Source organism: Mus musculus, chromosome 6 (assembly GCF_000001635.26).
Source record: "Mus musculus strain C57BL/6J chromosome 6, GRCm38.p6 C57BL/6J".
In the NCBI taxonomy this organism is placed as follows: domain Eukaryota; kingdom Metazoa; phylum Chordata; class Mammalia; order Rodentia; family Muridae; genus Mus; species Mus musculus.
In genome coordinates this window covers 13,780,045-13,843,147 of record NC_000072.6, presented here as the reverse complement: position 1 = coordinate 13,843,147, position 63,103 = coordinate 13,780,045, and the positions used below count along the sequence as shown (strand labels likewise).

At 38.5% G+C, this 63,103-nt stretch overlaps 1 protein-coding gene across 9 annotated transcripts; it reads left to right on the top strand.

Moving 5' to 3' along the window:
• The first annotated feature begins 3,205 nt into the window (after positions 1 to 3,205).
• Positions 3,206 to 8,742, top strand: Gpr85 (G protein-coupled receptor 85). 9 transcript variants are annotated; one of them, NM_001330666.1, is made up of 4 exons: positions 3,206 to 3,506; positions 3,973 to 4,588; positions 5,026 to 5,149; positions 6,075 to 8,696. In NM_001330666.1, exon 4 carries the CDS (start codon positions 6,245 to 6,247, stop codon positions 7,355 to 7,357), a length of 1,113 nt encoding a protein of 370 aa, NP_001317595.1. In that variant the 5' UTR covers positions 3,206 to 3,506; positions 3,973 to 4,588; positions 5,026 to 5,149; positions 6,075 to 6,244; the 3' UTR covers positions 7,358 to 8,696. The 9 variants fall into 9 exon arrangements, with proteins under 9 accessions (NP_001317595.1, NP_659503.1, NP_001317596.1 ...); NM_145066.5 differs by having other exon boundaries at positions 3,969 to 4,588; XM_017321705.2 differs by lacking the exon at positions 5,026 to 5,149 and adding an exon at positions 4,768 to 4,869 and having other exon boundaries at positions 3,211 to 3,506; positions 3,969 to 4,588; positions 6,075 to 8,742.
• The last annotated feature ends 54,361 nt before the right edge of the window (positions 8,743 to 63,103 follow it).

Sequence of the window (63,103 nt, the reverse complement as noted above, 5' to 3'; positions counted from 1 at the left end):
TTAAACCTCTATAACCGAGACAATACTGTAATTGACAGTGCAATTGTCTTAGTCTAACCATACAAGCTTGTATCCTACCTTCTTAATCTACACAAATTTATCTCTCAAAGGTTGCTAACCTTTCCACCAGACCGAAAGCTTATCTTCTCATTCACCATGAGTCTAAAGTTCTGAGTCACAGTTTGCATGGATGAAAGTCACTCATCCTCAAAAGCCTTTTACCTAAGCAACCAAGACATTAAAGATGCCCTTCTCTTTCTATGCCTCCAACATATTTAAAGTCCCCACACCCTTTTAACTAAGTGAAATGGGAATAAGAGACTCCTTGACATCTTCATAGCTGGCAATGCCACCTTTCAGTTTAGATTGCCCTACCATCATTCCTTGGTGTTCCCTGAATTAGGTCTTCTCTTTGGGCTGCATAAAAGACAACTGCATTTGAAATTACCCTCTGGCACATCACATTTCACATATTTAAGAGAATGTTCACTCCTCCTCTTCTGCTTTTCCTTAGAGCAGCAGTGTCATTGCCTGTAAACTTGTCCAATTGTCTGAGCATCCATTTTCTTCATGATCTACAGAGCATCAGCCTGACAAATGTTTATTAGATGAGTTAAGTAAGAGGACAAATCTTAAGGTTTTTTTAGAGAAGAGAAATTTCTACATAAAGGTCACAGAAAGTAAATTGCTGTGTTTCAAAAGCCTGTATCTTAAACCAAGAAGGAAGATGCTAACTCTAAAATTAAAAGTGAATTATAATAGCACTTTGGAGCCTGTTGTGTGGCAGAAAAGAAAGGAAAAAAAAATCTAACAAATGAACCTCTTAGTGATTTGGAAAGAAAATATGCCAGATTCTCAATCTTTGAAAAACCCCATTAAAATTCAGAAAAAAATCTCATTCATTGTTTGAGATGTTCAAAGTTATGGTTAGTCCACACACCTGAGGCACAATTTTAAAATCAGGTCATATTTTAGGTCTACCTTTCTACCCTTCAAATATGTAATACAACTCCCTAGAAGCCTTTAACTACTTACATCACTGTGGAAACGCTTGTTTATCTGTACCCACTGGGTTTCGGAAAACATTACTAAAATATAAGTGTACACTTTCTTTATTAATTACTTATGCCAAATTACCTCTTACTTCTCAATAGTCTATCAGAAAATATTTCTATGCAAAAGGGCCCAGTGGAAAACTTCTATCAATAAAGCTTTCAGAAATCACTAGTACAGAACTCCAAATTTACATGTTTTTTAAAGCCTTAATGACTATAAAGCTATAAGCAGAAAAACTGATATTTTAAATGAACAACTAGATATGATTTTAGAATATTTTACTGGTCTATGAATTCAAATGCTGATAGGTCTGCACATGAAAAATCCACAGAATAAAACCATTTTGCCTGTAATGAAGCTGAGCATCATTGGACAAAAATCTGAAATAGGTTAACTCTAAAAGAAGGTAGTTACTTTTTAAAATAAAATTATGTCTATTGATTATGAAGACCAAACTGATCAAATTACCTCAGTCATCCTAATCACAAATTAGTTGGATAACTTCAAAAAATTTTTCAGCCCAAAGATTAAGGTATAAAGTACTTTGTTGCATTTGCTTTGTACCTTAACTCAAAAAAAAATTTTTTTTCTATGTTTGGTGATACAAGGAATCAAAAAAGAAATTAGCTGAGATCAGTAACCCTACAATATGAGAACAAATCTTCAGTAATCGATACACTTTTTTGAGAACTTCTTGTTAATATGAAACCTTGTCCATCCACTAAATATATCTTTAAAACCCCTGTTGTTGAAAGATGCAAAATCTGGCTTTTTCTCCTGTAGCATTAATGAACTAAATTAAAAATTATTTCACTAGTTTTTGAGCACCTTGCAAGCCAAAAAAAATAAAAAAATTGGCATTTTTATCTAATAACTGGGGGGAGGGGGACCTGAAATAAGTGTAACTGTACTCAATTATAAAGGAAAAATTGCTCTAGTATACCTGGAAGTTGGTATAAAAGGCTTCTTCATATACATATCACTTTCTATTATCTTTAAGGAATCAATAAATGCTTCTTTTTTAAGATTTTTATTTTATTATTTTTATTTTGTGTGTGTGAGTTGGGAATTGAATTTATAAATCCTCTGCTCGCTCCGGTTAGCCCCGCTCAACTCTGCTTGCTGGGATTCGGACATTCGGAAGAGCAGTCAGTGCTCTTACTCCCTGAGGCATCTCATCAGCCCCAATATATGCTTCTTAAAGTATAAGATCAGTTAGCCGGGCGTGGTGGCGCACGCCTTTAATCCCAGCACTCGGGAGGCAGAGGCAGGCAGATTTCTGAGTTTGAGGCCAGCCTGGTCTACAAAGTGAGTTCCAGGACAGCCAGGGCTACACAGAGAAACCTTGTCTCAAAAAAAGAAAAGAAAAAAAGATTAAAAAAAAAAAGTATAAGATTAGTTAGCCCTATGCTTTTTGCCAAAATGAATTATTCCTTGTGGTCTGGCAATCTATTTTCACCTTTACATTTACTTTTAAATGTTTTCTTAACCTGAAAAACCTAACAACTTGTCAATGGTGGATATTTAAGTTAACTTACTTGAATCGCTTTTTCTATATAGTTTTTTTTTAATCTTAAAAGTTCAGCAAACAACCATTCTTTGCAAAACGCATTGAGAAGTAGAAAATTTAAGTAGAAAATTAATCTGTAGTTTCATAAAAAACAAATTTGAGATTTTACTTAAAAGTTGTACCCATCATATGGTTTTGAGTTCTTCTGAGTCGTGTTTCACAAAAACCAGGGTGTCTCCCTTGGGTGGAAATATTTTCAAGTTACTTCCAGTATTGTTGTAGGATTGACTCTCCTAAGATGCCTAAGCAAATGTTTTATGGATAACCAAAAGAACAGACACACACACACACACACACACACACACACACACACACATACACACACCCCACAGCTAATCATTATTTTTTTAATTGGCTAAAAAAAATCTCCAATCAAATCAGGGCAATTCAACATTATTTCAGTATTACTAACGTTGGTCTTTGTGTAACGACTGTGACATCATGACAGTGAAGTATTCATTTTTAAGCTTTAAACATTTTACCTCTATGTATCCAATAGAAATACAATATGTAAATTAACCTATATTATCTGTATGCTGATTGGCTTGACTTCCCCTGAATGTCACAATCTCACCACCCAGCGATGAGGTATTTTACTGCTGTCTCGAGATCGAATTATTACTGTAGAGAGATATTTTTTTCTATTTCATTAACAGATTATTATAAAGCAATAAGCTTGCAGGAAGACAAGCAGACGTTTCACCTTGGGAATTAATGAAAGCGTGCCTGCTAGCTTTTAAGGGGTGAAGAGTGGGTAGTTGTTTAAAATCTTACCCCACCCTCGCAAAAACTCTTTGGAAATGGGAGAATCGAGACGTGGATGATTCTTGGGGCGTTCCTAATCACCAGGTGTCAGACTATGTGGTGTTTGTGGACTGGTGTAAGTTTCCGGTATTCATCATATTCCTGGTATTATTATTTTTTAAATGTCTAATAACAAAAAAAGGGAAAGGGGAAACTCATACACTCCACCGCTTTGACATCAGCAACCTATTGGTCATCCCAGCTTGGAAGAGAAAGGAGAGTCTTGTTGCTTGGGGTGGGATGCGAGGAACAGCCATGTAAAATCTTTGTACTCCTGATCCATTAGTCACGTTCGAGAAGGTAGAATGAGTGTAGATCGGTTTTGCACTTGTCGCCTGAACTTAGCCTCTCCTTCCTTAAACGCAGATCTGCGTGCCTTCAAGAACAGATGACCACTGACAAAGACAAGGCTGCCCCAACCCGCTTCCCTTCTTCCCCCACTGGCAAGATTTTTGACTGTGCTTAATTTTTTTTCTTTCCTTTTTTTTTTTTTTTTTTTTTTTTTTTTAATTTTCATTCTTTCTTTTTCTCTCCCCAGCTAGCGTGCCAAATCAAAGATCAGCAGGGGGAAAAATCATTTGAGAAGAATTCTACAAGGCGCATCCAATGCTTAGCAGGACCACCCTGACAGAGAAAGGAAGACGATGTTTGGGGAAGGCGAGGGTTCGGGGCAGCTGGGGCGGAGGCGGCCGTCCGCGGCACGGTGGCTTCGTGCGCTGCCCTAGGGGAAGAGGATGGGCCTGAGGTCCGGGAAGAGCCTTCCCGAGCCCCCCACTGCCAATGCATGCGGGGAGGGAAAAGTTCCGAAGCTGCCTCGAGGGAACAAAAGCCTGATTTGGGGCCGGCTGAACTGGACAGGACTTTGAAGCAAAGCCAGCCTGCTCCGGAGACAGGCAGGGGTTCCTGCTGGCTCGGCGGAGGCCGGAGCAAGCCTCGCCGCCGCCCTCGCCACCGCGCCGCCGCCGCCGCGGCCCCTGCGTTACTGGGGGAGACGGTGCCGCTGCGACAGGGGAGGACGCGGCTGGAGCTGAAGGAGGCTCCAACGCGCAGGCGCCGCCGAGCCCTGCCTGGATGCTCAGTCAAGGCACTCAGGAAAAAAAAATCAGCAATTTATAGAAAGAAGAAGCTATAGTCTGTCGGGATATCCAACACCAACAGGTAGGAGGATATACTCTCGGTTAAGTTTGGGGGAGGGGGTTGCACCGTGCTGATGAAACTGCAGGTTCATCAGGATACAGCCCTCCCTGAGGGTTTTTTTTTTTTTTTTTTTTTTTTTTTGACAATAAACTGCATAATGGAAGTACATTCAGACAATGCATCTTCTAACGCTTATTGAGAATTCGGTTTCTGGAAACCTTTGCAAAGCTGAGGAATATGAGACTGCGAATCACGGAGAACCCTTCCCTTGCAGCACAGAAGCAATCTCTTCCCATCTTCGAGTATGTAATGCATATCTCTCTCTCTCTCTCTCTCTCTCTCTCTCTCTCTCTCTCTCTCTCTCTCTCTCTCTCTCTCCTTCCCTTCCTCCCTCCCTCTTTCCCTCCCTCCCTTCTTCCCCCTCCCTTCCCCCTCCCCCATCTCTGTTATAAATCCAGGGGTGGTGGATTTCAGGTTTCGTAATGTTGCATGATGCGATCGGTATTTACCCGGGGATGTACCGGTTGGGAAATTAACACCATCGGATGCAGTTCTGCCTGGGCTTCCATCAGCATATTCCAGGCAAGTGAGAAGTGGCAAAGGGAATAACAGAGGAAACTGATTTCCCTGGTGTGGCTCACTGGCACCTAGGAGACAATGTGCATTTTGTTTGAAAATAAAGCCACTTGTGATTTGCAACAGAGATTATCAGTGTAAATGAGAAAGGCTTAATTGCCTCGGAGATACCGTTTCATGCTATATTCATTTGAATATAAGGTTTACAAATGGAAGTGCATTATCCCTCTGGGTGTGTTTCCCTGGCCAGTATTTACATTTACCATTTTTAATAATCATGTAGCTTTAAAAGGGACAGGATTTTCCCAAAAGGGGGGTGGGGGTGGGGTAGGGAAAGAAAGACAAAAGATTAAATCACATTGAATCTCCGGATAGGTTTCTAGTCATTTTGAAGTCTGGTGTTAGAATTATGCTTCAATATTAATCAACAAATACTTTTATGCAGCATGTACAGGGGCACTTGACTCAAAAGCTATACATTTGCAGAGGATCTCTGCATGCATATGAGCTGAGAGGCTTCCTTTAAAATACTGATGGTATTACAGGAGCTCAGATAACTGTGGGGAGCCTGCTATCTGCCTCCTTTCAGCAACCTTGCAGATTCCATTGCAAAGCTGGGGGCTGGCATATTTTACAACTGTGGAACAATTTATTCCCTTCCCTCCTGAAGATGCCCAAATCTGACTGTATGGTGTCTAGAATAAGGACCCCGTTAAGTTTACCTAGTTTAGAGTACTGAAACAGTCAGTAAGTACTCTGACATCTCCAATTGCAGCTGAAGCAAACAGTACTGTTTAACATTGAAACTTTACTTGCTTCCTCATAAAGGAACAGCTTTGGGGCAGCACTGACATCATAACTTACCAACTGAAGAACTGATAGTTCTCTCTCTTTTTCTCTTCTTCTTTTTCTTCTTCTTCCTCTTCTTCAGATGTTCTGATGGCAAATCAAACGGAAGGCAAGAGGAAGCATGGCCACAGATCGGATCTGATCTCTTTGTGGATTACATTTTCAGTAAAATGTATGGATCTATCTTTTCCTTGTTCTTATATCTAGATCATGAGACTTGACTGAGGCTGTTTCCTTATCCTCCATCCATCTATGGCGAACTATAGCCATGCAGCCGACAACATTTTGCAAAATCTCTCGCCTCTAACAGCCTTTCTGAAACTGACTTCCCTGGGTTTCATAATAGGAGTCAGCGTTGTGGGCAACCTTCTGATCTCCATTTTGCTAGTGAAAGATAAGACCTTGCATAGAGCTCCTTACTACTTCCTGCTGGATCTGTGCTGCTCAGACATCCTCAGATCTGCAATTTGTTTTCCATTTGTATTCAACTCTGTCAAAAATGGCTCCACCTGGACTTACGGGACTCTGACTTGCAAAGTGATTGCCTTCCTGGGGGTTTTGTCCTGTTTCCACACTGCCTTCATGCTCTTCTGCATCAGCGTCACCAGATACTTAGCCATCGCCCATCACCGCTTCTATACAAAGAGGCTGACCTTTTGGACGTGTTTGGCTGTGATCTGCATGGTGTGGACTCTGTCCGTGGCCATGGCATTCCCCCCAGTTTTAGATGTAGGCACCTACTCCTTCATTAGGGAGGAGGATCAATGCACCTTCCAACACCGCTCCTTCAGGGCTAACGATTCCCTAGGATTTATGCTGCTCCTTGCTCTCATCCTCCTAGCCACACAGCTTGTCTACCTCAAGCTGATATTTTTTGTCCACGATCGAAGGAAAATGAAGCCAGTCCAGTTTGTAGCAGCAGTGAGTCAGAACTGGACCTTTCATGGCCCTGGAGCTAGCGGCCAGGCAGCTGCCAATTGGCTAGCAGGATTTGGAAGGGGTCCCACACCACCCACCTTGCTGGGCATCAGGCAAAATGCGAATACCACAGGCAGAAGGCGGCTATTGGTCTTGGATGAGTTCAAAATGGAGAAAAGAATCAGCAGAATGTTTTATATAATGACTTTCCTCTTCCTAACCTTGTGGGGTCCCTACCTGGTGGCCTGCTATTGGAGAGTTTTTGCACGAGGGCCTGTAGTACCAGGGGGATTTCTAACAGCCGCTGTCTGGATGAGTTTCGCCCAAGCAGGAATCAATCCCTTTGTCTGCATTTTCTCCAACAGGGAGCTGAGGCGCTGTTTCAGCACAACCCTTCTTTACTGCAGAAAATCCAGGTTACCAAGGGAACCTTACTGTGTTATATGAGGGAGCATCTGTAAATCTTTAGCCTTGTGAAACACTAACCCTCTCTGCTAAGCAATTGTGGCCTGTAGCCATGTCTGGAGAAGAAAACCAAGGATGGGAATCAGCAGTGACAAGGATTTGGGCAACATTCTGCAGTCTTTGCAATAGTTCACCTATAATCCTATTTTAAATCTCGGAGTGATCCTGCTGACTGCTGGCGAAGGTTTGTAATTAAGAAAGGACAGAACCACTGCCCTAAGTTTCTTTCTGTGGGTGAACACTAGATAACGAAAGTAGCAGGTGCTAAGTATCAGTGCTAAATGCTGTGTATATCATTACATATGAAAAAAAACTTCAAAAAACAATTAGCATTGGACATTTTAATAAATTAAGTTGACATGAGGTAAATGTGTTGATAAAAGCTAATTTTAGAAGTTTGAAGACTTTAAAACATTTCATACTATTTTTGTTTTGCAAAGACTACACTACTGGGGGACTTAACAGTACTGTAATTCTTAAAAGATGTGCCATGAATTATTGGGGTACACCACTTTAAACACGCCTTGTAAGTTTGGGGGAGCATTCCAAAGCAGTATATTGGTTCCAATTAGAGTTTACCTTTTTTGTATTAATATATTGCTATTTCTAAATACCACTTTCCTTCCCTACCAGTGAAATTGCTAGCATTGAACTGTATTATGTGTTTTTTGTTGATTCAGTAAAAAAAAAGAAAAAGAAAAAGTTTCCAGTTTGTTTCTATTTTACAAATGCTAGATATCTCTCTGGGAGGCAACATGAATGGAATCAACTGACCAGAGATGAGCAGTTCGAAAAATGCAGAATAAACACGTGTTGCCTTAAAGGGTTATCTAGTATCCTTCATCTTCTTTAGCAGTGGAGCAGTAGTCAAGAGGCAATGAATCAGTAACTGGTCCTGGCTGCTCATCGGGAAGTGCATGGAAGAGCATTGAATACTTGTCTAATGGTTTGGTTTGGAAATTAAGGTGCACACCATTAGTATAATGAGATTTTCTTCTGAGGTGTGCTGCCCATTCTAGTGGGGTCTAAGAAGCAGACAGTTGATATGTGTTTATACTGTATGTCAGCTGTCAGGGGCGCCCACAGCCTTCGTATGACATCTGGCATAACTTGTGAAGCATTTATTGTATGGAAGGCACAGTCTTCTTTATACTTTCTGCACATTCAGTGTATTGGTCCTTTAAATTATTTCAGTTTTAACTTGTGAAAGCTTATAATATGATTTCTGGTATTTTAGAAATACATTAGATTCTGTGAGTCTCATTCTTTAAGATACAGATGTGTGAACTTCAATATAAAGTTGCATTTGCCAAAATTTATCTGTGTAGCCTGTTAATTTTTGTGGAATAAATTTTACATATTTGGCATATAATTTTCTTTAATTTAGCATATAAGCACAAACTAGACAAATTTGCTTTATAATAATTTTATTTTTATAACTACTATATTTTGAAACTGAAAATATATGAATGATAGCAAAAAGCTGACTTAATATTTAAAAGCATTATTAAGCTTTTCAAATCCATTCCTTTATTTATTATTATATGCCATTAGTATTTACAAATGAATATATGTCTAATGGTTTGGTTTGGAATTTTAATATAATTATTGCATTTTAATGTATAGTAGAAATTTTGAGTTCTAAATCTATTGCTTTTAAGAAAGGCTTGTAGGCTCAGTATTACAAAGCCAGAGAAAGTTGCCATTAGTTCTATTGGATTTCCATAGTTTTGTTTGCTTCTGGAGGGATTTTGTTTGTTTGTTTTTCTTTTGTATAGGAAAAATAAGGTTAAGAACCTAGTAAAACAGGATTTCTCACTGATATAGTATTTATATAAACAGAATTTTAATATAAATAGAAAAAAAACAAATAACTGACAATTTCAATGTCTATGCAACTATAAAGTTTTTGCTCAAGCCATTATTAGTGAGCAGTCTAACCTCATTTCTACACCAAAGCTGATTTGATCTGGGACAAAATTGAATACACAGAGGTGAGGCGGATCCAGCAATAAAGGCTCCTTGTTGGTACTAGAACCATTACCAAAAACACAATAAAAACACGGTTACCAAAGCATGATCTGCTAACATATTTCCATCTCAAAATTTGCAGGAGAGACACATGACATTGATTATTTTCATGACGAACTTTGCTTAAAGGTTCAAATATCAATCAGAAATGTCAGCAATGATCTTGAGGCCAGCAAACTTGGGTTTCACCAACCCATACTTCCATTACTTAGATAAGTGAACAGGTGTGGATCAAGGGGATTGGTGATAGCACAAAAGAGAAAGACAAGTGATTTTGCCTGACTCCACCTAGCTACTTGGACTATAACTCAGTTTGGATTAGTGACTGGTCCCAGGAGGGGATTAGTGAACACAGTTAACTCTAGTGACTGTCTCTCTTGAACAACTTGAAATTTTCAGATGAAGGCTGAATCAGTGGATCAGTCACAGCCTCAGCTACCAATCAGGTTTTTAAGCCAGTAAATAATCGTAGTAATAAAAAAAAGTAAAAGTCTTCCCCAGGGTCTTTATGACAAAAAATTTTGCTATTTTGGTAACCCTTTCCGTAGTCAATAAAAACAGTTGGTAATTAATTCAACTTGAAAAGGTTACTAATCCTCAATCCATAAAAATACATTCTCACTGGGGAGTCCAACTTCCCATGGAGAGAGACTCCTCATCAATAAATAATGGGCTCTTCTTGGACTAATTACACTACAGAGCTGAACAGTCTTCACATGGTTTTTCCATCAGAGTGGTAATGTTTTTCGGTGGATATGCCTGTGCTCTGCCATCTGGTTCACTTTGTACACAGTAGATTTTTATGTTCATGGCTGTGGAATCCCATGCAGATATTAACTAAGGCAGATGGAGGTGAGTCGCTTGTCTGTTTTTCTACATAGGCTTGAATTAAATAACAAAATGGATTATAATTGAAAAACATTCATTGTAAATAGGAAAGTCAATTGACTATCTTCTTTACATACTAGCTAACTGAATTTCAACATCATCATACTCTATAGAATTAACTGATCTGTCATTGTTAACAATTGGAAATAGCCACATTTCTATGGATGCTCATCTGAATAGTCTCCTCATTTACCTAGTAAATCTGTTCCAAGCTCTGGGTTTCATGTTGTGAGTACTGTGGAAAACATGACAGAATGATCTCTTATTGAGCTTAGACACCTGGGAAAGGATCAACAGATATGGAGTAACAGTCGTGTGTGCTAAAATCATAAATACTCCTAGAGCAGCATCAGAATTAATGAGCACAAATTAAGTGTTTGCACCTTCTCTCTAATGCCTTATCTCCTGGTTTGCCTTGGAATCTTTTATATGTCCTACTTTGTCAACTCTGGGAAGACGTTTGCTACTTACTAAGGAAAATGTCAGGATCCTGTCACTCAAGCTTCGATGTATTGCTGACACTGTGTTTTGGGAACAGCTCCCATGTTGCTTACAGTTTGTATAAAGTCACAGAGGAACATAAACCTGAAGCCTTTCCCCACCCCACTGTGTCCTAATTGTTTACTCCCACGGGACATAATTCAATTCCTTCAAGAGACTTGGAGATGAGTCTTTTCTGCAATAGTCAAGAGTTCTCTCAAATTACCAGGAAAATGTCTAAGTACAGTCAGATGACAAAACTTGTCCCTGTGCATCTTAGTGATTAGCATGGGGGGCTGGTGGGCGGGGGTGGGGTGGGGGGAGAGGAGATCTTCCCTGGTACCAACCAGAGAGGGAAACAATATGTGAAATGAGTTGCATTTTTATTATTCAAATATCCTGCCCCTGTAAGATTTCGACTGTTCCTTATTGGCAAGGTGAAAGTACAATTGCTGAGCGTCCTATAGCTTGAAGTTGGTTTGGACTCCAGCAGTTATTTCCATTGCGAGCATAATGACATATATGTATGTCATTTAACTACTGAACTAGGCTGCCTCTGTGATCCTGCTGGGAAGTGGTACATTGAACCCAAACTCTTCACTTTGCTGTAGTCACCATTAGACAAATTGGGGGTTTTATTCTATTTTATTTCATGTGTAGCATAGACTATAACTTGTTTACACACAAAATTTTACCTTGTATAAATTCCATACTAAAAAAAATTTTTTAAAAAGAGCTAAAATAATAGCTCATGCTTTCAAACACCAGCTAACAACACTAAAATCAAAGTAAAGTCAGTGAGTCCGAGTTATTTATAATTTTCAAATCTTATGAGTTTGTTTTTCCATAAAAAACAAATATATTACTTTTATCTTTGATAATAGACTTTTATGAATATTTTGAATGGAAATTACAAGTTCTATTATCTGTTCATTAATGAAAATGATATTGTCCTTCTCAATTATGGCCATGCATTGATTCTGTGACTTCCTTCGACCTTCGAAACCTTTGTTTATCTCATATTAAAATGATAGAATTGCTCAAAGCTGAGGTGTGACTCCAAAGCCCTCACAGTACTTAAAGATAAGACGCCATTTGTAAATAAATGGCCAGCTTAGTTTTGCCATAAATCAAAATAGTCAAGTAAATTAAGAATATTTTTGAAAAAACAAAAAAGAGCAACAGAGGGAGATAGGTTTGGAGTAAACCAGATTGACAAAACTTTTGCCTTGTGATGCAATATTCCAAAAACAAATAATAAAACCAAAAGCCTTTAACTTTAAAACAAGTTACATAAATAAGGCCTTGTTTTTAAACAAGGAAGGGAGCTTTTGCATCATCTCCTTTTGTCAATAGGATGTTGCCCATTAGCTGCTACTTTTTGACTTAAAAGGCTTTTAAAGCCAGCTTCCTCTCACCAAGCCAGGAAGCAGATGAAGCCCCAGATCCTCTAAGGCTCTGAGATGAAGGCCAGGAGAATGTTTCCCTAGCCCAGGTCAGGTGGAGGGTCACACCTGACTTTTACAACCAGTTCCCACCTTTGGATGCCTCAGGACACATCATCCTAACAGCGTGGAAAATAATACATTCTTGACACAAATAGTAACACTGACATTGTAATTCAGGGCAAGTTTTATGAGGTTTTGATAACTAGTAAGGGACTGAAGCATTTAACAGTGTGTGGGTGCCCACTGTTGACCATAGGATGTGTAAGAAAGGTACCTGTTATGCCACAGTCAAAGGATAATAATACCCAAAAATGTTCAAGTTGGATTGAGAACTGAGCTTGAAGTAGGCAAAGCTAATCACTTGATTCTTTTTATAGACTTAGGGAGCGGGAAAAGAACAATTAAATAAATGAAGCAGAATTTGTTCTTTTGTCTTTCATCAAAAAACGTTGAATTTAATATTGTTTTTCCCATGAAAACTTCTTTTTCTAATTTCTTACCCTTTTGCTAAGTATTTGTTTATTGAAACATAATTTTAATGTGATAATCATTCACTATGCCCCTATTTTAGATGGACTCTGTCAAGTGATTTTGCCTTTCTGATTTATCAATAGAAATGGGATTACAATAGCTTATGAGTTCTGGAAGTGTTGAGAGGATTCAGCAGAAGAGTGCCTTTGCCGCCCTGGCAGAGTCTAACATTTTAAATAAACTTTACTTTATGCTACAAAGGAGCCTCATCATCTCACACTGAAGACATCGACAGAGTCTGAGACAATGTGCTAAGTGCTGTGAGGGAGACAGGTGAGATAAGTGTTAAAGCAACAGAGACAAGCAATTAACTCTGTGAAGGTGGGAGAAGGGAGGTGAGGGAGGAAGAGTGGCAACTGAACACACGGGCTTTGCAGGGTAGTTTTCATTTCATTGGCTTGACAAAGTTAATGGAGCTGTTCGGATAGAGCAGCAGCAGGATGGGCAAGCGAAAAAGACATGTGAAAAACCCCTGATGTGTTCAACAGAAAACTCATCAAACAATTGTATGTGATTTAGCTGAAGCTGAGGGATAGTAGCTAAACAGCAAAAACACTTGAAGGTTGAAGCCCTTATTCTGTCTCTTACTAGTTAATTTTTTTTTTGAGTTCCAATATGTTTATCTGCAAACTGGAGAGAAATAGTTTTAAAAAATTATGCCTTAAAATTATATGAAATAATCATTTTTACTTTACAATATGCCCACGAATATCCTAAACATGTTTCTGGTATTGACTCATTTGACTATCAAAAGTAGATGTTATTAATATTATAATTTGTAAATGTAGAGGCTGAGGCTGTAAGAGAGAGTTAAGTAACCTGCATAAGTTAGTAAAGGCAAGGGTAGCTGTCAAGTACCTTTATTCAGCCAAGCTAAACATTCATTCATGCAATACCCAGGAACTGGATGTTCATAAATGGTGGCTGCAGCTGGAGTTTCTACTGCTGCTGCTGTTTATGTTAAGAAAATCATTGTTGAAGGTTAGAAACTACAGGGGACGGAAGGAGCACAGCTGAGGGGACGGGAGGGGAGGGGAGGGGAGGGGAGGGGAGGGGAGGGGAGGGGAGGGGAGGGGAGGGGAGGGGAGGGGAGAGAGGAGAGAGGAGAGGCAGGGCGGGGGGAGGGGAGGGGAGGAGAGGAGGAGAGGAGAGAGGAGGAAGAGGAGAGAGGAGGAAGAGGAAGAGAGTGCTCCCAGGGCCTTTGGAACTCAGCTTCACCTTGTTTGCCTGCTTTCCTTTCCCACAGAGGCTCTGAAAGAAACAAGAAAGAGTACCAGGTTGCTAAAACCCATCTTTACTTTCATGTGAGATCCTGCTACAGCAGAAAGGAGAATCCACCAGGGGTTGGGTTTTTTTTTTTTTTTTTTTTTTTTTCAGAAGGACACTGCTCAGATTTTAAAAGTGGGTTACACAGCTCACACCAGGTGGACAGTTTTACCTAGATCCGACTATTTTTTGTACTATTTAAGTTTAGTCACATTCTCAAAAGGGAAGATGTTAACATAGTGGATTGTTGTAGGTTACACAAAATCTTTTCATTCAGGCTCTTTCATTCTCTCTTAAAGATCTACCTTCACCATTACTAGTCCCTGTTCCAGATAGGGATATTTATGTTCCTGCCCTCAAACCTTCTACAGCTTCCATACCAATGTTTAGACCTATATTTACTAAGGAGATAATTGATAGAGAGTGCTGTAGAATTACCTTGCTAGTCCTGTTTATATGGTATTCGTGCAGCCCGGTAATTATCATACAGTTTCTTATACTGACTTATGGACAGGTGCACACACATCCCATTGTCACTGCCTCTTTTAATCTGTTGGGTTGCCCATTTTCTCTGTTCCCCTAACAGCTGTGTTTCATTCTCTCACTTTGATCTCTTCAGCAGTAATTGTCAAGGCAAGTCCATCTTCTAAAGTAAGAGGTGCTGTTTCCCCAATACAGTGGCCTCTGTGTCTTGGGAAACGTTGCGATTATTTAATCATTCAGTGTATAAAAATGGAAGGGTCACAGTATTAGGAGCTGGTCTGCTGGTCAGCTATAAGCTATGATCAATTCTCTGGGCCTCTTAGTTCTCTCACTGTATAATAAAATTCCTCTGGCTTGGAAAAATCTATAGTTGATCTATCTGGGTCACGGATGTTTCCAGGACATTAATGTCATGGTTATTCCTGTCCAACAGAGCTTCCCACAACTGGCAGAGGTCCACTGAGAGCCACTTCTCTTGTGCAATATTTTAACTAACTAGGTCCCTACCTAAGCAGCTGAAAGCCCAACCTGATCCCAGCTTATTGATATCAACACTAGCTAATATCTATATATAGCACATTAAAACACTCACTAGGCTTTTGCTTTATTCATGTGCTAAGTTCATAACAGCACTTTTAATTTTAATCAGACAGATCCGATGCTCTGCTTCCATTGCAAATGACCAAATTATGGATATTTGTGCCCTGTTATTCCTTTTTATGGTCTGCCCTCAATTATAAATAATTCATGGATTTCTTTTACAGGGAGCCAAACCTGTTTCAATTTCTATTCCAATACATGAGGCATAAAATCTAGGAAGATATTTTAATACTTCCACAGTTTGTGGTTTCAGAACCACCCACCTTTGAACAGATTCTTCATTAGCACCTACTGTGTACTGAAAGTTGTACAAAGTGCTTAATAAATCCTTTCATTAAATCTGGTACTGGCTTGGGTTTTAGTCTCCAGATTTGTAAAAATGAACAGAGATAGACTTGTTTTTTTGTATCTGTGCTTGCTGTGTTCAATTTGCATGAAGACCTTTTAGATGCAACCAAGTGCAAAGGTGTTTTACAATGAGTCTTCATCAACTTCAAGGATTGGACCAAATGTGTAGAAGTGATGGTGAATTTTTAAATGTACACTTCTTACTTGGAGCAACAAAATGATTTAATTATTATAAAACACCATTTTATGGTGCTGAGTCTTATGAGTTTTTGACCTTTAAAGTAGAAAGGTTCTTAGTTGTATCATGGTAGTGATTTTAGGTACTAATATAGATTTGGAAGATTCAATGAGAAAATGTTCATGTATCCAAGGATTCATAATTCAAGAGAATAAATGTTCCTATTTTTACATGGTCCTCATACACTTCAGTGCATTGGAAACTGAACAATTATGCACCAAAGCCTCCAGACAAGATGCAATTCAGGTTCTCGATGCAGAAAGAAGCTGTGTTCTTCTCTTTGGTGCTGTTGTTTGTTATGCCTGGGAGGTCTTGAGCATTTTCTGCAGTGCGTGAATTTGAGTGCTTTGTATTTCCATAGTGAGCATGAAAATCTGTCATTTTCAGAAAGTACAAAAAAAATGAGACGTTTTCTGTTTCTTGAGTCTTGCTAAGGGAAATTTTCTCTGTGTTATCATCAGTTTAGAAACTGGAGAGATGACTTAGTGTGTAAAGCTTCTGACTATGCAATCATAGGGACCTGAGATCCAATCCCAGCAACCATATAAGCAACTGGGCATAGCTGCACAGGGACTGGTAATCCTAGTAATGTTTCATGGAAAAATCAGGATAATTACTAGGGCTTGCAAAGTGCCAGTTTCACTCCAGGCTCAGTGAGAGACACAGTATGAAAGAAATATAGTGGAGAGTGATAAATCACTGATATTCTCCTGGGGCACCTGCATATGCAGGTGCAAATATACCACGCATGTGCACATATAGCACACACACACACCATCACCATCACCACCCCAAGAACAAAACTCTTAAAAGATCAGTTTAAATTAAATTTACAGCACAAAATACATTCTCAAATATTCAAGAATTATTCTACTTTGAACCAACAAAAATTATATTTCTATTGATAACAATGATCAATTATAGTGGGTTTATCAGAAGGCAAATTAGGTATTCAATTTGGTGTTTTAGATATATATTCATGACAGAAAAAATGAAATATCCACTGTTATTATCACAAATGATGCCAAGAAAAGGCACAGAAAAACATGAGAAAAAAATGGCAGGGTTGTTCCAGTGGTGATATCTAGTAAGGCCATGAAGAAAATAAAAATATTCACTAGCAGGAAAGTTTGAACCAATTTTGTAAGTGCTTTAGAATTTGACTAACTGTTTGAAAGGATCTCCTTCTATACATGGGACCAAATTCTAAGCTTATTCCTAAGAGTTTTTGTAAGATAGGTGCCTCCTCATCTATCCAAATTCTTTGCTCCTTTATTATTTTTCCATTTTGCACCATGCCCCTTCCTTCCTGTAGCATCCAGCCATATACTTACCCCTGAGCTTTCCAGCTCAGTCCACAGACCCACTCTGATTTTAGCTGGTGTCATTTTGACCCACATCTATTTCTCAGTTTTCTGATCACCTAGGCTGTATGTCATCTGTTTACATAACCCGATGGTGTTCTTCAACTCATTCAGATTCCCAGAGAAGTGAAATTTAAATTTGTTTCCAGAAGATGAAAAGTGAGAAAAATTGTAAGCCCATTCACTTTATCTTGAGCTTAAGAACTATCCCACAAAAAGTTTAGTTTAGTACTAGGCAATAAATATATTAACAAGCAGAAACACTCTTTACATACTAGGACAGAAAATCAAATATATATTTTAGAAATTTTGTCTACCTATTATTCTTCTAAAGACACATTTTATTTTAAATTGTGTTTGTGTTTGTGTTTTTGTGTGTGTGTGTAGGCTAGAGTTGTACAGGTGAGTACAGGTGTCCACCAAGGCTAGAAATTAGCACAAGAACCTACTATTCTCTTAAAGACACATTTTATTTTAAGGTGTTTGTGTGTGTATGTGTGTGTGTGTGTGTGTGTGTGTGTGTGTGTGTGTGTGTGTGCTAGAGTTGTACAGGTGAGCACAGATGTCCAAGGATAGAAATTAGCACAAGACCACATGGAGTTGTATTTACAAATGTTTGTGAAATGCTTAACATAGATAGTAGAAACAGAACTGGGGGCCTCTGAAACAGCAGCATATTCTCTTCACCCCTGAACACTTTAGCTCTGAAAAATTGGCACACATGTTGGTTTTCCTCAAAATTGAAATTATAACTCAAATATTATCTGCAAAACAAGTAGGCTGTGTATGTGTGACTGAGGGGTGTGTGTGTGTGTGTGTGTGTGTATGTGCGTGTATGTTATAAATATGTGTAAACATATGTGTGCAGGTCTGCTTATCTAGATGGGCTGATATGAAGGCCATGGAGAAAAAATCCAGGTGTCTTCCTCTATCTCTCTCCAACATATTTTTGAGACAGAGTCTAGCACTGGACCCAAGTTTGCCATTTGTAGGCTAAACTGGTTGACAAATGAATCTTCAAGATCTTCCTCTCTCTACCTCCAGGCCAGCACTGGTCTACAGAGGAGTGCTGCCATGCCTAGCCTTGAGCATGGCTTCTCAGCATTGGACTCAAATCCACATGCTTCCACTGCAAGCTCTCCACCCACTGAGTCATCTCCCAGTCTTCAGCTGAAAGTCGAAAGGTGGTAGCGTTTGAACTATTCACACCTATTTTTCTTCCTTGTGGTTTTGACAAATGACCTGGATGTCAGAAAGGCTTGATGATTTATAATAACCACAATTTTCATGTAATCATCTGAACAATATTTCAGTATATTTTGTTTTAGTATATTTACATGGGACAACATTCATATATGGGCATATTATATCAATCAAGGATAACTTCTTATGCTTCAGTAATGACCTATGTTATATGTTATATTTTAATCAGTATCTCATAAGGTGTTCAAATATATTTGAAACCAGTCAGATTATAGTCAATATTTTTGGAAATTCACAATGTCATTTATTATATTTTTGAGAACAAGACCAAAACATTAGTTGAACTAAGAACAAACAAATAATGCCTATGTATCAGAGTATTTCCCACAATGGCTAAGTTATTATAAAATCGGGCCTACCATGGCCAGATACTACACAGAGAATAAGAAACCTTGCAATATTCAGCCTTAAATGGTATGTCTCCATCAGATCTCTCCCCTCAGGTCTCAGAGAACTCCACAGAAGAAGAGGCAGAAAGAAGGTGGGAGGCAGAGTGAATGGAGGACACCAAAAACAGCAAGGCCTGTTAAATCAGCATGATCAGAGCTCCTATAGACTTACAGAGGCAGCACAGGGCCTGCACAGGGCTGAACCAGGTCCTCTGTGTGTATACGGTGACTTCCAGTTTAATGTTTTTATGAAATTCCTGAGTGGCTAATGACTGTGTCTCCAACAATTCTTGTGCCTTCTCTTGGGTTCTTTTTCTTCTGTTGCTTTGTCTTGCCCAACCTGTATGTGATAGTTTTATTTTATATTATTATAATTTATTTGTTATATTTTTAAAAAGTGAATGAATGAATGAACAAATGAACACATGAAAAGTAGCAACTAGGATAAAAGTTAATAACTGAACTATCACTTATACCTGCTGGAAGAAGGAAAACCAGTTTTCTCCAATAGAGTAGAAATAAGTATATCAAGCTTTCCAGGACAGGTCTCATGTTCACGAGTAGTTGAGGAACTTATAATAGACTCCACAGTTTGTTTGTGTGTGTGTGTGTGTGTGTGTGTGTGTGTGTGTGTACATGTGTACATGTATGTATTCTTATTTGGTTAGAGTTTGGTGGGGTTTTGTTGTTATCGCTGTTTTCTTTTCTGGGTGTGATTTTAGTTTCTTTTCTTGATTTTGAGTTTTCTTGTAGTAAGTTTCATTTTTGAGAAAAAAATGTAAAATTGAGTGGGTAAGAAAGAGGATGTGGAGGACTAGGGGCGGGGGAGAGTACAATTAAAATGTATTGGAATTTTAAATTTTTTTAAATAATGAAAAATATAATATTTTTAAAAGAAATAAATGTGGGTTATGGATATGGTTAATATGCATCTAATAAATGGCCAGTTGGAGTGTCAACTGAATAGGCATAAAAAGGACTTGTAAATTGAGTTTCACAGAAAAAATTAGTAGGCTTTATTGGTAACAAAGCTGAATGGTGGGGTTTCTTAATTTTATATTATTTTTAAAAATGGAAAATTTCGAACTCTGTAAGCCTAGTATTACAACTGAAATTTATTTTTACACAAGCCATCCAGTCAAGGGATCTTTTGAAACTTAAATAATTTTAAGCATCAAGAACAATCTCTTGATTTTTAAAATTGTATTAATGTATTAATATTGAAATATTATCTTATTCAACTAGATAAACTTTGCTGTTGTTTGTTCTTGACAAAGAGACCATACATTTTTTTTAAAATCTGTCTCTGTGTGTGTGTGTGTACCTATCTGTTTGTCTATCTGATTCCCTGTCTCTGTCTGTCTCTCTCTCTGTGTGTCTGTGTATCTGTCTCTCTCCATCTCTCTCTCTCTCTCTCTCTCTCTCTCTCTCTCTCTCTCTTTGTGCATGCGTGTGTGTGTGTGTGTGTGTGTGTGTGTGTGTGTGTGTGTGTGTGTGTGTGTATTTGCCTGTTTGTGTGGGGGTATGTGCATATGGATGTGTGTATCACTAGAGGCCGGAAGAGGGCATTGGATCCTCTGGAGCAGGAATTACAAGTGGTTGTGAGCTATCTCATTTGTATGCTGAGGATTGTATGAAGGTCCTCTGAAAGAACAGTACATCTTCTTAACAATTTGTCCAGCCCCAAGGAGATTGTTAAATGCAAATCTTTTTCTATGTATTCATTCATACAAAATTTAGGTAAAACTGACATATATACAATATATAGCAATGTTTTACTACATTCAGCACAAATTATAGTGGATAAAACACAATGTCTGAGTCATGTAGAGTTTTTTCATGAATGTGAAGTGCTTTGTTACATAGTTTATTAATCTGGAAAGTTGAATATCTCAACTCCAAAGAGAAATTTTGTTATTTAAAAAGCATTGATATTATTAAGGTTCTCACCAACACTTTTAGATTTTAGCAATAAAAAAATTTACAAGTTTACAAGGAGTCAGCTCCCATAGACTTATACCTGAAATGGTTGCTACCTAAATCAAGAAAGCAGATGTTTCATCCTACAAAAAATGGAGAAGAAGAAGGAGAAGGAGGAGGAGGGCGAGGAGGAGGAGGGGGAGGGAGAGGAGGGGGAGGAGGAGAAGGAGAAGGAGAAAGAAGAAGGAGAAGGAAAAAGAAGAAGAAGAAGAGGAAGAAGAAGGAGGAGGAGGAAGAGGAGAAGGAGGAGGAGGAGGAGGAGGAGGAAGAAGAAGAAGAAGAAGAAGAAGAAGAAGAAGAAGAAGAAGAAGAAGAAGAAGAAGAAGAAATAATAATAATAAGAAGAAATAATAATAAGAAGAAAGAATAATAATTTTGGCATCTTATCTTTAGTAGATCAAATGGGTCATAAAACTTCATTTCCTACATAACGGACATATCTAGAGGGATGTGAACACTCACCAGTGGATTGTAGTAAACAGTTTCTAACAGATAGGATGAGTATTTAGGCTTTTGCAGTGATTCAGTGAAGAGGCTCTCCTGGACAGCTCCTCAGGTGTGCTCATGAGAGTCAGGCTGGAACAGCATATTCCCATCTTAAAGCTGCATAACTCAGCCTATTCTCTATGAGTAGGGAACAACTAAATCCTTACTGACATGTTGACAATGGCTTTTTAAACTGCAAGGAAGAGTCCTAGAACTGAAGTCTGGCATGGGGTTCCTCTGTAACTTAGAGATATCTACCCTGAAACTCCCCCCCCCCTTTCCATGAATACAGGCAGTGTTGGACAACCCTGAAAGACGGACAAGTGTGCAACTAGAGTGGATTGTTGGGCAAGTTTCTGAGCTCTGTTTCATGGCATCACATTAGGGGCTAGAAGAACTGGAAGAGAGATCTCATGGAATTGTTCCTAGTTAATCTCCAGGTTAGTTTTAATTTTTGAAACATAACTAACCAAGAGTGGCATGGCAGTGAAATAAAGCAGAAGCCATGTGCAGACACCTGTTTGTTTTCTGTGCTTAGCCTTTGGTCGTCATCCTATAATGTACTCACCATCTTTTCATAAAATGGCTAAAGGCTGTGTAGCCTGGCCCCATCTGGCTAATGCTAAACATATCAAAAATACTGGAACCTTCTTTTGGATGAGAAGATAGAATATTCTGAATGACTGTGGCAAACACAAGCATTTCTACACCATTTTGCTTCCATGATGCTCCTATTTTGCCAAAATTTATATTGCTTACACTTTTAACTTCTACTGGCACCTTTGAATTTTTAACGTACATTCAGTTTTAGAGTTGAGATCCAACCATGTTAATTTTCATAGGCGACAAAGGAAAGTGCAGCTTCCTCTTCCACATTCCCCCTCACCAGAGACATGAATCTGCTTGGTACTTCTTACTTGTAAGGGGCACACCTTAAAATCATATTTTCAAGACAAATTCTTCCAATAATGTCCTGCTATTCAACCCTGGCTATTCTGATAACCACTGCTTAGTTCATGGTGGTCTTGAATTTGAGGCAATCCTCCCGCTTTAGCCTCCTGATAGTTGGGATTACAGGATTGTTCACCTCAGTTGGCTATGCCATGTTCTTGTATGGAATTTAACTAGATCCACACATCATAGGTGCCTGCAAAGGAGAGATCATGGCCACAAATCAAAGTTATCCACTCACGGTGCCATAGGCACTCAATAACAAGGTCTCATAGCACCCGAAGTAATAGGAGAGAAAAATAGAAAAAGAGCGTGATGCCTGGGGATAAAATGAATGGATGAATAAAGTTAACAGCTGTCTTAAGTCTACAGACTAAAAAGGCTATTCTAGGGGACAAAGCCATATCAATGATGAGGTCATAGGAAAAAGCAGTGTGAAAGGCTCTGAAAAGAATAGACTTAATCGTGTCTAAGCTTATGCATCTTATGAATATTCCTACGCAATAATATCAGAGCAGATTGAATTCTTATTATAGCACATCACATTGTTTCAGGAAAATAAAAGAAGTGCACAGTCATTGGTTAGAGCGAAATGTCAAGGGAGCAAGAAAAATTTGGGGCCATTCTGAAAGACTCCTCCAGAAATATTTGTGTTGCCAATCCTCAGACATTACCAATGGATGCAAGTCACTTCAGTTTGCTAAGAGGAAACTTCAAGAATAATTCAATATTCTACTAACAGATATTGTAATATCCAGCATGTGTTCATATTTTATGTTTTCACTTTAAATAGGGTATAATGACATACTTTAAAAAGATGTCTTTTATATATCATAGTATTTTAATTGTGATACTGCTAACCTTAAGTAAGCCAGCAAATGATACCTAGTCTTTATCTGCCTCACTGTTAATATTAAAGCAAATGTCTCCAAAAATCTCACAATAGGCTGATACACATTTCGGCTAAAACTTTCTTTTGTTTCTTGTCTTGTCTTTCTTTGTTTCTTACATTTTTCAGGATCTTGCTATAATTCAGACTGGCCTTGAACTAACAATCCTCCTGCTTCATCATTCTAAGTGCTTGTAGATACAAGTATGTGTGATACAACAGAGTTTCAATTTGCATTTTTAATCTAGGACTATCAAGGTAAAATTGTCAGTTCTATTTATAACTATTTCTTTTAACTATACTAAAGAGAGATGAGTGCATGCTCAAAATACATTCTGCTTTCATAAGTGGTACCCAATGGCCTGAAGCACATGGTGGAGATTTTAAATGCATATAAGGAACCTACCTTGCACAGCAAGTCCTCAGTTTGTGGAAAGGAACTTGTAAGAGAGGTTAAACATAGAGAGACAAATATTCATATGTGCTAAAATCATGCATGCTGTGATTTTATATTTTAAAGTGGAAAGACTGTGAATTATATCAGCTTGCTATTTTTAATAAGATAGAGAGAAACTGAAGCAGCTCATTAGAGTTCATAAAACAGTGATGTATCTGGATTCTGTTCTTATGGTGACATGTACAAAGGAAGCAACTTATTATTTCACTCATGGCTATAAGAACCAAACAATAGTAGAATCCAATAATGCACATGAAATATCAAGAAAATTCTACAAAATACTTAAAGCTCACAATCCCATACCTGTATTCCAGCATAGCATTCTCAGTGCACAGTCCAGCCCATCAGACAGCACCATTGAAGGAGCCAGCTTGCAAGGGACAAAAGTTAGCTATGGCTCGATATACAAAGAACAGAGGCTTACTTACAACTAAATGCTTGAAGAGCCGCCAAATTCTTCCCACATATATTTTATCTCCTCTTAATAAGGCTGAAATTTCTTGTCTACCAGAGGGATCACCATTGGGAAAAACAGTTAAATTGTAAGCTTGCTATATTAGAAATTTAATGCTTAAAAAATGATTTAAGGTATATGAAAAGTTGTTTCAGATTTGGTTCCTTCTCTCTATGCCATTGTTTAGGTCTCCAAGCTTTTACTATAATTCAAAAACATAAATCTACTACTGCCCTTTCTACAATATGAATTTCAATGCATATCATAAACAATGATGATACTAATATATCTAAAACTTGCATCTCTTTTGTAAACTTATGCAAGTCTTATAAGCTTCAGGAAATCAACTTGAATGCACATGTCACAGGTCAAATGGACTCCTGCTAACCAACAGTCTAAATTTTCCTACCTGTCTATTCCTGGTGCTAGGATTCCCCCCACCCCCTTTCTGGGTTTCTCCCTGCCTTTCCCTGATCTTGAGATTCACCTCTCCAAATACCAACATCATGGGTCTTAAATTTCAAATGTAGACCCAAGATAAATGCTTCCCCCTGATCTCCTTACCTTTACCTACTGTCCCTAGCCTATCTGTCCCAGCAAATATTAAATCAACTACAGACTGTTCCAACAACTCACCAACTTCAGATGTTCCCTTAGAATCTTCATCCTAGACAGTTCCTAAGCGGCCGGCTAGCCCACGCAGTCTAGGCTCACAGACTACTTCGATGCTCCCTGCACTTCCCTAGCTCCAGATGGTCGCACCGAGTCTGGACACTGACTGACAGTGTCTCCTCTTTCCAGGCTTGATTAATGTTCCAGTCTTTGAACCTAGGCAATCTCCATTCAGAGTACAGGAGTATGGTTAATGCACTATTCACTGAGGAAGTCTTGCTTGATATCTTTCAAGTTAACATATCCTACCTTTATATATCTGAGTTCATCAGTTCTTCCCAAGTTGGCTTATATTCCCAAGTTGTCTGGATACTGCTCCATTACATCTTTCTGCTACCATCTCTGATCCTCACTTCCTACTCCCAGCTGGGGGTCAAGATGAGGAAGGACACTTTCCAATGGGTGGGAGAAAGCACTGTGACTCAAGCACTTTTCCTGTTTTCTGTTGCTCCTTCTTTCACATTGTGAAGAGTTCGTGGCACACAATAAATGTTGAATAAAGGATTCTTCCCTAAATTTGCCCTTCACATGTTTCACTTGCCTTTCAGTTGAACTCTCCATGTTCTCATCAAACTCCTGTCCCGAGTCACCCATGTACATTCTGAGCATTACCACCAAACATTCAGAATAGCCCACTAGGACCTAAAACGGTCCTTTTCTGATTATAATTTAAACTCCAACACCTAGACAATGCCTGGCCCAGCATCAGTATATATTTATTGCACAAATTCATAAAGTGATCCATGCAGAACATTGCCTGTTCCCTCCATGTTTCTGGCTAGAGTTATCTCATTGCCCGAATGAATGCAAACTCCTAACTGGATGGACTGTGTCCAGTACTGCCCTCCTTCCACATCATTGTATTGACTCCTGCCCAAACCAGCCTTATAAAAACAAACTTGACAATGTCTCTGCTCTTTTTGAAACCCTTTAGTGTCTACCTAATAGTCTTTGGATAAAGTTGCTTCCCTGTTGTAGCTTACAAAGCCACTTGTAACCAGGGCTCTATGTACCCTAACACCTGGTCTCTTATCACTAGATGTTTCCTCTCCAACTACACACAATGCTGTCTGCTGCCATGATCCCATGATTCCCTCTCTTGCCACTGTTTGCACGCCCTTTGAACTGGAAGACTCATTTTTTCATCTAGGCCTCTCTCTTAGTTAAGACATTGTTCTTGAATTGATCAGTTGTGGATCAAGTACACCACCTGTATTTTTCCTCTGCCAAAGACATTATCACCATATAACATTTTAATTGTCTATTTTACTCTCCTCCATTCTAGACATTAAGATTTACGCAGACATAGCTTGCTTATACTGATTCACTAATGACATGCATGAAGCCTACTGCAATGCCCAGTACCTAATAAGTCCTTGTAAGATACGGGAAGTATGAATAATATCCTCTAACTTTTTCATATCTTTTCAGAATAGTTTCTCAAAGTAGTTAATTTTTTATGTTGAACAGCACAAGAATCTATATCTGAAACAAAGGAAATATAACTTTAGGGGACTGTTAGGATTAAAAACAAACTGTTCTGGGTTGAAGTTAGAATAAATTATGTATAACTAAGAAAGACAAGCCAGTAACCACAGCAGGACAAAGGTCAGTGGAAGTTGTTGAGCAGCATTCTGCAAACATCCCTGCCTGTCCATTCTGAGAAGAAGTCCAGCACACTGAGGTCAAAGTAAGGATACACATGGCTATTAATAGATATTTGTGGCATGCATGAATAAGTAAGTGGGTGAATGAATGAGTGTAGATTCCTTCCAGTTGCCTGGATAGTGCACTCAGTTCCTGGGAGGTTTATGAGACATGAGCAAAGTCTCCTGGAGGAAAGCAAACACACCACTGAAGAAACAGAAGGAGGAATGGAATGGAATGTGGACTTGCTCACTGATTCTTCTAGATTATGACCTTGAGTGACAGCTGACCTATTATTTTTACTAAGTCCTCTGAGAAAATAGGTGTTATTACAGATGAGAAAATTAAATCTCTGAAGGAAAATGGCTTGCCAGTGGTGACTCCTACCAGAGCCGAACATCTGTCTTCCTGCCTTGAAAGACCAAGCTCTTGCTCCTCTACACCTCAGCCTCCCAATATAATCTACATTGTGTACTACAGCTGGCTCTCTGTCAGAGTCTTTGCATGAGTGATCTGCCTAGGCCTCCTTCTGACACTCAGAAAGAGAATCTTTAGAAAGAAAAAGTATTTTGTCTAGTGTCAAATAGAAAATAAGAATTAAGGCTGGGTTTTAAACCTAAATGTTCCTATTTCCAAAAATTCTTACCCTCTGTTGCTGATCCTGCTTTGTAAAGCTTATCTTCATCAGAAGAGAGGTCCAGAAATAGAGAGATATGACCAAAAGATGTAAGTTGACACAGCCCCCCATATACTGTGCCAGAGAAGAGATTAAGTCTTTTTTTATGTCCCTTTCTGGCCATGACTGATCTTATCAGAACCTCATTGTACTGGGATGATGGATAGAAAGACTGAAAGGAAGGGCAGGTGTAGGCCAACTGGACTTAACCTGTCCAGAGATTGATGTGGTTCCAGCATTGCATAACGGATAACAAAGCAAGTTAAATAGCAAACTGAAAATGAGGGACTCCTGATACAAATAATTAGATAGCGAGAGAGAGAAGGAAGGTGGAAAATGCAACACAAAATCATCTTGACTACTCATGTCAATCAACTTTCCCCAGGTATGAAAAAATCCCTGAGCTAACCATCTTGAAGAAGAAATAATTTTCATGACTCACAACTTCAGAGACTGGCTTCCATGCTGCTTGCTCTGTTTTCTGGGGTGTCGTCAGGCAAACCATCATATCAAGGAGTCCACGGCAGTGAAAATCTGTGCGCCTTGCTGCCGCCTGGAAGAAGAGGGGACAGAGGATGCATGTGGCAGATTACATTTCCCAAAGGCATACCTCAGAGACCCATTTCCTGCAGACAGGATGACATAGGTTCAAAATTCAGCTTCAGTTCTTAGATCATGTGTGATATCAGGCAAAACATTTTTCTTCCTGCATTTATTTTATTTTATTTTATTTTTTTACTACTTAATTTCTAACTCTCCCAATAATGAAGCACTGTGACTGGAGACCTCATGATCTGATAACTTCTTCTATGCTTCATCTATTAACATTCCTAAATTAGGGACCAACCCTTAAACACAGGAGGCACAGAGGGACATTAAAGACGAAAAACATAACATGACTTAGTTTGTTCAGCAAAACTTCTAGCTATAAACCAAGCTAAACTTTCATACCTGCAGGTGCCTTCTTTTCTGTTCACCTTAAATCCACTACCTTGGTCTATGTTATCGTGAGGGAGGGCTTGCACTGCTCTATTAAATGACAGACTTTCTTTTCGCTTAAAATGGACATAGCCATAAGCCACACAACTAGGGGACAGATTACAAAAATGTTTTTTTTTTGACTACAGGAAAATATGGAAGAGATTAATGTGTTGTGATTGTGATGAGCTTTCTCAGCAGGATTTAATTGTTTTCTTCAGTGTTTGTAATGCAATCAGATTATATTAAAAATAATAATGACTGTTAATTAGAAGATTTAATTTAGGCTGAAAATATTTTTTCATTTCTGATATACTAACTGCCAAAGGAGGCGGGGTTCTACCTGGAAATACTAATAGAGGATCTTATAATGTTCAGCCTCAATTCAGTTGTAGCAACTGTTGGACAGTGAGAAGGTTCCATGAGAAAGGCACTTGATGGCTTGAGTTGATCTACAGAATTCATGATAGAGAGTAATCCTCTGATGTTTACACATGTCTGGCAAGTATTCTCCTACATGCAAACACACATACACACACATACATGCATAAACAACAACAACAACAATAATAATAATAATAATAATAATACATTTTAAATGTTAAAATTACCTTTGGATAAAAGTACCAGCAGACTGAATTGCTTTGCTTGCAAGGCTCTGCCAGTGCCTGAAAAGACACAAGTGGATGCTCACAGCCATCCATGGGACTGAGCACAGGGTCCCCAATGAAGGAGCTAGAGAAAGGACCCAAAGAGTTGAGGGGGCTTACAGCCTCATAGGAGAAACAACAATATGAACTAACCAGTACCCCCCAGAGCTCCCAGGGATTAAACCACCAACCGAAGAGTACACATGGCTCCAGCTGCATATGTAGCAGAGGATGGCCTAGTCAGACATAAGTGGGAGGAGAGACCCTTGGTCCTGTGAAGGCCCTATGCCCCAGTGAAGGGGAATGCCAGGGCCAGGAAGTGAGAGTGGGTGGGTTGGTAAGCAGGGGGAGGGGAAAGGGGATAGGGAAAGGGAGATTTTGGTAGGGAAACCAGGGAAGGGGATATCATTTGAAATGGAAATGAAGAAAATATCCAATTTAAAACAAAAAATAAATAAATATAGCACAAAAAACCAAATACATATTATGGAGGAAATAAGTCAACAAGGTATTTGGATTTGTTTGTTTGTTTGTTTGTTTGTTTGTTTTAGGAGAGTGTATTGGCTAGTTCTGTGTCAACTTGACACAGCTGGAGTTATCACAGAGAAAGGAGCTTCAGTTGAGGAAATGACTCCATGAGATACAACTGTCAGGCATTTTCTCAATTAGTGATCAAGGGGGAAAGGCCCCTTATGGGTGGGACCATCTCTGGGCTAGTAGTCTTGGTTCTATAAGAGAGGAGGCTGAGCAAGCCGGGAGAGGCAAGCCAGTAAAGAACATCCCTCCATGGCCTCTGCATCAGCTCCTGCTTTCTGACCTGCTTGAGTTCCAGTCCTAACTTCCTTTGGTGATGAACAGTATGGAAGTGTAAGCTGAATAAACCCTTTCCTCCCCAACTTGCTTCTTGGTCATGATGTTTGTGCAGGAATAGAAACCCTGACTAAGACAGAGAGAAAGCATTTATTTCAGCTCATAATTTTAGGGTCCATAAATCTGGGGTAGTCAAAGAAACGGAACTTGAAGCAGCTAGTCCTATCCTATCTATATTGAAGAGTAGAGAGAACTAAATGCAGGCATGCATAATACTCAGCTCATTTTCTACTATTATACAGTGCAGAAATTTCTGATTAAAGAATGTTGCTGCCCATAGTGGGATAAATCTTCCCATTTTTAGTTAATGTAATTTTGAAAAAAAAAAAAAGCAAAAACCCATAAATATATTCACTGGCCAACCTGATCTAGATGGCCTTTCATTCAGATTCTCTTCCCAGGTGATGCTAATTTTTATCAAGTTGACAGATAAACATGGCCATCACCATCTAAATAGATGTTTTTGTTGTTGTTTTTTGATTGCTCTTACAAGCTTATAGTGCATTTTGAGCAATCTATCCCACTTCCCCTGCTTCTAATTCTTCTCCCATGACTTCCCACCACTTTTCCCTCCCAGCTTTATATATTTTCTTAATTCTTTTAAAACTCACTGAGTCCAACTAGAGTTCCAAGACAGGATAGTCTTATTTTCCTTGTAATTAACATTTTTAGCAACTCAGTGCAATGATGACAGTGACAGATTCAAAGTGAAGACCGAAGAGTAAGATTTGGGACTTGGCCTGTGATCCAGTTGAGGGAGTGCTTGGCCAGCATGATAAACCAGTATGGTTGCACAGGCCTGTATTCACAGAACTTAAAAGGTGGAAGCAAGAAAGTCAGAAGTTCAATATCACTCTTAGCTATACAGTGAGTTGGAGGCCAGCCAACCCTGTCTCAAACAGCAAAGAACAAAGGTAAATAAAATATATAGACATAAATATGAGTTGCATTGAAGTTATAACCCTAAATAGACACGTGATCAGTAGTAACTCTCTCTACCTGTAAAATATTATATTAGGAGAAAGGATTGCTAATATCCCCTTCAGTTCTGAGATGTGATGATGGTATGTGAGTTAAGCTTTAATAGTTATGCAAATATTTTAACACGTCTAATACACAAAGCATCTGAGTATTGAAATCTTGATATTTACCATCGCTGAGCCTCAGTTACAGTGCTTATTTTGATCTCAGGAATTCTCAGTGAGGAAAAACTTTTGTTTCCCTTCCATTCCTAGCCGTTATTTTATTTCAAAACAGGACTAAATGCTGGAGAGGAAATGCAAGTAAAAAATCTCTGCAACACCTGACACTACGCGTGCAGCACCTGGTTCTCTATTCTGCTCATTAAAATAAAAACCAACATCTCCCTTGTCCATCTGGCACCACTCAAAGGTTGCCAACCTGGCACCATTCACGGGAACTAAATTCACTAAGTCTTATCTAAAACAAATTTCATACTTTCTGATCATAAGCTCAGCATGAATGAAATCAGCAGATTTGGACATAACTAGTTAGTGGCACTTTATTCCAGTAAGCAAATATCAAATTCTGCATAGAAAATTTTTAGTACACTCTAAAACAAGTTACAAAATAACAGTTTAAATTTTTGGACAGTGGTAAAATAACCCTACCAGCCCTCAAAATTTATTTTTGTGTGGCCAAGAAAACTTGAAACAATGTAATAGTAAACAATTATCAGAAAATAACACTTCAAAAACAAAACAAGAATTTAGTATTCAATTGGATGCATAAAAATAAATTATAGATTCACAAATATGTAAGATAATAGCTAATTACCATTTAAGAAATATATGTAAAAACTGAACAGAGCTAGGTACTTAGCCTTGAAAATGTTCATAAGTATAGAGGCAATCAGAAAACAGAAACACTACATATTCATTCCAATAAAAAATAATTCAAATGAGTATATAATCTAAACCTAGTTAGCTGGCGACATTTTTTTAGAACTATTATAACACAAGCATGAAAGCCTCTGTTCAATACTAAGCCATTATCAAATTCCCATTCTGAATCTTTTCTATAATATTTGTCTAAAAACAACCAGGAAAAAACTCCCTAGATCTCTTGCTGTGCCATAAAAAAATTTATAAAAGTAAAACCTAACCAACTGGTCAAAATAAATTCTTAGCCTTTGCTGTTTCTTCTTCCTGCTCATGAATGGTTTCACTTCAGGATTAACAGTTATGCAAAAATCATAGAGATGTATCATATTTGTTGGACAAGAGCATGATATTTTAATGGCATTTTCTATTGGTCCTTTTTAATTATGTAAATGAATGTCAAAGGCACCCTCTTATAAGTTATTTTTATTTCATCATTCTATTCTTCCAAAAGGTTCATTTTGCTATGTATGAGTTCTTCAAGTATTCACTTCATGCAACCGAATCATGCAGTTGATGAAAAGAAGGTATAAACATCAAGAACTCTAGGAAAGTTATAGAGATTTGGAGAGGATACACTTGATCAGGTGGCCTCAGGAGGGTGATCATGGTCTTTGGATTATGGCGTCAGCATCATTTCACCTCCAGAAGGTTCAATCTTAAAAAGGCATCAGTACTGTTAACCCTTTGGATGGTTGAATCTGTCACCAAACAATTCATCTTTATATACAATGCTTTCCTCATGGGCTCTCATCCACAGCCATAGTTTGTCTTCACTTCCAAACCTACCTCAAATGTGTTGATATTCATTCCACCTAGAACAGTCTTCCTCAAAACTGGCTGCATGACTAGGGGCAACAGCTAGAAAGATGGCTTAGTTCTTAAGTGCAGCTGATGGTCTTTTGGAGGACCTGGCTTCAGTTCCCAGCATCCATATCTGAGGGTATATACATGGCCCTCCCCTGAGTGTGCATGTGCGCGCGCGCACACACACACACACACATACACACAAAATAAGAAATACTTGGAAGACATAGGAAGGCTTTTGCAAGACAATGAAGTAGATGGATAGAAGCTAAAGTGGTGAAGGCATAGTATGTGTAGAAAGAAATGAAAATGAATGGCAAATTCTATGATTAAAAAAAGGGGGGAGATACTGTGTGTCACAGGCAGGAGGAACATTTTCCAACCAAGCAGTTGTGATGTTCAGAACTTTTTTCTTAATACGTATTTGTAGTATTTTTCACCATGCAGTGCTGAAAAAAAGAGTCACTCTCAGAAATTATCAGTACCCTGTTGATGAACCACAATTAAGGCATGTCAAGATCAAGAAATTATTGTTGACAAATGGTTACTCATTAATGATGTTGCTCAAAGATCGGACAAATGACAATCTCGGGAAGCCAGTACTCAGTTCTAAAAAAGCTTTATTCTAATAATGGCTTAGAAAAGCTGACAATATTAAAAATGTAAGTATTGTTAGGAAAATACTCACCTTTATATTTTTGATCTGTTATGGGATTTCCCAAAATAATACTTAAAAATTTAATGAGTATGAGAGTTGCTATATAGCATTGCAAACGAACAGCAATAGGACTAAAGAGAAAGTCATCTATAAAATCACGTGTTCTTTGAAACCATTGTTGCAAGGATGGAAAATAAGACTACTCTTTTCTTATTTCTGCAGTAACTCGAAGATACCTGTTATAAAAAGTAGTCTAGCACAGTCTAGTTCTCCCTCTTCACCTAACTAATAAGCACAGACTTACTTTCATGTCTTAACTAATTTCCACAATCACCTTTGCCATCCATGAAAGGAAGTTTTCTTTTACTTTCTCTTCTAAGTATTGGCATTTGACTTGCACGTGTCTTTGTGAAAAGTCTTCATATCCTGGTCTTCCACACTAGATCCTAAATATCTCACAAGCAAGAAAACAGTTTTTTCATTTACCACTAATAACCCATACTGATCCATTTGTACAATGAACATATGTGTGCTAAAATTACAAATCAGTCAGGATGATAAAGAATTTATATGATATGATAAAAATTTCATTCATAATGTATACTCTTTTCAATTGTCACATTATATAAGATAGCTTATAATAAAAATTGATTAATATCACACAGATCATTAAGTATGAAAACAGAGTGTATCAACCTGAAAAGAAAAAATACATTTTCAAAACTGAGGTTAAAAATAAGCTAAGAAGAATGAAGATCAAAGTGTGGACACTTTGCCCATTCTTAGAATTTGGAACAAAACACCCATTGAATGAGTTACAGAGACAAAGTTTGGAGCTGAGACAAAAGGATGGTCCATCTAGAGATTGCCATATCTGGGGATCCATCCCATAATTAGCTTCCAAACACTGACACCATTGCATACACTAGCAAGATTTTGCTGAAAAGACCCAGATATCGCTGTCTCTTGTGAGACTATGCCAGGGCCTAGCAAACACAGAAGTGGATGCTCACAGTCAGCTATTGGATGGATCACAGGGCCCCCAATGGAGGAGCTAGAGAAAGTACCCAAGGAGCTAAAGGGATCTGCAACCCTGTAGGTGGAACAACAATATGAACTAATCAGTACCCCTGGAGCTCGTGTCTCTAGCTGCATATGTATCAGAAGATGGCCTAGTCAGCCATCAGTGGAAAGAGAGGCCCATTGGTCGTGCAAACTTTATCTGCCTCAGTACAGGGGAACGCCAGGGTCAAGAAGTGAGAGTGGGTGGGGGAGCATGTGGGGGACTTTTGGGATAGCACTGGAAATGTAAATGAAATAAATACCTGATTTTAAAAAAAGAAATTAAAAAAAATAAGCTAAGTGCTTAAAACAGAACACAATTTGGGGAGTCTGTCAACATTATAGAAAATGAGAATGTAATTGGTTATTTTGCTTCCCTTGTTAAAAATCTCATACCCCACTGGGGAGAATCTTCTTTCTTATTGCTTGCTTTCTTTCTTTCTTTCTTTCTTTCTTTCTTTCTTTCTTTCTTTCTTTCTTTCTTTCTTTCGAGTTTTTTAAAATTTTTATTAGATATTTTCTTTATCTACGATTCAAATGTTATCTCCTTTCCTGGTTTCTCCTCTGAAAACCCCCTATCCCATCCCTCCTCCTCCTGCTCACCAACCCACACACTCTCACTTCCTGGTCCTAGCATTCCCCTACACTGGGGCATCGAGCCTTCACAAGACCAAGGGCCTCTCCTCCCATCGATGTCCAACAAGACCATCCTCTGCTACATAGGCAGCTGAAGCCATGGGTCTCTCCATGTGTACTCTTTGATTGGTGGTTTAGTCCCTGGGAGCTCTGGGAGGAGGAAGGGGATGTTTGGTTGGTTGATATTGTTATTTTTCCTATGGGATTGCAAACCCCTTCATCTCCTTCAGTCCTTTTTCTAACTCCTCCATTGGGGACCCTGTACTCAGCCCAATAGTTTGGCTATGAGCATCCACCTCTGTATTTCTCAGGCTCTAGGAAAGCCTCTCAGGAGACAGCTATATCAAGCTCCTGTCAGCAAGCACTTCTTTGCATCCACAATAGTGTCTCGGTTTGGTGACTGTATATGGGATGGATCCCCAGGTAGGACCGTCTCCGGATGGCCTTTCCCTCAGTCTCTGCTCCAAACTTTGTCTCTGTATCTCCTCCTGGGGATATTTTGTTCCCCCTTCTAAGAAAAACCAAAGTATCCACATTTTGGTTTTCCTTCTTCTTGAGCTTCATGTGAATGGTATCTTGGGTATTCCAAGCTTTGGGGCTAATTTCCACTAACCAATGAGTACATACCATGTGTGCTCTTTTATGATAGGGCTAAATTAATCACGATGATATTTTATAGTTCCATCCATTTGTCTATGAATTTCATGAAATTGTTTTTAACAGCTGAGTAGTACTCCATTGTGTAAATATACCACATTTTCTGTATCCATTCCTCTGTTGAGGGACATCTGGGTTCTTTCCAGCTTCTAGCTATTATAAATAAGGCTGCTATGAACATAGTGTAGCATGTGTTCTTTTTATATGTTGGAACATCTTTTTGGTATATGCCCATGAGGGGTATAGCTGAGTCGTCAGGTAATACTGTCTAATTTCTGGGGAACCACCAGACTGATTTTCAGAATGGTTTGACCAGCTTGCAGTCCCACCAGCAATGGAGGAGTGTTCTTCTTTCTCCACATCCTCACCAGCATCTGCTGTCACCTGAGTTTTTTATCTCAGCCATTCTGAGTGGTGTGAGGTAGAATCTCAGGATTGTTTTGATTTGCATTTCCCTGATGATTAAGGATGCTGAACATTTCTTTAGGAGCTTCTCAGGCATTCAGTATTCCTCAGTTGAGAACTTTTTGTTTAGAAATGTACCCCATTTTTAATAGGGTTATTTGGTTCTTGAGTTCTTTGTATATATTGGATATTAGCCCTCTACCAGATGTAGGATTGGTAAAGATCTTTTCCCAGTCTGTTGGTTGCCATTTTGCTCTATTGACAGTGTCCTTTGCCTTACAGAAGCTTTGCAGTTTTATGAGGCCCCATTTGGTAATTCTTAATCTTAGAGCATAAGTCATTGCTGTTCTGTTCAGGAATTTTTCCCCTATACCAATGTGCTCGATACTCTTCCCCACTTTCTCCTCTATAAGTTTCAGTGTATCTGTTTTAATGTGGAGGTCCTCGATCCACTTAGACTTGAACTTTGTACAAGTAGATAAGAATGGATAGATTTGCATGCTGACCGCCATTTGAGCCAGCACCATTTGTTGAAAATGCTGTCTTTTTTCCACCGAGTGGTTTTAGCTCCTTTGTCAATGATCAAGTAGCCATAGGTGTGTGGGTTTATTTCTGGGTCTTCAATTTTATTCCACTGATCTACCTGCCTTTCTCTGTACCAATACCATACAGTTTTTTATCACTATTGCTCTGTAATACAGCTTGAGGTCAGGGATGGTGATTCCCCTGAAAGTTCTTTTATTGTTGAGAATATTTTTCCCTCTCCTGGGATTTTTGTTATTTCAAATGAATTTGAGAATTGCTCTTTCTAACTCTATGAAGAATTGAGTTGGAATTTTGATGGGGATTTCATTGAATCTGTAGATTTCTTTCAGCAAGATGGCCAGAGGAAAGCACAAGATCCTTCAGGGAAATGCAAATCAAAACAACCCTGAGATTCTACCTCACACCAGCCAGAATGGCTAAGATAAAAAATCCAGGTGACAGCAGATGCTGGCGAGGATGTGTAGAAAGAGGAACACTCCTCCATTGTTGGTGGAATTGCAAGCTTGTACAACCACTCTGGAAATCAGTCTGGCGGTTCCTCAGAAAATTGGACATAGTACTACCAGAGGATCCAGCAATACCTCTCCTGGGCATATATCCAGAAGATGTTCCCACCAGAAAGAAGGACACATGCTACACTATGTTCATAGCAGCCTTATTTGTAATAGCCAGAAGCTGGAAAGAACACAGATGTCCCTCAACAGAGGAATGGATACAGAAAATGTGGTACATTTACACAATGGAGTACTACTCAGCTATTAAAAAGAATGAATATGAAATTCCTAGGCAAATGGATGGACCTGGAGGGCATCATCCTGAGTGAGGTAACCCAATCACAATAGAACTCACACAATATATACTCACTGATAAGTGGATATTAGCCCAGAAACTTAGAATTCCCAAAATACAAGATACAATTTGCAAAACACATGAAACTCAATAAGAACGAAGACGAAAGTGTGGACACTTTGCTCCTTCTTAGAATTGTGAACAAAACACCCATGGAAGGACTTACAGAGACAAAGATTGGAGCTGAGACGAAATGATGGACCATCTAGAGACTGCCATACCGGGGGATCCATCCCATAATCAGCCTCCAAATGCTGACACCATTGCACACACTAGCAACATTTTGCTGAAAGGACCCTGATATTTTCTTCATTTACATTTCAAATGCTATCCAGAAAGTTCCCTATACCCTCCCCCCACCCTGCTCCCTTACACACCCACTCCCACTTTTTGGCCCTGGCATTCCCCTGTACTGGGGCATATAAAGTTTGCAAGACCAAGAGGTCTCTCTTCCCAATGGTGGCTGACTAGGCCATCTTCTGCTACATATACACCTAGAGACATGAGCTTTGGGGGTGCTGGTTAGTTCATATTGTTGTTCCACCTATAGGGTTGCAGACCCTTTAGCTCCTTGGGTACTTTCTCTAGCTCCTTCATTGGGTGCCCTGTGTTCCAGCCAATAGATGATTGTGATCATCCACTTCTGTATTTGCCAGGCACTGGCATAGCCTCACAAGAGACAGCTATATCGGGGTTCTGTCAGCAAAAACTTGCTGGCATATGCAATAGTGTCTGTGTTTGGTGACTGATTATGGGATGGATCCCTGGGTGGGGCAGTCTCTGGAAGGTCCATCCTTTCTACATGCTTTCTTTTTTTTTTTTAATTAGGTATTTTCCTCGTTTACATTTTCAATGCTATCCCAAAGGTCTCCCATACCAACCCCCCCAATCCCCTACCCACCCACTGCCCCTTTTTGGCCCTGGCGTTCCCCTGTACTGGGGCATATAAAGTTTGCAAGTCCAATGGGCCTCTCTTTGCAGTGATGGCCAACTAGGCCATCTTTTGATACATATGCAGCTAGAGACAAGAGCTCCAGGGTACTGGTTAGTTCATATTGTTGTTCCACCTATAGAGTTGCAGTTCCCTTTAGCTCCTTGGGTAATTTCTCTAGCTCCTTCATTGGGGGCCGTGTGACTCATCCAATAGCTGACTGTGATCATCCACTTCTGTGTTTGCTAGGCCCCAGCATAGTCTCACAAGAGAGAGCTATATCTGGGTCCTTTCAGCAAAATCTTGCTAGTGTATGCAATGGTGTCAACATTTGGAAGCTGATTATGGGATGGATCCCTGTATATGGCAATCACTAGATGGTCCATCCTTTCGTCACAGCTCCAAATTTTGTCTCTGTAACTCCTTCCATGGGTGTTTTGTTCCCATTTCTAAGAAAGGGTAAAGTGTCCACACTTTGGTCTTCGTTCTTCTTGAATCTCATGCGTTTTGCAAGTTGTATCTTATATCTTGGGTATCCTAAGTTTCTGGGCTAATATCCACTTATCAGTGAGTACATATTGTGCGAGTTCCTTTGTGATTGGGTTACCTCACTCAGGATGATACCCTCCAGGTCCATCCATTTGCCTAGGAATTTCAGACCAATTTCCCTTATGAATATCGATGCAAAAATCCTCAATAAAGATCTTGCTAACCGAATCCAAGAACACATCAAAACAATCATCCATCCTGACCAAGTAGGTTTCATCCCAGGGATGCAGGGATGGTTCAATATACGGAAATCCATCAATGTAATTCAGTATATAAACAAACTCAAAGACAAAAACCACATGATCATCTCGTTAGATGCTGAGAAAGCATTTGACAAAATCCAACACCCATTCATGATAAAAGTCTTGGAAAGATCAGGAATTCAAGGCCCATACCTAAACATGATAAAAGCAATCTACAGCAAACCAATAGCCAACATCAAAGTAAATGGTGAGAAGCTGGAAGCAATCCCACTAAAATCAGGGACTAGACAAGGCTGTCCACTCTCGCCCTACCTATTCAACATTGTACTTGAAGTCCTAGCCAGAGCAATTAGACAACAAAAGGAGATCAAGGGGATACAAATTGGAAAGGAAGAAGTCAAAATATCACTTTTTGCAGATGATATGATAGTATATATAAGTGTCCCTAAAAATTCCACCAGAGAACTCCTACACCCGATAAACAGCTTCAGTCAAGAAGCTGGATATAAAATTAACTCAAGTCAATGGCCTTTCTGTACACAAAGAATAAACAGGCTGAGAAAGAAATTAGGGAAACAACACCCTTCTCAATAGTCACAAATAATATAAAATACCTTGGCGTGACTCTAACTAAGGAAGTGAAAGATCTGTATGATAAGAACTTCAAGTCTCTAAAGAAAGAAATTAAAGAAGATCTCAGAAGATGGAAAGATCTCCCATGCTCATGGATTGGCAGGATCAACATTGTAAAAATGGCCATCTTGCCAAAAGCAATCTACAGATTCAATGCAATCCCCATCAAAATTCCAACTCAATTCTACAACAAATTAGAAAGGGCAATTGGCAGATTCATCTGGAATAACAAAAAACAGAAGATAGCAAAAACTCTTCTCAAGGATAAAAGAACCTCTGGTGGAATCACCATGCCGGACCTAAAACTGTACTACAGAGCAATTGTGATCAAAACTGCATGGTACTGGTGTAGTGACAGACAAGTAGACCAATGGAACAGAATTGAACACCCAGAGATGAATCCACACACTTATGGTCACTTGATCTTTGACAAGGGAGCTAAAACCATCCAGTGGAAAAAAGACAGCATTTTCAACAAATGGTGCTGGCACAAGTGGCAGTTATCATGTAGAAGAATGCGAATTGATCCATTTCTATCTCCTTGTACTAAGGTCAAATCTAAGTGGATTAAGGAACTCCACATAAAACCAGAGACACTGAAACTTATAGAGGAGAAAGTAGGGAAAAGCCTCGAAGATATGGGTAGAGGGGAAAAATTCCTGAATAGACCAGCAATGGCTTGTGCTGTAAGATCAAGAATTGATAAATGGGACCTCAAAAAATTGCAAAGCTTCTGCAAAACAAAAGACACTGTCAATAAGACAAAAAGGCCACCAACAGATTGGGAAAGGATCTTTACCTATCCCAAATCGGACAGGGGACTAATATCCAATATATATAAAGAACTCAAGAAGGTGGACTCCAGAAAATCAAATAACCCCATTAAGAAATGGGGCTCAGAGCTGAACAAAGAATTCTCACCTGATGAATACAGAATGGCAGAGAAACACCTGAAAAAATGTTCAACATCCTTAATCATCAGGGAAATGCAAATCAAAACAACCCTGAAATTCCACTTCACTCCAGTCAGAATGGCTAAGATCAAAAACTCAGGTGACAGCAGATGCTGGCGAGGATGTGGAGAAAGGGGAACACTCCTCCATTGTTGGTGGGATTGCAAGCTTGTACAACCACTCTGGAAATCAGTCTGGCGGTTCCTCAGAAAATTGGACATAGTACTACCGGAGGATCCCGCAATACCTCTCCTGGGCATATATCCAGAAGATGTCCCAACCGGTAAGAAGAACACATGCTCCACTATGTTCATAGCAGCCTTGTTTATAATAGCCAGAAGCTGGAAAGAACCCAGATGCCCCTCAACAGAGGAATGGATACAGAAAATGTGGTATATTTACACAATGGAATACTACTCAGCTATTAAAAAAATGAATCTACATGCTTTCTTAAATAAGAGAAATAATAAGATTAACAAAATGGTCTTTTGAAAGTGATTTTAAAACTACAGACATTCTGACTGTTGTGAGATGGAATCTCTGGCTTGTTTTGATTTGCATTTCTCTGATGATTAAGGATGTTGAACATTTTTTCAGGTGCTTCTCAGCCATTTGGTATTCCTCAGGTGAGAATTCTTTGTTTAGCTCTGAGCCCCATCTTTTAAGGGGGTTATTTGATTTTCTGGAGTCCACCCTCTTGAGTTCTTTATATATATTGGATATTAGTCCCCTATCTGATTTAAGATAGGTAAAGATCCTTTCCCAATCTGTTGGTGGCCTTTTTGTCTTATCGAGGAAATGGAGAAAGAGGAACACTCCTCCATTGTTGGTGGGATTGCAAGCTTGTACAACCACTCTGGAAATCAGTCTGGCGGTTCCTCAGAAAATTGGACATAGTACTACCGGAGGATCCAGCAATACCTCTCCTGGGCATATATCCAGAAGATGTTCCCACCAGAAAGAAGGACACATGCTACACTATGTTCATAGCAGCCTTATTTGTAATAGCCAGAAGCTGGAAAGAACTCAGATGCCCCTCAACAGAGGAATGGATACAAAAAATGTGGTACATTTGCACAATGGAGTACTATTCATCTATTAAAAAGAATGAATTTGTGAAATTCCTAGGCAAATGGTTGGACCTGGAGGGCATCATCCTGAGTGAGGTAACACAATCACAAAAGAATTCAAATAATATGTACTCACTGATAAGTGGATATTAGCCCAGAAACAGTATAGTAAGATATAAGGTACAATTTGCAAAACTCATGGAACTGAAGAAGAACGAAGACCAAAGTGTGGACACTTTGCCCCTTCTTAGAATTGGAAACAATCACCCATGGAAGGAGTTACAGAGACAAAGTTTGGAGCTGAGACAAAATGATGGACCATCTAGAGACTGCCATATCCAGGGATCCATCCCATAATTAGCCTCCAAACGATGACACCATTGCATACACTAACAAGCGTTGTTGCAAGGACCGTGATATAGCTGTCTCTTGTGAGACTAGGCCGGGGCCTAGCAAACACAGAAGTGGATGTTCACAGTCAACTATTGGATGGATCACAGGGCCCCCAATGGAGGAGCTAGAGAAAGTATCCAAGGAGCTAAAGAGATCTGCAACCCTGTAGGTGCAACATTATGAACTAACCAGTACCCAGGAGCTCTTGACTCTAGCTGCATATGTATCAAAAGATGGCCTAGTCGGCCATCACTGGGAAGAGATGCCCATTGGACAGGCAAACTTTATATGCCCCAGTACAGGGGAACGCCAGGGCCAAAAAATGGGAATGGGTGGGTAGGGGAGTGGGAGGGAGGGTGTGGGGGACTTTTGGGATAGCATTGGAAATGTAACTAAGGAAAATACGTAATAAAAAAAAAAACTACAAACATGATTTTATTGTTTTCTTTTTCGGATTTTATTGCATATAAACTAAATACTAAAGTGTAATTTACTAAAGCATTTCTAAAAGCAGATTAGCCAGTTCAGTCCAAATACTTTTTATAATGATCTAGGTTACTACAAGAGATAAAACTAAAAGAACATGGAAACTGGCATTCAAAGTTGTCAATCAAAGGAAGATGTTTGAATGTACTCAGAACTAAAAATGGAAAATATTGAAACGCAGCCACTTTGAAGGAAGAAGAACATGCAGTCCCCAAGATCCTACTTCCCAGCTCCATCCTTTGGGAGGTACAGAGGTCCATGTGCTCACAGATAAGCACTAGGGCACCCAGGAACCTTAAACACTTCATGTTGTCCCTTTATAGGGAGGGATGTATAATATATTTTCAGCCTGGGAGGCTGGGGAGGGACATGATTAATGGCCTGGTGGCCTTCGCCCTCTCTGTGTCTGAGACCACGCTAGATTCCTCCCCAGACCCTTACTGTGTGTTTGCCAATCTATAGAACCTCCCTTTTTGGAACCTGTCACATTCAGTCCACAGCTAGAACTCGTTTTTATGGAAGTTGTCACTTGTTCTTTACGGAGAGTTTTTAAAATATTAAGCATCAGGTTGCAGTTTGAGTTACTGTAAGAATTTTTTTTTTCAATAAACTCTGCTGTTTAAGTATGCCTAAAATAAACTACTGAGGGTCAGATGCCTGAAGTTTGAACCGCTGCCAGTTATCTGGCAGTGTTGAGCAAAACTTCCTTCCTGACTCTCACAGGTACCTGCTCTGCTGGCTGCGACAGTTACAAAGGCACCCCCACCCCGCCCCGTGCGTGTGTGCATGCTGTCTCTCTCTCACTTTACCAACCCTAACTTTCCTCAGTTCCGAGGGTAAGGTAGACCTCCAAAATCACTGCCCCAGAAATTTTGGTTAAATTATCCTGTGACTATGTCTCAAAAAGAGTTCACACCAGCTATCCTTAGGCAAATTCTGAGTATGAAGTCATCCTTTAATTTTAAGATCCTTGGCAAAGGAGTTTTTACATACATAGGGGTGAGTGTCTTCACTGCTTAGAAGTTGTTTTGAAAAGGATTCATTCCAAAAATAAGTATATTTCTGAGGAGTCTCCCAAGCAGGACAAAATAAATAAAAGCAGTGTCCTTTTTAAAAGTCATGAGTCTGAGCTCAAATTTCTTTTTTGCCCTAGCCTTCCAAAAAAAAAAAAAAAAAAAAAAAAAAAAAGAAATTAAGCTTTTTAAAAATAGGTGTTTTTAAAAGATGATTGATTGATTGATTGATTATTTATGTGTATGCGTGCTCTATCAGCATGTACACCTGCATACCAGTAGAGAGCATCAGATCACATTATAGATGGTTGTGAGCCACCATGTGGTTGCCATGTAAGCCACCATGTGGGAATTGAACTCAAGTACCAGCTGAGCTAGCTCTCCAGCCTGCTTTCTTTAATTTTATAACACATTTTCAATTATGTTTAATTTTTAGGGCACAAAATTGCAAGTAATATGTAAGTTTAATTCTCAAAGAAAAACAGTACGTAATTACGGTTTCTGTTGTCTACGCTGATGCATATATGAAAATAAAATGTTATGCTAAACACATTCCCCAGAAATCTGTCATCTTATATATCATATTATGAATTATTTTTCAATTTTACGAAATACTTTGCCAAAGTTTCATGTTCATGGTTCAAGGTTTTTATGACCTTATGGTAACTGTACAGTTGAAACAATTTGCCAATATCTAACAGATGGCCAATAGATTATCTATGTAGTTCTTACATCATTAGGACTTTGGCTAATGAACATTGTTAGAGATACACTTTTCTTATTCTCATGGCTATCTTTATGGAAATGAAATCTCCAAGTGAAATGGCAAGCTATTGATACCCATAAGCAATTTTCTCTTAAAAAGTATAGAAATTACAAGTAGCAGATCCAATTCCCCTTAAGCAGAAAACCTAGGATTTGGGGTAATATACTGAATATACTGTTGGAACTGGCTTATGTGGAAGGAGGAATTGGACAGGAGTGGCAATGAATCTCCAGTATGGCCCAGAAGTGATGGTTAGCTTACTCCCAGGGGATCAGCAGCAATAATGACTCTTACTTATGCTGACATAACTGAGTGATTTTACCATCACACTGGCCAGTCATGAGATGTGGACCACGCAAGGAACAGATGTGTGCTTGGATAAAGGCTTTCTTCTACTGTATTTACCGATGAATCTCTATAGATGGGACAATCCCAGAACCTGGATTACTAAGCGTCCATTAACGGATGGCATAAGTGACATATCACAGTGTCCTCTACTCTAGTATCACCAGTACTTCAGGAGTATGCCTAGCATCCCTTATTTTGACATCTCCACGTGTCACTAGTTGTGTCAGTCCTGCTACTTAAAAAGTGAATAATGTGTCTTCTTTGTTGGTAATTTGCATCCTTTAATAAATTGCCTATTCATGATATTGACCTATTTTCTTATTACGGTGATTTGCCAGGGGAAATGTTGGTCTAGCTATTTTTTGAGAGCTATTTTTAGAGTAAGATAAAAGACTTCTTGTAAACCATGCAAATGTACTTAGTCTGAAATATTTTCTTTCACATTCTTTATGACATGTGGCAGCAGAGAGTTCATATGCTCAAAACTTTTCATCTTTTCTTTTTGTTTCTTTGTTTGTTTGTTTTTTGGTTTTTCGAGACAGGGTTTCTCTGTATAGCCCTGGCTGTCCTGGAACTCACTTTGTAGACCAGGCTGGCCTCAAACTCAGAAATCCGCCTGCCTCTGCCTCCCAATTGCAGGGATTAAAGGCGTATGCCACCACTGCCCGGCTCATCTTTTCTTTATAGTTTCTTTAAAAGGAAAGGAAACATGTTTAAAACAATATACTTCACCCCCAAGAATGTATCCATACTGATCTGTGTTTTCCTAGTATCTGAATGTACAAAATTTAATTTATTGATAAATGCTAGGTATAACTAAGATAGGGTGATAACATCTCACCAAACAATTTTCCAACACCATATATTGGATTTTTTTCTCCTGTGTTTTAGAGATCAACATTTATTATATCATAAATTCTTATTATACTAATGCTGAAAAGAATTTAATTTATTTTTAGGGTATCTGTTGGAAAATAATTCACAAGCAACTTTTTTCTGGTATATCACAGTGCATATGCAAAGGGTGGTGCTGTATATAAATATTTTATCCAGTTTTCCATTTTTTGTAAAAAAGAATGGCTTTACTCAAGACCATTAAATTAAATTAAATATTAAACATTAACATAATTTCCAGTTTTGAGTGATGATATTTAATTATGTCCAGGGTCTGCTTTACCTACAGAATGCTAATATTTTTTAGAACCCTTCTGCACCACTTAGGCACATTCTGTTGAAATAGTTAAGATGATTCTCTCTATTACTCCAAACCCAGGGGATTTAATCCTATTAAAAGTAATTCACATTAGCATCATTAAGAGGATAATCCTATTTGGCCTACATACAGTTTCTCTCTCTCTCTCTCTCTCTCTCTCTCTCTCTCTCTCTCTCTCCCTCTCTCTCTCTCTCTCTCTCTCTTTCTCTCTCTCCCTCCCTCCCTCCCTCCCTCTCTCTTTCTCTCTCCACAAGGCAACTCAGCTGTGCACTTCACTGGACTAGAGAGAGAGAAAGAGAGAGAGAGAGAGAGAGAGAGAGAGAGAGAGAGAGAGAGAGAGAGAGAGAGAGAGAGAGAGAGAGGAAGTCAGAGGACAGTCTGGACAATGCTGTCTCTGCCTTCTCCAGAGCATTCTGAAGTGGGTTTTCAGGAACACAATAAATCAACAGCGAAATAGCAGGGACTTATCACTTAGTAAAACAGCTATCTCCTCAAATTTTACTCAGTAAAGAAGATACGTACTGCACACTACATAAAGAATATTGCTCATTCCTTTTATGTGTTCGGATGCTTCAACTAGGGAAGATGAAATGAGTTTGCTTTGCATCCAGGCTGGGATAGACTGGAAGTTTCTGGAAGGTGATACCAGTCTTTCAAATGTTTCATGGTTTCCCAATAAAACCAGAAATCATGGTGACCTACTTTTCTAAAATGCAATTTCCTAGGGAACTTGTTCACAAATCCAATTTTTGTGTCAATGTAATAATGTTTCCAAGTGAAATAAAAGTGCTCCCTTCTGCCTGCTAACAGCCTTTGCTTCCATGCAAACCCAGAGTAACCACTGTTGTATTCCTCTGTTTAGACAGACACCACCATTTTCACTGTCCTCACATGTTAGCACCATGAAATCAATGCAGAGACTCTCCAAATCATACATAGTTATCTTGGGGTGGAAGAGATAAAGAGTAGGAAGTTCAACTAATTGCTTTGAAATAAACTCAGAGTGTTTTTATGACTATTATAGAAGTGTAACATAGACAACATCATTATAATTAAAAACAAAAGTACAAGAAGAAATAATTAGGTCTGAAAAGAGGCATCTTCTCTCTCCAGTCTATTCGACTCACAGCTATTCTCATTGTTTCTGTCTCAAAAGGAAAGTGCTTTCTCCTTCCTGTGCTCTGTAATCCCAGAACACTTCAGCTTGGTCTTCGCTCAACACCTAGCTTCTGTCCCTTCCTTTCTGTGCCCTGGTCTCTCTGTGATTGGTGCACAATATCCATGCCTTACCCTTATAACTTACCTTTCCATCTCCTGTTTACCACATATGTATCTCCCTCAACCTTCTAGAAATAGTTATCTGAATTTCAGCTTACTTCTGACCAGCTTGTTCCTGACTTCACTGAAACTGTTTCATCTTCAGCATGCCAGTGACACCATCATGTTAAAGACCTGCTACCCAATAGAATAAATTATTTTCAGCCTTCTTATTGCTCCAAATTTCCCTCAAACATTTTGCTCTGATGATTCTCAATTTCTCAACATCATCATCTGCCTAAGTGAATTGATCCTAATCATTTTTTTTCACTTCATCGACATCCCAGACACTTTAAAGGACTCCACTGTATCATAACCAATTTCTCATTTTATATTATAGTTTCTTTCATTTTTATTTATTATTTTATAATTTTTCTTTATTATTTGAAATTCTCATATATGTATATAAGAACCTGACAACACACGTATTTCTGAAATTCAGGTCATCTTTTAAAGTTGGATTTGTGTAATTTTCACCTATGGATTTCAATTACTACTGCCTACATGTACATGGGGTCATCGATTGGGGATTGGACAGTCTAAGAAGTGCTACCATCTGTAGAGAAAACATTTTGGGTATTGTATGGATGCATCATCTGCCAATTAAAAAGCCTATGGCTTATGATTTAGACAGGAAATAGGTTGGACATGGCAAGAAGAGGCAGGGAGATTTTGCCAAGAAGATGTAATGAGCCAAATGCACAGTACTTGAGCACAGATAACCAGCCACATGTCAGAATGTGGCTATAGCCAATGAGATATTTTAAGCTATATTTAGTCAGAAAAGAACCTAGCTCTATGGCCAAAGTGTTTGCAAATGTAATTTGAGTCTGAACCTCAGTGTGGGGAGCTTAGGGCTGGGAGAAAGTACCAGAAAGTAACGTCTACAATCACCCTCGAATGTGATATTATCCTCAAGTACCCTTCAACTACCAGTAGCTCCTCAGCTAACCGTGGGGCCTCAGTAGATCCTCCTCCATCCACAGGCTGCGCTTTTCTTTTCCTACATTCCCAGAACTCCTATATGGCCCATGACTTCAGGCAGCTCTAATATAAATCTCAAAATACAGTGTGCATTTCAAATTTATCTCCAGGTTTCAGACTATATACCCACTTGAGGAGATAGATAGATAGATAGATAGATAGATAGATAGATAGATAGATAGATGATAGATAGATAGATAGATAGATAGATAGATAGATGATAGATAGATGATAGATAGATAAATAGATAGATAGATAGGTATATAGATAGATGATAGATAGATAGATAGATAGATAGATAGATAGATAGATGATAGATAGATAGATAGATAGATAGATAGATAGAGATATGCCATCTCATTCTTCAAATATAGTTTATTAAACTTAAAACTGACAATTCCAAAGTTTTCTTCAGTTTGATATATCTCTCCATTAACTGCCTAGTTCCTAGAAGCACATATTGGTGTAGATAAGTATAAAAAAGTTATCACATAAATCCATAATGCACTATGTAATTCTAAAATAGATTTTACATAATTTCACTTTGTTTTTGAGATTATAATTAATTAGCTCTCCCTTCCCTTTCCTCCTTGCAAACCTTCCTATATCCCTCATTGCTCAGGATCAAATTCATGGCCTTTTTCATTAATTGTTGTTACATATTTATATGCATGTAAATATAAATGTATCGGTGGGTATGCTATGCATTTTTGTACATATATGTAACAATTATAATTTTAAAATATAAGAAGTTATGAATTTGAGGACAGAAGGGGCACCAGAGGAAGCAGAGGGCAGAGAGGAAGAGGGAAGGTTAAGAAAATTCACTATTTACATATGAAATTCTAAAGATAAATTTTTTTTAAAAGAACTGAAATCAGGTAAGGGACCATAGACTTAAAACAAAGGTAGGATGAAGACTGAAACAAGAGATTTACGCATGTACCCCGTCATCCTAAATGTCACATGATTCACAAACATATTGAACTCAAAGGATTTTACACACATAAAGCTAACAAGGATAGTGGTTTCCCCATAGCTTTGGTTACCCAACATTTAGGGAAGGCTGAAAGAAGCTGAGGAGAAGGGCGATCCTGTACAAGGACCAGCATTCTCAATTAATCTGGACCCCTGAGATCTCTCAAACACTGGCCCACCAAACAGACAGCATACACCAGCTGACATGAGGCCCCCAACATACATACACTAGAGGACTGCTGGGTCTGTGCTCATTTAGAAATGATCCACCTAACCCTTAAGAGTCTGGACGCCCCAGAGAGTTTAGAGTCAGGGAGGTTGGGGGATGGGGGGCATCCACGTGGAAACAGGGGATGGGGAAGAGGCATGGGATGTGGACGGGAGGGGGAATAAAATATGGAGTATAAAATCATTAATTCATTAATTTAAAAATGTAGTCCATTTCTCCTCTACTGTCAGACTTCCAGCTCTGACCTAATGATAAAATTATCTTGAAGGAGAAAAGATTTATTTTGTCTCATGGTTTCAGAGATTTCAGTCCATGGTTCCATGCTCTATGGTACTATGCAGAAAATGAGACAGAGAAGCATGGCAAGGAAGCAAAAACTGCTTACTACATAGTTTCTGGGAAAGGGAGAGACATAAAGAGAACAAGTTAGTCTCCAAGGTTACCTCCAAGGAACTACTTTCTTCAATTAGATCCCACTCTGAAGTGATCATTACTGTTCACTAACCAATCAAATTATGAACTCATTGGTGGTTTAATCTACTGATGAAGGAATAGATCCTCATGATCTAATCACTTCCCAAAAATCACATCCCTGGATACTGTTGCATTAGGGATTCAGCTTTGCAAACATGAGCTTTGGAAAATCCTTTCTGACACCAGTCCAAACCATAAGCATATCCACTGGGAAATGAGTGGGAACTGACAGAGAGTACCAGAAGGAGCTGCCATATTTTCACACAGTCTCTTATTACATCTACTTTATATAGGTAGTGTTTACCAAAGTGAGTCAAATATTCCTCCATTACTACCTTAGAACAAGCCACAATAACTTTCCTCTCTGGCTTGTACAATTGCAACTCCCTGAAAATGGTTCTCCTGATTGTATCCTTGCTACTTTTATGGCACATTTTCTATAGAGTATATGCCATCATGTCTTTGCAAAATATAATTAAATAATGTCTCCTCCTGACCAAAGCCCTCTCTTAGGCTAAACTATAAATCATCATTGTTCTATACAACCTGTGTCCTTTCAAACCCTATTAATGCCACTCCCTAGACTTTGCCACACCTTGTTTAGTTCCTATATCTTTATGTTACAGCATTTCTAGAAAAAGCCCTAAATATAAAGTGTCCCATCTTCCTGTAACTCTTATTGAACCAAGGTTTAAACTTCAGCTCACTGATTAACTGTTCTATAACTGTAATGGTTACCTATCCATTCTTCCCCAATCTCCTTTTCAATCTTCTTTCCTATCGTAATGAATATAGTACTACATTCTCAGGCTTTTACTCTTTTTTAAAAGATTTATTTATTTATTTATTTATTTATTTATTTATTTATTTAATATATGTGAGTTCACTGTTGCTGTCTTTTCACACACCAGAAGAAGACATTGGATCTCATTACAGATGGTTATGAACCACCTTGTGGTTACTGGAAATTGAACTCAGAACATTTGGAAGGACAGCCAGTGCTTTCAACCACTGAGCCAACTCTCCAAACCCAGGCTTTTTCTCTTGGTGTTCCCTTTGCCCAATAAACACCACCAATAAGTTCCTGCTTAGGTCTGCTTCATTTCTTTCAAGTTTTGCTGATGACATCTCCCTATACTATCCTCAGAATCTTCTCTGAACCTGTCCCCATAAACTAGAACATATAACACCCACTCTTCTTTCCATCTCTCTTTAATCTACTTTAATTTTCTTTTTTTTAAATGTATGTTTCTATATTTATGCATGTGTACCAAGTAACTTCAGGATCCCAAAGAGGTCAGAAGAGGGCTTTGAACTAGAGTTACAGATAGTTTTGAGATGCCTTGTAGATGCTAGGAGCTGAACCCAAATCCTTGAAAAGAAAAGTTAGTACTCTTACTCATGAAGCTATCTTCCCAGTATCTACTTCTTTAACTTTTTAAAATTAGTTTTATATATTCTCTGTCTCTGTCTCTCTGTCTCTGTCTCTCTCTGTCTCTCTGTCTCTGTCTCTGTCTCTGTCTCTGTCTCTGTCTCTGTCTCTCTCTCTCTCTCTCTGTGTGTGTGTGTGTGTGTGTGTTTGCCTGAATGCATGTAAGTGTGCCATGTCTGTACAATACCTGGAACTGTGTTACTGTTGGTTGTGAGCTAGACATGCTCTTAACCACTGAACCATCCTCCTCTCCCTTCTTTAACTTTCTTAAAAGTATGATTTATCATCTTCTTCATACATGTTTAATAACTTTACTTATTTGCTTATGATCTGCATTCAATTTCGTTATTACTCCAGCCCAGAATCTACAGTTGTAAAAACCAATCAGAGTTTTGTATTTATTTGTTAAATATATTTTAAAAACACATCTTTCACTTCAGATAAATTTATTTAAAAATTAATTTTAAGAAGAGATACTTCTAGATTCCTAAAGAGGATTTTAATGTTGTGGTGGTTTTAATGCAATGTCCCCCATCGTCTCAGAGATTGGAATTCCTGGTCTCCAGGTGATGATACTGTTTGGGTAGTTTTGGAGGTATGCCTTACTGGAGGATGTTTGCCACTAAGAGTTGGGAGCTGCAGGGTTTGAGGATTCAAAGTCTCATGCCATTCCCATTTAGCCCTCTCTGCTTCTTTTTTTTTTTTTTTTCCATTTTTTATTAGGTATTTAGCTCATTTACATTTCCAATGCTATACCAAAAGTCCCCCTTACCCACCCACCCCCACTCCCCTACCCACCCACTCCCCCCCTTTGGCCCTGGCGTTCCCCTGTACCGGGGCACACAAAGTCTGCGTGTCCAATGGGCCTCTCTTTCCAGTGATGGTTGTTATCATGTAGAAGAATGCGAATCGATCCATACTTATCTCCTTGTACTAAGGTCAAATCTAAGTGGATCAAGGAACTTCACATAAAACCAGAGACACTGAAACTTATAGAGGAGAAAGTGGGGAAAAGCCTTGAAGATATGGGCACAGGGGAAAAATTCCTGAACAGAACAGCAATGGCTTGTGCTGTAAGATCGAGAATTGACAAATGGGACCTAATGAAACTCCAAAGTTTCTGCAAGGCAAAAGACACTGTCTATAAGACAAAAAGACCACCAACAGACTGGGAAAGGATCTTTACCTATCCTAAATCAGATAGGGGACTAATATCCAACATATATAAAGAACTCAAGAAGGTGGACCTCAGAAAATCAAATAACCCCCTTAAAAAATGGGGCTCAGAACTGAACAAAGAATTCTCACCTGAGGAATACCGAATGGCAGAGAAGCACCTGAAAAAATGTTCAACATCCTTAATCATCAGGGAAATGCAAATCAAAACAACCCTGAGATTCCACCTCACACCAGTGAGAATGGCTAAGATCAAAAATTCAGGTGACAGCAGATGCTGGCGAGGATGTGGAGAAAGAGGAACACTCCTCCATTGTTGGTGGGATTGCAGGCTTGTACAACCACTCTGGAAATCAGTCTGGCGGTTCCTCAGAAAATTGGACATAGTACTACCGGAGGATCCAGCAATACCTCTCCTGGGCATATATCCAGAAGAAGCCCCAACTGGTAAGAAGGACACATGCTCCACTATGTTCATAGCAGCCTTATTTATAATAGCCAGAAACTGGAAAGAACCCAGATGCCCCTCAACAGAGGAATGGATACAGAAAATGTGGTACATCTACACAATGGAGTACTACTCAGCTATTAAAAAGAATGAATTTATGAAATTCCTAGCCAAATGGATGGACCTGGAGAGCATCATCCTGAGTGAGGTAACACAATCACAAAGGAACTCACACAATATGTACTCACTGATAAGTGGATACTAGCCTCTCTGCTTCTTGCTTGCAGATGTGAATTCTCAGCACGCCCAGTTGCCATGCCTTCACGATAGCATGCTTCCCTGCCTTGATAGTAACAGAGCCTTATTCCCATAGAACTATCAGCCCAGGTGAACCTTTCCCTCTATAAGCTGCTTTGTGTATAGTGTTCTATAACAGCAAAGAAATAACTAGTACAAATATGAACCAGGTTTTGCCTGTTTCACATACTATATATCTGGAGAACGTATATAGCCTGTAATTTAGCATGATTCCCATTGTTCAATCTCACAAGAAAAGCTGAAGATATAATAAAATAAACTGAAATATAGATAATTGCAGGTGTCCAACTAATTATAGAGCAGTGTAGAAATAATTAGTCACCTATAAGAGTGAAATTATCCAATCATCTCTTCTTTCTTTGTATGTGTAAAGAGTTTGGGGCGATAAATCCAAACCAAAGACTATCTAATGTTATTAGAACACTGAAGCAAGTTTAATGGATCTTAAATTATTGCCTCAAAAACAAAGTGTCTACATTATGACCATCTTAATTTCCTGTCAACTAGTCCATCCTTTGTTTTATATGAAGAAGCTGTAAGTGGGTGCATGACTATAACAGATTTGTTTTAATGACTTTTTCCATATTTAAGATGTCCCTATTATATATCTTTACTATAAAAAGTAAATGGCATCTAATAATTTCCAAGATTATTTGCAAGTTTTTATGTTTAAGCTGCTATTTTATATTAGAAAAAATTTTCTAAGTAGAAGATGAAAACCAAAGGCCTCTCTTTCCGTGAAGAACATTTTCTTGGTTAAAACAATATATTTTCCCTAGATGCATTCTACAGCAGAAAAATCTATAAAGTTCAAATTCAATTATATAGATAAAAGCAAACTTTATTAGATTGCTAAAATAAGATAATGTTTTTTTTTTTAAATGTGCTTTCTGGGAAATGCTCAAAATCCTGTGATATTCAAAATAAACACATTGAAAATTAGCAAATATATTTACTGGCATATATTAAATTTCTGCAACCTTATATTTTACATCCACACATAGCAAGTAATTATCCAAATGGAGTAAATATTTATAAGGCATTGCAAGATTCTGAATATTAGCTTGGCATTGGGAACTTTATGGTAGTTGTAATATATAAAAGAAAATATAAGAAAGAAAATTATTTCCATATTCATCTAAAATGGAGCCGATGCCCACTAGTTGTAACTGTATGTGATTAATATGTACAGTGTTTTCTGACTGTTATGACTGTGTATGAGTTGTGTATGACTGTGTATGAGTTGCAATGTGAGTCCATTGTCAAACAAGTCACTTTCTTGCCAGTAATGGCGTAGAGAATAAATCAAGTCCAAATCAAATAAATCAAATTTTATGTTTTCCTTCAGGAATATCAGAATTTGTTTACCTATTTCTTTGTCCTAATGCAATCTTGTGTTGTCCACACAGAGCAGCTGAGCTGAAAAGCATTCCCAATTTAATCTGCTCTCCAATTTATGTAGAAGGCTCTGAAATGAAGGGCCAGACCCATCTCAGTTTAATGTCTCTCTCTGTTTGCCTAAGGGTACTTCTGAGGAAGTTTTATTGTTGTTGTTGTTGCTTTTTTTGTTTTAAGATGAATATAGTTAATGCTCAGGATCCACTGAGGCCTGGTTCCCAGACGTGTTCTGAAGATACCAAAATCTGGATAAAACTTACACAAATGGCATTGTGTTTGCACATACCTGTGTGTCTGTTCCTGTATACTTTAAAATCCCACCTTTGCCTAATGCTAAAAAAAACCGCTGATTTTCTGTATATTTAAAGAATAAGAAGGAAAACAACTGTACATTTTTAGTTAAAGAGAAAAATGTTTTTTTTTTGATCCATAGATGTAGATCCCACAGATATGAGACACCAGGAGTTGACTTTTACCCAAATGCCCAAAGAGTCAGTCTGCTCTTTCAACAATGACCCACTCCCACATTTTTCTAGCACTAGAAAAAAATTAAAGCTAGAGATTATTAAAGTGGAAAATGGATTCTGTTGTTTGCCCTGTTTCTAAAAAGTGTATGTAAGAGTTTATCTAATCATACTAATTTCCTTTCTAATCTAATCATACTATATTCCTTTCTTTAGTTAAAACACTCAATGTTTGGAGAAGATGGCAAAGAATAGTCACACGTTCAAGGCAAACACTGGCTACAGAGTAAGACTTTGTCTCAAAAGGAAAGAAAACAAAAACAAAAAAAGAAGTAAGAAGAGAATGGGAGGAAGAAAAGGGGAAGGAGAGAGTTTATTATCATCGCCTAGTCAGCTTCTATCTATACATGATTTAATCTTGACCAGAAAATATTGATAATCCTGATATTTTTTTAAGAGGTCCTCTTCAAACACCACAAGTTGGGGTGAGCACAACCTGTTCTCATGCTCTGATTCCAAAGATGATAAATGAATGCTTCATATAGAAGGGGTAGTTTGTGTCCTGAAGCAAGTGAGGGTTTTTCCTGGGAGGTTTCAGAACTTCTTCATTTTTATCTGGAAGCAGAAAAGAACTAGAGTAGCCGTGCCTCAGTATCATAGAGTCTGAAGGGTGGAGATTTCAACAAGTTTAAGGCTTTCTCGCCTGCATGGTGAATTCTTGGCCAGTCTGGGGTAAGAATTAAACTTTGAAAGAAAAGAAAAAGAAAGGAAAGGGAGCAGGGGACGGAAGGAAGAAAGGGGTAAGGGAGGGAGGGAGGGTGAAAGAGTAGGAGTGAGGGAGGAGGAGAGATGGGGTAAAAGCTTAAAGCTTTTCCTATGTTTCTTGAAAAGATGCATTTATTTTTACATATCTTGGAAAAATCACTGACTCTAAGAGAAGTAAATGCATTGTAAATGTGCCATCATCTTTACAGAAAATTTGCCTCTCATAGACATATCTTCTATAAAACACAGCTCCATCCTAGAACACTAGAAGGCAAGGAAACACACTTGAAAATTAAAATAAGAAATGTTAGGATGCCTCATACTTTTTGATTACCATACAATCAACAGTATAGTGCTGATTATGAGTTTGTAGCAGCCATAACTTATGTTTCAATGCACCTTAAAAATATAATAAACATATACATATATATGTTAAAGTACTAAAATAAGCATTTGCTTACATATTCATCCATGTAGCAATAACGCTGAGAGCAATGACTGCCACCCTGCTAGCATCCATCATGTAGTTACAAGATAAAAAGAACATACTCCAAGCAATTTCTGTATTATTGTCACTGAAGTCAAAATGAGATGACAGATTGATGCATAATCAGAAGTAGATTAAAACTGGTCACATACATTTACATGACATGAAGCAAAGTATGTCTGGTTCTGAACTAAGCTAGGATGATGTCTGCACAGGAGACTAAATAATTCATCTTTTCTTAGAAATAGAATGGTGGATATGCAGCCATATATCTCATTTCCAGGCTCTGTGTTTTAAAAATCAGAGTTTGAGTATAGTGCCTTTGATTGGAACCAGAGTAAACTGGAAGCCATATGTGAACGATTTTAGCTATCAGTCACCCCTAGAACTACCAGCGCACAAGGGTCAATTTTTTTGACATACGAAGGAATTATTCCACGTGATTCTAACTGATACCATCAGATTTATGTAGAATAAACTAAGCATTATCAGCTATAGTGTTGTACAAGAATAATTAATTGGAGAATGTATCTGCTTTCCACAGAGCTGCCTCTGAACTTTATTCATCAATCTATGACAGAAAATTCTGTTCAATATTTACTCTAACATATTTAAGTAGATATAAGCATTTTAGGGGTTTCTACTTTTACCTTTAGATGTATTATAACCTGGTCCCAAATTATATGGAGTTCATATTGGTTCTGGTCCTGTCCTGGTTATGTTTCCTGGAGTTCATGTAAAACATTTCTTAACGAATGAATAATGAAAGCATGGTACATATAGAGTTTTATTTAACTACAAAGAAAAATGAAATTATCAATGTTTCAGGTAAATGGGCATAATTTGAGAAAACAATATTGGGTGGAGTGATCAAGACACAAAATAACTAAACACATCATGTTCCTCTCATGTGTGAATTTCAACACTGATTTGTGTGTTTAACTTGAAACACCAATAGAAAGTAGAATATAGAAAAAGGCCATTGGTTGGATGAGCATACCAGGAGTAAAAAGTTAAAGCAGAGATGAGGTAGTTGGAATTGAGGAGTTATGAGGTGTGGGATAGAGGGAGAATTAATCCAAGCAAAGGATATATGAAAGTCTATGTGGACATCTTCTACTTTGGAAGTTGTCCCTGTAAAATAAGAGAGACAATTAGAAGGGAGATATCCAGCAGAGATGGATCATGCTGTTCCTGGAAGACATGGGTTATTAAACAAAATGTCCAGTAGCATGCATGGAACATCTCCATAGGAGCTGTTGTTTGAGGAAACCCGCAGAGGCCCCCATAACAATAAAAGTCCTTGCCATTCCCTGTGAGGAGCCGCCCTCACAGTCGCCGTTACAAGATGGCGCTGACATCCGTTTTGCTCGTAGTAAAATGTGCGCAGGCGTCAGGGTATCGTTCCATTACCTGAGCCCTGCCTTTCTCGTGGCGTTAACTGACTGATAGTGGGCAGCCAATCCCAGTGGTGCACATCTCCAACCATTTTTTCGCAGCCTATAAAAGGGAAGGGTTTTCTGCTCTCTGGGTCTCCTCTCCTGAAGCTGATCATCTATCTCTCGAGATGTATTAAAGCTGTACTGCAGAAGGATCTGAGTGGCCTGCGTGCGTTTTGCTGGCGAGACGGTAGCGTGGGTCAATTCCCCTAGATGGCTTGGAAGAACTAGTTGAAAAGACCCCATATTGAAGACATGACATGCCTTGAATGCAAACTCAAAGTAATACTTGATTTAGGATGGCACTAATATGTATGAAAATGTCATGTACTTCTCACAAGAAAATGATTAAAAACGTGTGTGTGTGTGTGTGTGTGTGTGTGTGTGTGTGTGTGTACTTAAAGTCTTTAACAACTTCCTATCATATTTATAATAATAAAACTCATTCTATTCACACAAAAGACTCCACACAACTCAGCCTCCCTCTGACTTTTTTACCCTTAATGTTCTCTGTGTGTATCAGTCATGCTGATGTGCATAATTGGATATTAGAAGACTTATATGGGTTATAATTAAAAATGGCCGTAAAAGTAGAATTTTATCTGTCAGATGAGAAACAGATTTCATTTTTACAGATGAGTGCTTTTATAACAACAATGGCTTCCACTGACATCTACATATCTTCAATGAGGTGTCCTCTCTGGATCTCCTTTTACCAGATCAAAGGGCTCAGTGTTCCTAGTGTAAGTAAAATGGTTTCCTCCTCCCTGGCATCAATTCATTGAACATCATGACTGAGTATCTGTTACCTGCTACATCATTCCAAGAACACTATACTTTGAGAATGTAAATACAAACAAGAGATGCAAGATACTTGCATTCGTTGAGTATTTATTTAAAAGGAAAGGAGACAGAAGGCAAGCGAGCAAACAAACAGAAACAATGAAATTGCAGGTAGTGATAGATGCTGTGAACACTAGACTAGGCTATCCAGGAAGGGACCACAACAGGAGGAAACACAAGAGTGATTTAACATGAACCCTCAAAGGATGAGAAAGAGATAGCAGTGGAAAGGCCTGAGCAGAGGGAGCTAACACATGTAATGTCAAATAATGAGACTGAGTGCTTGCTTGGACCATCAAAATACATCAATATGACTGATATGCGTAGAGTACACTGAGCATAAGCAAACACAGAGGACGGCTAAGTGCAAGTTGTGAGAATAATTTTAGTTTTAATTTTATAGTAAATATGTCAGGAAGTTGTTAAAGAGTTTAAGCATGCATAAACATACATTGTTAATCATTTATTTATGTATATGTAAGTACCACTACATATGTGTACAGGTCAGATAGCAACTTGAGGGTACAGGTCTCTTTCCACCATGTGAGCCCTGTGATAGAATGCAGATCTCCAGGCAATAAGCAAAACCAGCTGCTGAGTGACCTAGTATATTAGTATATAGTACAAATCCCCACAGGAGGAGATACAGAGACAAAGTGTGGAGCAGAGACTGAAGGAAAGGCCATCTAGAGACTGCCCTACCTGGGGATCCATTCCATATACTGTTACCAAACCCAGACACTATTGTGGATGCCAAAAAGTGCTTGCTGACAGGAGCCTGATATAACTGTCTTCTGAGAGACTCTGCCAGAGCCTGACAAATAAAGAGGCTCATAGCCAACCATTGGACTGAGCCCAGTGTCTCCAATCGAGGAGTTAGAGAAAGGATTGAAGGAGATGAAAGGGTTTGCAACCCCATAGAAGAAACAACAATATCAAACAACCAGACTTTCCAAGAGCTCCCAGGAACTAAACCACTAACCAAAGAGTACACGTGGAGTGACCCATGGCTCCAGCCAAAATATGTAGCAAAGGATAGCTTTGTCGGACATCAATGGGAGGAGAGCCCCTTGGTCCTGTGAAGGCTCAATGCCCCAGTGTAGGCGAATGCCAGGGCAGGGAAGCAGGAGTGGGTGGGTGGAGGAACACCCTCATAGAAGCAGGGGGAGGGGAGGGGACTTTCAGAGGGGAAACCAGGAAAGGGGATAACATTTGAAATGTAAATAAAGAAAATATCTAATAAAGAAAAAAGACTGTTTGGTCCATTGAGGCTGTAGTCAAATAACCACAACAAAACAGAAATAACTTCCTTACAGGTCTTATGTATGTAAGTTTATACTGCTAATACTCAACAGAACAAGTTATCCCAAACAATATACACTTTTTGAGTATATAGTATATACATACTAATATACATACATAGATTCAGATCTAATGTATGTAAGTTTATACTCTTAATACTCAACAGAACAAGTTATCCCAAACAATCTACACATTCTGAGTATATAGTATGTATATATTAACATACAAACATTATATTCATTTCTAATGTATTTAAGTTTATACTGTTAATACTTAACAGAACAAGTTATTCCAACAATATATGCTTTTTGAGTATATATGTATATACTAATATACACACATTAGATTCAAATCTAGTGTATGTAAGATTACACTGCTAATACTCAACAGAACACGATATCCAAACAATATACACTTTTTGAAGATTTGTGACTCACAATTTCTTCATAAATGGGAGACTTCAAAAGGTGTTGATTCTACAATTACCTTCAGAAGCTTTAGCCTCTTCTTCACGCCATACATTGGGATCCACCAAGTTCTCTGTAGCAGATTTTCTTCTAGCCGTGTACTTTTCAAACTTTCTGAGGTAAAAAACCATTTTTTTTAATTTTATTTTTTAATTTATTTATTCATTCACTTTACATCCCAATACTAGAGACCTCTCCACCCAGTACTCCACATGCAGTCCTCACCCATTTCCCCTCCCCTTCTCTGAGAGGGAGAGTCCACCTCTGGATATTACACACACACACACACACACACACACACACACACACACACACACACACACTACCACTACCACTCCCACCCAGACCCTCAACTCCTAAACCCCAGAGCATATCAAGTCACTGAAGGACTAGGTGCATGCTTTCGCACTGAGGACAGACAAGACAGCCCAGTGAGGGGAACGGGATCCACAGGCAGTCAACAGATTCAGAGACAGGCCCCGCTCCAGTTGTGAGGAGACCCAAGTGAAGACCAAGTTCTCAATTAACTTTCAATTACTACCTTTGTACATCACAGGTCAAATTAGGAGAAAACTAACTTTTAAACAGCATATATCATTTTAATTTATTAGCTTCAAAACTAATTATATTAAAATACTTATATTTTTAATACTTTTTATTGATTCTTTGTGAATTTCACAGTATTCACTCCAATCTCAATCATCAACTTGTCCTCTCATCCACACCCTCCACCCGTGCACACTCTCCCCCAACAGAAGAAAAAAATCTCAGTGTAGAAGCTGTAGTGTGAACAAGGAAAACGTCTTTCTGGATTATATGAAATAGTCAATTCAGTATGACTTTATATCATTCTTTCTATCTTTATGTATAAAAGCATATAGATGATAGATAGATAGATAGATAGATAGATAGATAGATAGATAGATAGATAGATGATAGATAGATGATAGATAGTAGATAGATAATCACATCACTAGTAGTAATAGTAGAATATGGTACATGTAAAATAATAATAATATATATGCCTATTTATATATAAATTCTTTTTAAAGTGTGATTTAATGATTATATTTATATTTACTAGAATGCACTTTCAGAATTCTACTTGCTTATTATATTTAAAAAGCTAGAGATAGTTATAAGAGGTAGCATGTTAACAGGAGTCACAGTTCTAGCTGAAAGTTAAAAAACTGGAAGAATTCATGTCTTACTTCTAAAATCAAATAGCCAATCATAATTTTAAAAGTCTAATACATCATGAAAAATCATAATTAATAGTTACTGGAAACTGAAAGAGAACGTATGCTATTATTTAATAAACGTCTGGTTAAACAATAAACAAGTAAAACAAAAGGAACACATTGTAAATTAAACATGTTGTCTCTCTGGTTTGAGATAACCAGTATCACACATTACATCGCTCTCATCTGCAATCCTAACTTTATATATTATCTATTATCACAGAGAAAGCCAGAGCATTCCAAAGTTCTCCGTTAAAATCATCCTAGTTCAATGTGTGTCAAACAGGACAGCAAATTGCTCCTTCTAGAGATGTCATATATTATTCATATTTGTTTTCTTTAGTCATTTTCCCCTAATTAAGGAAAAATGAAATATAAGTAATATTGGAGATAATATTTTTCCAAACATTAGTATAAATTGTCTTCAAATAACTATGAAAATTTTACATAAACAATATGGCCTATCACTTCAAAGAGGAGCAATATCACCACGTGTCAGGTAACTCCAATTAAAATATTGTGTGTGTGTGTGTGTGTGTGTGTGTGTGTGTGTGTGTGCATATACACACATACATATATTTGGGACACTTTTAATTACTTTATTACTATAGTTTAAAACATCCTTAACTTTAATTATCCACTACCTTACCTCCTCAGCCCCGTCCCTCATCCCTATTTTCACATAAGCCTCCATTCCCATTATTCTTCTTTTCTTCTTCATAAGCTGTTTTTATCAAGGTATATTATCACAGCAGCAGGAAAAAAAAAAGCTAAGACACAGTGTAAAATAAAATAATGGAGTATAGAATTAAGAAGATATTTCTACATTTCAACACTTCTCGTTTTGTACAATGTTATTATATCAAAGGATTTGTTTCTAGAAACTAGAAAACTAAAGTTCTCTACTCAATTATATGAGGGGATAACCTCTCTATTCTCAGTTTCCTTCTTTCTTGTAAGGGGCAGGGCTGGAGGCTGCATCACAATGGTCCTCACTAACTTCTTATTGTTGTCCTTTTCTTTTTTGTCCAATTTTTTATTAGATATTTTCTTCATTTACATTCCAAATGCTATCCCAAAAGTCCCCTATACCCTCCCCCCCCCCCCGCCCTGCTCCCCTACCCACCCACTCCCACTTCTTGGCCCTGGAGTCCCTCTGTACTGGGGCATATAAAGTTTGCATGACCAATGGGCCTGTCTTCGCAATGATGGCCATCTAGGCAATCTTCTCCTACATATGCAGCTAGAGACACGAGTTCTGGGGGTACTGATTAGTTCATATTGTTGTTCCACCTATAGGGTTGCAGACCCCTTCAGCTCCTTGGGTACTTTCTCTAGCTCCTCCATTGGGGGGCCTGTGTTCCATCCAATAGCTGACTGTGAGCATCCACTTCTGCATTTGCCAGGCACTGGCATAGCCTCACATGAGACAGCTATATCAGGGTCCTTTCAGCAAAATCTTGCTGGCATGTGCAACAGTGTCTGTGTTTGGTGGCTGACTATGGGATGGATGCCCGGGTGGGGTAGTCTCTGGATGGTGATCATTTCGTCTTAGCTCTAAACTTTGTCTCTTTAACTCCTTCCATGGGTATTTTCCCCCTATTCTAAGGAAGTATCCACAGGTTGGTCTTCTTTCGTCTTGATTTTCTTCTGTTTTGCAAATTGTATCTTGGGTGTTCTAAGTATCTGGGCTAATATCCACTTATCAGTGAGTGCATATCAAGTGACTTCTTTTGTGATTGGGTTACCTCACTCAGGATGATATCCTCCAGATCCATCCATTTGCCCAGGAATTTCATAAATTCATTGTTTTTAATAGCTGAGTAGTACTCCATTGTGTAAATGTAC

What these genes read in the sequence shown, in the direction of transcription:
- Gpr85 (XM_017321705.2), top strand. Translation starts at nt 6,245, where the DNA reads ATGGCGAACTATAGCCATGCAGCCGACAACATTTTGCAAAATCTCTCG.